General features: G+C 36.4%; 3 protein-coding genes across 10 annotated transcripts; 1 reads left to right on the top strand and 2 right to left on the bottom strand.

Moving 5' to 3' along the window:
• The first annotated feature begins 1,854 nt into the window (after positions 1-1,854).
• Positions 1,855-3,237, top strand: LOC129245130 (uncharacterized). Its single transcript, XM_054883133.1, has one exon. It carries the CDS (start codon positions 1,979-1,981, stop codon positions 3,119-3,121), a length of 1,143 nt encoding a protein of 380 aa, XP_054739108.1. The 5' UTR covers positions 1,855-1,978; the 3' UTR covers positions 3,122-3,237.
• Positions 3,238-22,108: 18,871 nt separating this feature from the next.
• Positions 22,109-27,671, bottom strand: LOC129244496 (galactose mutarotase-like). Of its 6 annotated transcripts, none has more exons than XM_054882147.1 (8): positions 27,495-27,671; positions 27,265-27,413; positions 27,112-27,205; positions 26,664-27,037; positions 26,345-26,583; positions 22,675-22,768; positions 22,423-22,542; positions 22,109-22,352 (listed from the first exon to the last, which is right to left on the bottom strand). In XM_054882147.1, exons 2-8 carry the CDS (start codon positions 27,373-27,375, stop codon positions 22,260-22,262), a joined length of 1,125 nt encoding a protein of 374 aa, XP_054738122.1. In that variant the 5' UTR covers positions 27,376-27,413; positions 27,495-27,671; the 3' UTR covers positions 22,109-22,259. The 6 variants fall into 6 exon arrangements, with proteins under 6 accessions (XP_054738122.1, XP_054738123.1, XP_054738125.1 ...); XM_054882148.1 differs by having other exon boundaries at positions 27,265-27,390; XM_054882150.1 differs by having other exon boundaries at positions 27,265-27,382.
• Positions 27,672-37,016: 9,345 nt separating this feature from the next.
• Positions 37,017-43,341, bottom strand: LOC129244495 (galactose mutarotase-like). 3 transcript variants are annotated; one of them, XM_054882144.1, is made up of 7 exons: positions 42,802-43,341; positions 42,659-42,752; positions 42,211-42,584; positions 41,903-42,141; positions 37,573-37,666; positions 37,316-37,417; positions 37,017-37,245 (listed from the first exon to the last, which is right to left on the bottom strand). In XM_054882144.1, the coding sequence occupies exons 1-7, from the start codon at positions 42,910-42,912 to the stop codon at positions 37,153-37,155; spliced, it is 1,107 nt and encodes a 368-aa protein (XP_054738119.1). In that variant the 5' UTR covers positions 42,913-43,341; the 3' UTR covers positions 37,017-37,152. The 3 variants fall into 3 exon arrangements, with proteins under 3 accessions (XP_054738119.1, XP_054738118.1, XP_054738120.1); XM_054882143.1 differs by having other exon boundaries at positions 37,316-37,435; positions 42,802-43,338; XM_054882145.1 differs by having other exon boundaries at positions 37,316-37,435; positions 42,659-42,762; positions 42,802-42,881.
• Between the last annotated feature and the right edge of the window lie 28,748 nt (positions 43,342-72,089).

Raw genomic sequence — 72,089 nt, 5'->3', positions numbered from 1 at the left:
ATATAATTTTCATAGAATCGTTGTGATTTTCTAATCCACCCTTTAAATTAATACGATAAAAAAATGCAATATAACTTATAAAATACCAACGAAAAATAATAATAAAAAATTTAACATTCGGAATAAAAAAAAAATGTTACGCACGTAGAATGAATTTCAATGCAAATGCAGAATGTTAAATGCAAAATCCTTCTAACTGACAAAATCTCGACTAGCAAAAAAGTAAAGCAGATCAGCAATCAGTAGCGCCATCAACAATGCAATTTTGCGCAGAAAATGTAAACGCCAGTGTAACTGTGTAATATGGTTTAAATACCCGCGCTTAACAAACCATCTCAATCCGCTTAGAGATGCTGAGACGCTGAGATGCCGAATTGAATTGTTCCGCTGCTCTAATGCTGCTTTGCTGCCGCAGTTTGGCGCTCAATGCCAAAGATTGCCGTAGAAGGAGTAAGGATGTGAAAGTCTGCATTTTTTCATTTTTTCATTTATTCTGTTTTCTAGTTATACGAATTCTGCCGACATGCTTTTCTTTCCTTTTTGTTTGCACTTGAATGGCATCTTAATCCTAATGGCATTACAATGATGAAAATGGTTGGTGGCGAGAAGTTAAAATATATTTGTTTGTGAGCAAAGTGTGAATAATTTGAATAACTGCCTTGAGGATCAATATTTGGACCAATTAAATTGAAAAATAGAAAATCGGAACAAGTCGATTTTGATTCACTGTGTATTCAAGTAAAAATATTTAAAAGAGTATCTGGAACACATTTACATTATTAAGTGATTACATACGTCCAGAATTTTCAAAAAATCGATTTTTTTACAGATTATTATTCTTTATAGTTTTAGGCGTATTTCCGTGGAAGTCGATTGTAAAATTTCCCAGTAGATACAAAGTTATGGTATGGTGATGCGCACAGGTAGCTGTCCTTCATTTGAGGCAGCTGGTCGTTACTTCCGGAGCTTTTCAGCCTGTTGGTGACTCAAAAGTACTGGGTTGCCCATATTCGACGGACACATGTGTTTTTTTTTTAATTAAAGAAAAGCACAATTTTTTTATGTCGACGATAATAATCATTTTATTTGGTTCAAGTAGATTTCTTGACATCACTTTTTGAATATGATATCTCTCAAATGGCCGCCTTGAGCCTATACGGCGTATTGTGCCCGTTTTGCAGCATTTTCCATAGTTTTAGCTAACATTTCGGCTGGGATAGCGGTTATTTCCTCACGGATGTTGTTCTTGAGCTCTTCTATGGTCTTTGGCTTATTAATATGTATAAACCTTTGATTTTAAATATATCCACTAGTAGAAGTCAGGTGGCGTTAAATCGGGCGAACGCGGTGGCCAGTCAAAATCGCCATTTTTCGACATTAAACGACGAGGAAACAATCTCTTCAAAAAATCGATTTTGTGCGAGCTGTGTGTGGTGGGGCCCCGTCTTGTTGAAACCAGAACTGCCTCATCCGCTTTCGACGAATAATTGGCATCACAAAAGTGGTTATCACATCGGGATAACGCTCCTGATTGACGGTAACAGCTTGACCATATTCATTTTCGAAGAAAAACGGCCCAATAATCGTTTTCGCACTAACGCCGCTCCAAACACGAAACGAATGACGTCGGCATATCCGTCAAATTCGATCAGAGCCGAATAACGGTCTGTTAAGTAGTACACCTTTCAAAATCTTCTCACCATGGATACCACCTTTAATATGGACTTAGATTCGCCTTGGTATCAACAGTGGGATAATTTAATAGAATTTCGAAACGACTATGGCCATAGAGAAAAGTGGCAAAAAGAAAAACGGCAGACACCTGCTTAATTATTGTCAATTGAAAAGAAATAAACAAAACTCAATCAAAAATTTTGTGCGCATTTTAGAAATTAAAAAACAAACACAATTTATAATATAAAATCACTATTTTTTTATTTGTAATTCATAAAATATAATTCAGCACTTCGAGCTAATAATGCAATTTCTCAGGAAATGTCCAGCGAATTTATTGAAACGCATAAACTGCTACTCCACCGCGAACATCGAAGTACAAGGTCACGACTATCAAAAGGAAAGTTTTCCCCCAAAATATGTAAAATTATTGCCACCCTCGAAATATGGAGGCGAATATCTGGTTACTTTACTCACTGGCTCCTCAATCATCGGCCAGCAGGGAGCAAATTTCATCAGACATCTCTTCGAGGTAGCCAAAGTGCCAGTGGCGTTCGAAAGGATTTCCATAGGACCCGATCAGACTACTTACCCGAATGAATACTTGCAGTCAGTGCGACGCAACCGTCACGCGCTTTTTATCGATTTACAACATGATCCCGATGAGAAACACAAACAACTACTGCTCAACATTGACTTGGATTTATATGTGGGCATCATACAGGTGAACTCCATTGAAGGCTACAGATGCAGGCATCCAAATGTGAATATTACGGTGATAATGCAAAATAATGCTGAAAATTTCTCGAAATTGGAATATGGTCCGGTGCCAGGCATGGTGGAAACATTGAAAATAACGCAGAAGAAGTACATAGAGCGCTATTTTAATTTCGTATTTCATTATGCTATGGAAAATTGTCATCAAAAGGTAACTTTTGGTCATCAGGCGGGGGAGTTCCCTCTCAGCGATGGCATGTACAATAGGACTGCCTTGAAAATGTATGAACAACTCAAGCCACAATTCGAATTCGAGTTAATGCCCATACATGATTTGGTGCGTAATATAGTGATGAAACCCCGCTGCTTCGATGTAATTTGCACCTCCGATCGGTATGGCACCTTTGTTGCGTCCATTGCTAGTGCAGTTTGCGGTGGCGCGAGTCTGTTTAGTTCGACTGAACGTGGCGATCATCACGCCGTCTTTAAACCATTGCAGACACGACTCTCCATCACCGATTCGCTGATACTCAGTCCTTATGGAATTGTGCGCTCTAGCATCGATTTGTTGAGGTACTTGGGCGAAACGGATTGCGCTAATGGTCTCTATGAGGAATTAATGAACACAATGACTTGTCGTGATATCAAAACAAAAGAGTTTGGTGGTACTGATACCGGAGAGTATGTCATTTGTGATATTGTAAATCGGTTGAAATGTAAAACCTATTGATTTGTCGAGTTGCTTGCGTTTTGTGTGGCATGCCACAAACGCCTTTGAAATTTGTTGTTGTTTTTTGAAAATTAGTATAATAAAGTACCGACAAGTGTGCTAAATGTTATAAAATATCTAATGGAAGTTTGTAAAGGAACAAAATTAATTTATCTATAAGGGTAGATGGACTTGTAGTGTGCATTCCGTCGTGCCTAGAAAAGGTTCTGAAGCCTTGAACAATTGAGCGAATCCGTGTCAAATGATCGGAATATTTTGGAGATTGGCGTCAATTCTTCTAAAAGTTGGTTTATTTGTAGGCTTCAGTCTTGATTCAATAATGAAAGGTTGTATAAAGTTTGACAAGTGATTTCGTATGCGTATGGGACTTAAAGCGTCCCAATAGTCTAGAACTCGAAAATTTTGGGTATTTTCAGGAATTTTTTTTATGTACAATAAAAAATGAAGATCGATATTTAAATGTATTAGGCCTTTTATTTATAAATGAATAAATAAATAATATATAATAATAAATTTAAATAAATATAATAATAAACTTAAATAAATTTTTTTTTTCTAATTTTAATAATTTAAAAAATGGCGCTGATGTTGGCCCTCCCGAAAAATTGAACCTGGACGGTGTTGTCCATAAGAAAGTTTAAAAAAAAAACACGTAAAATTCAGAAAACTGCAAGAAATTTTTATTTAAATCGATAGTACAGTCTATATAATTTAATGTTTGAAGATTATTTCATGCAAATGTTGACCGCGAGTGCTCTTCAAATGGTCCCTCCGCTTTTTCCAATTTTGGCATACTCTTTCCAATGTTTCGGCCGGTATCTCACATATAAATGCTTTAATGTTCCAATGCGAAATTCCAAAATTGAAGCAGGCTTGTCTGAATAGACATGACCTTTAACATAGCCCCACAAAAAATAATCTAAAGGCGTTATATCGCACGATCTAGGTGGCCAATTGGCAGATCCCGAACGTGAAATAAAATGTTCATCGAACTCGCCTCTCAACAAGTCCATTGTTACGCGTGCTGTGTGGCATGTGGCACCGTCTTGTTGAAACCACATGTCATGCAAGTCAAGCTCTTGCATTTTGAGCAAAAAAAGTTGGATATCATTTCACGGTAGCGCTCACCATTCACAGTTACGTTACGATTCGCAGCATCTTTGAAGAAGTACGGTCCAATGATACCTCCAGCCCATAAACCGCACCTAACTGTGACCTTTTCAGAATACATTGGTAGCTCTTGCAATTATTCTGGCTGATCTTCAGTCCAAAATCGACAATTCTGCTTATTTACGTACCCATTGATCCAAAAATGAGCTTCGTCGCAGAACAAAATTTTTCGATAAAAAAGTGGATCTTCGGCCAACTTAAACTTTCTTAACAGAACACGCGTTTTATAATAAAATTCAATGATTTGCAAGCGTTGTTCGTTTGTAAGACGATTCATGGTTAAATTATAGACCAAACTGAAGATGTTTGACAGTGAAACAAAACACTAAACGTGCGTCAGCTGTTTAAACCAACTGTTTAAAAAGATAATAGCTAAAAAATCACCCTTTATTTATCTGAAACACAAAAACCAAGAAAAATTATTAATGAGTATGACTGTAGCTATGTCCCAGTACTAAAATTTTAAAAAAATTTGGATTCGACACTCTAAAAAGCACGTTGTTTTTTCAGAAAATTGAAATGAACTTACAAAAAAAAAACGGGTAAAAACACGAACTCATTTTTCAAACTTGCACCATTTTCTCAACAAAAAAAAAAATTAATATCAAAACCGCCACGTACGACGATAGCCATTGATGTATAGATTAAGAATTTTTTTGGTTTTTTGCTTTCAGATGATTTTTCACCGCTGTATCGTGGCCACCAGGGTGCATCAGTTTTTTATGACGTCATTGCATTAATATTAATAACAATTGTAATTTTTAATATTTTTTATAAAAATTTGTTTCAGTATAGGTGAATATATGTTAAATAAATTATAATTTGTCCGATTCACAAAAAATCATCCCTACTTATAAAATAAAAAATTCATGAAAATCACTTAATTTTCACGCGTTCACAGCGGTGTTCCCCCTTAAAGTTTGTGCTACAAGACCACGCGGACCGCTCTCTACCTAGTTTATGGGATGTAAAAGCTTAAATATAGGGAATCTCCGCATGGAAATTTGACAGTATATTCTTAAGATTTAAAAAGATAAGAAGAAATATCGAAATTTCTAGACCACCGGGTCCCCTTAAGGGGTAGCACCACTGTAGAAATTTCAAAAAATTGATTTTTTTTTTATAAGCTTAAAAAATTCTTTGAACCTTTTAAAATACAGAACAAAAAGTTTTATACGTTACCGAAGTTTATTTCATAAATATTTTAAGCTTTTAACCAAGCGTTAGTGACTGCTACCTAACGACTTCTCCAAATTTCCAAACTTTAAACGCGTTTTTCTCAAAACACGTTTTCTGAAATTGGCACGCAGCATAACTCAAACAATTTTAAATATTTTTTATCAGGTTTTTCACTACGTCTGTATAATAACCTTCTTAAGAGAAGAGCGTAGGGGACTTTCGATAGATTAATTTAAACGATTGTTATAATTATTTAAGTGCCGTTTTTTTAGTCCAAAATAGAGTTTTTTCCTTCAAATGCTTGCTAATTCCACAAAAATAAATATTTTTTAAATCCCCTACGTGTTTCTCTAGCTATTCTTATCTAGATTAAGAAAAAAATGTTTCTTTGTTCCAGATTAAAATTTGCACCCTCTGTGCTGCGTGCCGCGGAGCTCCTTCAAGAGAAACCACATTACAAAAATGTCTCCAATGCCGCCATTTTGTAAAATTTGTCGATCAAACTTTGTAGTTTTGTATTTTAGTATATAAGTAATAACTTCCCAAATTAGAGTGATTGTTTTCCCTTTCCTTCTATACAAAAAAATTCTTTAAAAATCGTGTTTATTTTACGCGTGTACAGTGGTGTTACCCCTTAATCCATTGATGCAATTTGGAAGTAAGGGAAAAGGTAGTAAACAAGATAGTAAGAAATATAAAAAAGGTAGATGTAAGCTATAGTAAATTGTATGTTATTTTATGAATCGTACTTAATTAATTATATTTTTAACTGAACCATTCCCTTATTCTTCCTTTTGATTGGTGCGATAACCGCTTACACGATTTTGGCCGAATTTAACAAAGCGCGCCAGTAGTTTCTTTCTCCTGCTAACCGGCGGCAGTTAGACACACCAAATGAAGCCAAATCCTTCTCCAACTGATCTTTTCAACGCAGAGGAGGTCGCCCTTTTCCTCTGCTACCACCATCTGGTACCGCATCGAATACTTTCAGAGCCGGAGCGTTTGTATCCATTCGGACGACAAGACCCAGTCAACGAAGCCGTTCCCACGACAATCGGTTCTACGTTACCGGAACGAACCGGATTTATATCCGGCCATGGACTGTCACTTTAGCAGCATTCTCCATATATGTATGGGGACGTCGCCAACGTGCAGAGCTCCAACAATTCTTCGCAGAATCTTTCCCTCAAATACCTCAAAGAACCCCTTATCGAATATTGTCATCGTCCACACTTCTGCGCCATACGTTAGGACGGGCATGAGGAGAGCCTGGTAGAGTGTTAGTTTTGTTCGTCGAGAGAGGACTTTACTACTCAATTGTCTACTTAGTCCAAAGTAGCAGTTTAGAGTGTACAAATCTAATGAAGTAACTAAGGCACGACGAAAAACGCTCTATGCAAAAACACTTAAAATTGGAGTGTGAGTCCTCTGGTCATGTTTCGTTTGGGAGAAAACATGTGTAATACACATTGAACTTGAAATGATAAAGTCAGAACTTAATTTTATTATTTATATTTATACATACATACATACGTGAAGGGAAGACCCTTTCAATAAAACACGAATATTAATATTTCATTCATTTGTGGCGATGAATCTTGAATATTAAAAACCCAGCTGATTTCTACCACGCAAAATGCTTTTCATTGCAGTTTCTTGCTATAAAAGGAGATATTTCTGTGCTTTTTTTTGTTTCATTACTTAAAAAGGACCGCAATCCAGGGATTGACATCCCCCCTAACATCCACCCAAGTTATTTTGGTAAAGGACACATTTTTCTTAAAAATCATGTGCGTGCAAACGCGGCACAGATTCCTCCATTTGTAGGACAACATCAAGATGCATATCACGAATTTGAAGGGAAGCTCTAACATATTCCTAACAGGGGACATTGAATTGCATGCGCCATTGTCCAATAGGACAGTGAAATTCTCACCACTGCTGCTTTGCAATACTCTGCACAAATATGTAGCAAAAATCCCACACCAATTTCATGGAAATAAAGTCAATTTATAGAGGAGCAAAGAGTTTGATGCCTTTCAATGTGAACCATGACACTTGATTCATTCCCTGTGACTCCAATTGTGTGGATTGTGGTCTTAACGACTTACAATAAATGTCAGAAACACTTACAGATGAAATATTTATGCAGTGAAACATAACCCACACAGCGTAATAGATATATTATATTTTCTGACTTGAAGCCAATTCACAGCCAAGAGGTAGCAGCAGCAGAGTTGCAATTTTTATTTTTTTTTGTATTTATTTGGTTTCTAAATTGTCAAATTTCGTTTAAGGCTATGAATCTTTGTTCAAAGATTTAGACACTGTAGGGATGATGAAGTAATAGGTGGGCAGGTGAAACTATTGAAATACCAGTCTGACACTCCCCAAGTAGCACTAAAGCGCCGTCTTGATGCCATTATGAGACCTCCACAGGCAGATATCTACAACCAACCAGAGTTGTTGATGTAATGGAGAAGGTTGATAGAATTTAGGTTGGAGTACTCCCCCAGCCTGTCGAAGAGCTACCAAATCCGAACATTTATCGAGAAAGCGATCAGCAGCCTCTTTCTCTGAAAGGTCCCCACAATTTCTGCACTGGGGATTAAATGGTAAATCTTTTAAAGCTTTTTCGCGTGTTTGCCGATCGTCCAATGACCGGTGAACACAGTCACGAGTTTGAAAATTGAATGGCGTAGAGTCTCATAACTTTCTGCTTCCTACGTTTATTGTACTAGGGCCAAAAAGTTTCTGAAATAACACACGCAGAAATGGAGCTCCATCTATGCTGCTGTTTTCTGAGAAATAAGTAATGCGATTAACATCAACAGGGGTGGATGCCTTTAAATACACTTTTTATTTAAAGTTTTCGTTATTCATGAATATCTTTTTGTTATTGAATAAACGTTTTTGTTAAAGTTTGTATTATTCATATAAAAATAAAATAAAAATTTTCATAAATATATTAATAAAAAAATATGATAATGGAATAAATATATTTGGATTTTAATTTTTATTTAAGATAGCCATTTAATGGAAAAAAACCTAACAGTAAAAATAATCAAAAGCCAGTATAAACCTTGAAAATATAGTATTGGGTCAAATTTGACCCGAAGTCCGTCCGCGTCAGTTAATTTGAAGACCGTAGGAAGGTTAACTACTCCTGATAAGCTCATCCGGGAATCCAAATAAGAGAAATATTACCTGTTCACCCAAGAGATTTGAGAGAGAGGAGTTGACCAATTTTGATGTGCACCATGGCGTCATTGACTATCAGTTCTCGGCAATTTTAAAGAAATATATAAATTGGCTGATTTAGAGAAAATCCCTGCTCCGACTCTTAATTCCATCTTGGAGCCGTCACTGAAGGCAGAGATACCAGCATCGATACAGATTTTTGCGTCGTTCCAATCCTGCTTCTTTGTTAAGATTGCCCTGGCACGTCCCTCCACCCCAGTTTGTGGATAGAGATATCTGCACGAAGGTCAGAGAAATAAAGCTTTCTATCAAACCAAGCACACATACGTTTATATTCGCCGAACCAAAATTGGCTGCGTTGTACATCCAAGGAACGAATTGTAATTTAAGTCCTTGAGTTGTTTGAGAAAAATACATTGTTCTTATTCTTTTTGCTCTGCAGCTGCTGTCTGTTGAATGCGCTTTGATTGAAGCTCTGAAATTAATCTGTATATTTCAAAACTTCTAAATTTACATTTGCAATATTACTAAAGAATTTTTGAAATTTTTCATAAAAGGATATCAGCTATTTTTTGAAGGAATCCAGGATATTTTTCACGCTTTTCAAAAATTTTAGAATCTTCGAATTCGTTAAACAAAGTGTCTACCTAAAATGGCAAATCTACGTCTGGAAGGAGCAGGACAGTGGCACATAAGGTGCGAGGTTGTCTCTTCCTCATCTCTCATGTGCCAGCACATAAATCCTTTGGGCTAGGCAGGCACGCCCCGTTATGACTGAAATCAGTGTGCTAAGACTGTGCTTATTTTGGCTTAGCAGAGATTCTGTGCGCTTAGCGTTGAGAGTCGGCCACAGTTGACGGGCGCTTTTGCATGTGGTTTCATTACGCCATATTTCGTTCGCTGCTCTTTCGATTTTCTCATAGATAAATAGCTTACATGTTTGTAAGGGTATTCCTATGTCATTGTCTGTGTGCTCATCGGTCACATCGGTTAATTTGGTGTCGAGTCTCGCTAGTTCATCGGCTCTGCAGTTACCCTCAATGTTGCAATGTCGCAATGGCCAAGAACCCATATCACCCTTAAGCGAAATAACGCAGCTAGCTCGTTCAGAGATGTGCGGTATTTCATGACTACCTTGGGCGTTGTCGACTGTTTTGTGAGGGATTTTATCGCCGCCTGGCTGTCAGTGAAAATGTAGATAGCATTTCCAGATATCGCGTCGCACTGTGCCAGTGTCACGGCTTTTATTATTATTGCTAAGATCCAAAAGGCGCAAGATCTCACACCAAAGCAGCAACAAGTCAGACTTGAGAGAGCGAAGGAGTTGCTTCGCTTGGCTGAAAGCGGTCAATTTCCGAACATTGAGTTTTCTGACGAGAAAATTTTTCAAATTCGTTAACTCCCAAACCATAGGGTTTATTTGACAGGCGTTCATAAGAGAATTTGAATCATCGATTGGCCACCAGGCGGCAGCATCCGCCACAGGTAATGGTTTGGGCCGCTCTCCAATCGTTTTCATGCAACCTGGCGTCAAGGTAAATGCGAAATATTATCGGGAAAGTATTCTGGAGGGTGCTTTGCAGCAGACATTCCAACAGGGCTCGGCACCATCTCATAAAGCTCGAGGGAACTAAGAATGGCTAAAAAATCACGTTCCGAACTTCATAACGTCCACACAGTGGCTCTCAAATTCACACGCGAATCCGATGGACTATTCTCTTTGAGCCATTTTGGAGGACAACGTCCCAACTAAAAGACTCACCAGTCACGAGTCGCTGAAAAAAGCCATTGTCCGCGAGTGAGCCAAAATACCTGCAAGTCACATTCGGGCAGTTAGCGATTCCTTTCTGGACCGTCTCAAGGTCCATAGTCAAGACAAAAGTTGGGCATATCGAGCAAATGTAAATTGATTCTTAATTTTGTATTATTTTACGTTTTTACTTTGAATTGAATAAAAATAATTTCCCTAACTAAATTTATGGCATTTTTAATTGGTTACACTTCGAGTGCCGGACCCTGTAATGCTTTCGATGGTGTGGCTGACATCGTACAAGTTATAAAAACAGATGCTAGTCTTTGAAACTTGCACTTTATTATACTAAAATTTAAGGGGCTATCAAACTGAGTACTCAAATTTTTTTTTAATTCTGATAAAAACTTCGAGATTCTGATGTCGAATTTTATAAATCCCGTGCAATGTTTTGAAACTTTAATTTATAAGAAATTTATGGTAAAATGAATAATAGTACTGAAAATTAAAAGAAGCAACAGTCGAAGTTGTAAGAAATGATATCCTTTTTATGTTCACCGATTAGTGGAGATTTTTGGTTTGCGGGGGCGCACATCGAGTTTTTATAAACGCCTCCCAGCTGTTGACAGGATTTAACTTGACTTTGAAACGACTTGTATGTATGTACGTACAAGTATTTGCAGTTGCATGCCTTTGATTGAGGACCACTTGAAAACGCTTTCTTTGCCCTCACTGTCAGTGGTACTCGTATCGGCATGGGCATGTACATATATACATACACACTTAAGTATTCATGGATAAAATTCTGTGCATGTGCAAGGCAAAGCAGAATTCCTATCGGCTACTTAATTTTAATTGAAAGGAATATATTGAAAGGAAAGTATACGCCTTTGTGTCTTTTTGATTTTTTAATTAGAGCTGCTGAAGGAAAATTTAATAGACTTTAATGCTCCATAAAAGTTCAAGAGATCTTTAAAAATCGTCTCAAATACCCATAAAGAGGTGTAAAAATGGGTAGCTGAATTAATGTGGATGGTTTTATTCAAAATTTATTCTCAATCTCTTTACGACTCTGTCAATATAACCCGATAATACACTACGCTAAAAAATTATAGCACGGGAACTTATTGACAAGTTTTGACAATTTATTTTTTGCTAAGTTAATTTTAATAATTCTTTTGTCCAAATATAATTCATCCAAATTTCACATTAGAATTTTCGCAAAAATTCCAAGTTTGCAGTTGTATAGCGTGGTCCTAACGGTATCGAGATCGTTTATCGCAGTCATGATTGAGATTTTAGAAATTATAAACCTCCACACTTTAGACTTTCCACGTACTCCCGCTTTCATCGGAAGTTAGGTATCTTGACTCAATTGGAAGCTACATATTTGAAAACCGGGCGAAGAAGGCCAGTATAGCCTTATACTTCTGCAAATCTATGTTTTTCAAAAAATGAGCGCTCAAATCACAAGTCCTTCTTTGGATGTACAACGCAGCCAATTCTGGTTCTGCGAATATTAACGTATGGCTGCATGGTTTGGTGGGAAGCTCTTCGGATGCGCTATAATGTCACTAAACTGGGGAGGATGCAAAGGACTGCTTGTATTGATTTCACAGGAGTATGTAGAACTTGCCCAAGTGCTGCCGCGAATGTTGTTTCTTCACTTGCTTCCCAAAGTGCAATCAAGTTAAAGCAGATTGACTGCAGGAAACAATTTCTCAGGAGGCATGGTAACATTTACTTGGACAAATCCAATTCGGAAGGGACCAACAAACTTTGGACTAAGTAGACAGCTAAGTAGTAAAGTCCTCTCTCAACGAAAACTTACACTCTATGAGGCTCTTGTCATGTCCGACCGATCGCATGGCGCAGAAGCTTGGACGATGACAAGACCCGAAGAGGCGTTCCTTAAAGTGTTTGAGAGGAAGATTCTGCGCAAGATTTTTAGCCCTTTGTACGTTGGTGACGGTGAGTATCGTAGGCGATGGAACAGTAAGCTGTATGAGCTTTACGACTACATAAACATAGCGCAGCGAATAAAGATCCAGCGGCTACGTTGGTGCGCCATGTCGTCCGAATGGATACAAACGCTCTGGCTTTGAAAGTATTCGATGCGGCACCAGATGGTGGTAGCAGAGGAAGACGAAGGCCTCTTCTGCGTTGGAAAGATCAGGTAAAGAAAGATCAGGCCTTCGTCTTTCTCTGCGTTGGAAAGATCAGGCGAAGAAGAACTAACCTTCACTTGGTGTTCGATCTTTTGAATGTCGATACCTGCCGGCAACACGACGCTCAAAAGCCCAGCGGATTAAGTGAAAACGTTGATCAACAACTTAAGGGCTTATGGTACGAATTGGTAGTGTGGCATGGACAAACCAGCCATTGCAACTCCACATTGAATCAAAAAAGATCTACCCGCATTTAGATATTAAACCACAGTCACCACGAAATCTCCTAAATGGTCGTCCCCAGAACAGGTTGGAGCGAATTTCGAGGGCACCTTTTCCTTTTGATACCACGTTTAAGTCTTCGGAGAGTTTTTGCACTCGCAGACTACTAACAGTTGAACTTCTACACAGTTTCCTGTTTGGATTTTAGTCGCCTTTTGCACCGTATTTCTCTGAACTTCGTACAAATCTCTCTATCCGCAAACTGGAGTTTGAAGGTCGTGGCAGGGCGATCGTTCCCCTGTCTTCACTGACGGTTCCAAGATGGAATTGGTAGTTTGAGCGCGGATTTTCTCTAAATCAGCCAATTTAGCTATTTTTTTTAAATTGCCGAATACTGCTAGTGTTTTTCAGGTGGAAGGCTTTGCGATCCTGTAGACATGCAAAATTCTTAGGGAACGTGGGAGCGAGGAAGATATTAATATTTTTCCGATAGTCAAGCTGCGATCAAGGCTCTGACAACGCCATGGTACAGATCCCAGCTAGTCAACTTTTGTAAGGAGGAAATCAAATCTCTTGGGTGTGCAGGTCAAATTTATCAGACCTGGGTTACAGGACATAGAACTCAGAGACGTTCAACCCGGTCATCGGCATCCCCTGATTATTGCTAAGGGGAATTTCAGAACTTATTTCTCTGGAAAGTACAGAAGAGATGGAACTCTATTTCTTCGTGGGCTATCTCGAAAACCTTATGGCCCCAGTGCAATATAAGCAGGCACAGGACTCAGAAAGTCCTAACTCAGTTCATATTACGTTGGTAACGACCTGTGCTCCTTTCCTCGAAAAAAAATATCGAAGAATAATTTCGCAATCAGGTATAAAGCCAGGAAGATGCAGAAGGAAAGAGCCACTAATTTCAAGAGTCTCCAAGCCAAAGAATCAATACATTCCGATGAACCTCGAACTTAAGTTTATTTTACTAACTTCCGATTTGTTGTGGGTAGTGCATTTCCCAACCGAGTTCTCTTAGCGGAACGGGCCGCGAACTGAACCTTGAAGCTTTTCTAAATTCTTTGGTAACATCCTTGTGGGGTTTTCTTAGAAGTGGCTACTTTATTTGTTTACCGCCACCGATATCAATGTGTCAAATTCTCATCAGCGCAAAATCATGAGTTGATGAGACTGACAGATGGTCCTTGCTCTCTGACAAAGTTATATACTGTCGGCCACAGCAGTCACATTCTCGTTAATATTATTCTACGACAATGTGCGCTGTTAGTATTGTCAACAGCTAGCAAGTCGTCTGAAAATTTCGCACAAACTTACCGCCAGCGAAAAATAATAGCCAAAAAGCTCCCCGGTGAAAGGGCAAAAAAACAAAACTGTCAAATCTCCTCGGTAAAAATACTGCAACTCCCTCAATTTTGCTCTGATTGGCCTGCAACTTTGAAATATATGCTTTCAGTTGAATTGTTATAACTCGCTCAGCTTTGCCCTGATTGGACTGGAATTTCGGCATGTAATTGGGGAGGCGTCAGCCTATCTATATACCTTTTTAAAAATCATGAAGTGTTGATTTTTCTCTTTCATTCGAAAAAAACGGCGGCTGAAGCGCATCGAGACCTACAAAAAGTTTGTAGAGATGCTGCTTTAAGTGAAACAACGTGAAGAGATTGGTTTCCTCGCTTCAAAGACGGTAATTTTAATGTTGACGGTCGTCCACGTGAAGGAAGACCAAAAACCTTCGCAGACGCTGAATTGGAGGCATTGCTCAATGAAGATCCATGTCAAACGCAAGAAGAGCTTGCTTCAGTATTAGGAGTTACCCGCCAATCCATTTTCCAGCAATTTCATGTTTTAGGAATGATTCAGAAACAGGGGACTTGGGTGCCTTATGATTTAAAACCAAGAGATGTTGAACGTCGTTTTTTCGCCTGTGAACAACTGATCCAGCGGCTAAAAAGGAAGGGTTTTCTTCATCGTATCGTGGCGGGTGATGAAAAATGGATTCATTACAGCAATCCAAAGAAAAGAAAGTCATGGGGACTGCCCGGTCATGCTTCTACGTCTTCACCTCGGCCGAATATTCACGCTGCGAAGGTTATGCTATGTGTTTGATGGGACCAAGTTGGTGTTATTTATTATGAACTGTTAAAACGAAGCGAAACCATCACTGCGGCTCGGTATCGACTTCAATTGATGCGATTGAGCCGAGCACTGCGCAAGAAGCGGCCGCAGTACGCGGAGAGGTATGAAAAAGTGATTCTACACCATGACAACGCTCGGTCTCACGTTGCCAAGCCCGTTAAAACCTACCTGGAAACACTGAAATGGGAAATCCTACCCACCCACCATATTCTCCAGATATTGCGCCGTCCGATTATCACCTGTTCCGATCGATGGCACATGGTCTAGCTGACCAGCAGTTCCATTCATATGAAGACATCGAAATATGGCTTGATCCGTGGATAGCCTCAAAAGATGAAGAGTTTTCCCGCGACAGAATACGAGATCTACCAGAAAGATGGGAAAAAGTAGTAGCCAGCGAAGGGCAATACTTTCAATGATTCACTTGTAACAATTTTTTCAGAATAAAGTTGTATTTTCAACAAAAAAAAACAGCGAGACCTTAGTTGCGCACCTAATATTATTTCTTTTTTTTAAGTTTTCCTGATTTTTTCATAAAAATACTGATTTTCAAGGGTGTATTTGGCTTAGGAACAGAAAAATTTTAAATTAAGACCTCGACTATCTCTTTCAAAAGCAGTTAAGAGCATTTAAAAAAGAAAACAAAATGGAATTAATAAAATTTGTTAAAAGTTGGATCCTATAGTAATTTTTAAACAAAGTCGGTCAAAGAATCTCCACTGTGCGCCAGAGAAATTGGGATAAAAAGTTTGTGTGATTCTTCTAATTTTCGATATGGTTTGAAACTTGATTTATATGACTTTTAGTAGATAATATACTCTAGTTTTAAACAAAAATAATGAATATTCAACAAAAAAATAAATAAGAAAAATAATCGAAAGTGGTGCAATAGTTCATGTGAAAGTGCTTTGCGATCACTTCAGACTGCTAAAAATTCACTACGATAGTTGCACTACTTAGTCATCACTACACGACTCACTTCGCAAATAAGCATGCAATTTTTCACAATATTGCTCAAGCGGAATGCGATTCATTCCGTTATACTTGGAACCACGTAAGTACTTTGGTTCAAAAGGTCGGCACTCGAAACAGAACTGACCTTAATGAGAAAGCTGCAAATAGCAGTGAAAATGCATAGAAAGGGTGACACTTGGAACAACACTCACTACTCACAAATCAAAGCAATCTAATTCTGGCCAAAGAGTCTTCCAACTTCACTTTCTCTGCTCTCGAGTTCCTTTCTGTTAATATCCCTGCTTTCACCACTCAAACTTCGATGAGATAGACAATTTTAAAGCACTCGAAGACGTTCCAATACCTACCACTTAATATCTTCGCTTTCATTGCACTTTTTCAATGAAGTGGTCAATAGGAAAGTAACTGCACACCTACATACATACAGATGTATGTGTGTATGTACAGAGCTACTCAAATACTAATAATTTCTTTGCAATGCAGGCATCCTACTGCTTGCCCCATTGAAACTATACCTAGACTTAGTTTGCACTGACAGAAAATTGATAGAAAATAGAAACATACACACATATGCATATTAAAAGTGAACGTATGTATGTTTGTAGAGGTTTAATTTTACTCTGTAAGGTACAGGTGAATATTTCCACTCAATGCTTTCAATGTAGTAAATGAAAAATCTGTCGCAAATCAGCTCCTTCGTTTGCTCCTAAATTTTATTATCGTCCTGCACCCATCTGTCATTCCCTTCACTGCGCAGACAAAATGTTTTTTAATTGCAGCGCTTAATCTTTGCAACACCTAGCATTTACTCAAACCTGTCGTTGCACTAAAATGTCAACTGCAATGCCTTCACGCTTGGTCAGTCCCCGAATTGTTGGTAAAACGAAGAACTACAGGCCAAATTGATAAGTGACTTTTAAATGGCAGATATGCAGCCTGTGCTTGGCAGTTTCATTTTAATTCCATAGCCACCCTTTGTGCTTTGCATTTTGGCTGCAGCAATTTGAATGCGAGGCAGACGCTTGAAGAAGACTCGGGAAATGAAATGACAAAGTTCTCAACTTCTAATGAATTACGTGCAGCTGCTGAGTGGTCATTCAATTGTGACAAACGGTTGTTAAAATGAAGCAGAAAATATTTTACAATTGCGCCTGAATGCTGTAAATGTCTGTGGAAGTTTTAGTCTGTTGCAAACTTGCGCGTAGAAAAGCGATTATTGAGGCAAAAATATTAGAATTTGCATTCTTAGTGGAATAACTACACTGCCCCGGGTTCAAATATCTGACCTTCCTTAATTGAGTCGATCCAAACTAAAAATCTTTGTTTGTTGTTTAATTAATTTTTAAAAATATTATTATTTTTTATTGTGATTTAGCTTACTTTTGGCTCCTCTATTTTTTTTTTTTAATTTTATGTGGAAAAGGACATAATTTAAATCCCGACCATGGGTATGTCTACAGATAAAATCCGCCAAACAGTTGCGGTCGATTCATGAATGCCCAATTCTTGATAACGTCGAGATTCGATGTAGAAGGTTGTTTGGCAATACTTTGGCCACTACAATAGCGATATTCTCAACAGAACGCCCAGTTTTTGGTCTGCTACTCCTTTTTCTATCCTCCACAGCACCAGCTTCTTGAAATTTTTTCACGAACCCTCCACTCGTTCGGACGATTATTTCCGCCATAAAAATCACGAATTTTGCGAAATGTTGTTCTTAAATATCGACCATTTTATATTATGAAAATATCGTTCCATGATGGCCTAGCCGATAATGCTTTAAAATCATTGTGATTGTAATTCATTACTTTTCCAATTTTAAATAATAATAATAAAAAATATGTAAATATTATGAAAATAAGTATCAAAAACTTTAACTCGTCGGCAATTGTCACATGACACGTGGCACTGACTGAGAATATTTCACTACTGACATCTGGACGTCACTTTTGAAACTCGCTTTATAAATATTTATTGAATTTTTTTTAAATAAAATATGTTTAGAAAAAAAACAAAAAACAATTTTTTGAGAGAAAAATTAATTTTTTTTTGTGAAAAATTTTCGTGAATTTTTTTTTTACTGAATTTATGAGTTTTTTAATTCTCTGGTGTCTTCATAACTGAAGCGCGAAGCATTTACTATGAAGCGTGCTCGATTGTTAGTTCCGGTAGAGCGTTACAAAAGTGACAAAAGTTAAATTATATGCGTCCTGTAGGGAAGATGTTGTTGTTGTTGTAGCAGCATAAACATTCCCCATACATATATGGAGAATTCTGCTGAAGTGACAGTCCTTGACCAGATATAAATCCGGGTCGTTCCGGTTACGTAGAACCGATTGTCGTGGGAACGAAGAAAGAAAGGAAGCTGGGTGTAGCTTTGGCGTGACACGGAAGAATTTTGTCATTTCGAGTTAGGTTACTTGGACGAACTTAGGTAATTTCTGGTGTTCAATCTATTTCAGTTTATATTTCAGTAGGTACCAGGGGAATATTAGTTGCAATTGGTTTGCTTGTTTCTGAAAGTAATGCTTTATTCTGAACATTTTGGTACACCCTTGTCATTCTTGCGTATTAATGCCATTAGGTGCGAATATGGAGAGTCCCAATTTGCGCAAAAGAAAATTTAAACACTTGAAAGGATGCCGCTAATGTGCCATTGCTTGCATTTAAATTTACCGGAATTAATAATCACTAAGATAAGAAATGAAATAAATATTTCTGTGAATTCCAAACCTCAATCCATAAAACCTTCCTTTATTAATTTGAAATTTTAATGCTACCAAATTGACATAAATATTTATGGTTAACCAAAAAATGGCTGGAATTCGTTTTAATAAATTGAACATCGCAGTAAAATTCATTAATTATTTTGTATGTGTGAATGTATGTGTATGTATGTATTATTCAAAATATTTAAAAAAAGTGAATATTGCAAGAAAAAATAGTTAAATTTAGTTCAAAGAAAGAACCACATTTTTACTGTTTAAATAAAAGTTGGTGTTTATTTTGGTTTCAATTTACTGTTTTATTTAATTAATTTATTTATTATATATATATAATAGTTATTCAAAATTCTATTACATTACGAAAAACACTTGCTCCTAAGACGATTGGCCTAAAATAATACTAATAGATTTTTTACTTAGTTATAAAAAATTGTTAAAATACAATTGAATTGTTTGGAAAATCAATAAACAAAATTATAAAATATAAATATAATAAATAAAATGAATACCTAGAGAAATTTCTTTTAACAAAAGTCTGAAGACGAATAATAAGTCTGAAGGTTTACTTTCTTTGAAGATGTTGTGTCTGCCGTTGTTGTACTTCGTGCAGTTGTCTATTATGTGAATAATGAACAGTGGACAGTTACACGACGAGCAAATGAGGACAGGCACTCCTTTTAGAAAGTATTGGTTAGTGAAGAGCTGTGTGTCCTAGTAGGAGTTGGGTGAAGATTTTTGCTTTAGTCGTTCTGGAATTTGGACTCTGGATTTGTAGATGTTTTGGTATGTAATCCATTTCTCCCTTACAGTTGAGTAACAGAATGTCTGTTTTAAAGGAAAAATTGTTAGAAATGATTGAAATGGAAAGAGTTTATAAAAAAGGAAGAATTTACCATATAAGAAATTATAAAAAATCACTAGAATAAAAATAAATCGAAAATTATCCAAATCAGACGAAATTATCGAAATCGAAGAAATTATCGAAAACGAAAAAAATTAAATCGAAAACTGTCCAAACCAGAAGAAATATCGAGATCGAAAGAAATTATAAAAAATTACTAGAAAAAAATTACATGGAAAATTATCGAAATCGAAAGAAGTTATAAAACATTATTAGAATAAAACTAAAACGAAACTTATCGAAATCGAGCAAAATTTTAAAAGATTAGAATAAAATTAGATCTAAAATTATCGAAATCCGAGGAAATTATCGAAATCAAAAGAAATTATAAAAAATTATTAGAACAAAACTGAATTGTGAGAAATCAATAAAAAAAGCTTTTTGAACGAAAGAATCTTAACAAATTATCGAAACAGAAAGAAATTATCAAATTATCGAAATCCAAAGAAACTATAAAAAATTATTAGAATTAAATTAAATTGAGTATGGAATCAATAAACAAAATTGTTTTAACGAAAGAATCGTTAGAAATTATCGGAATTATCGAAATCGAAAACAGGTACAAAAAGTTTGTAAAATAAAATTAAATTGTTTTAATAAAAGAATCATAAGAAATTATCGAAATCTAAATTATGGAAATCGAAAGAAATTATCGAAATCGAAAGGAATTATGCAAAATTATTAGAATAAAATTAAATCGAAAATTATGGAAATCGATAGAAACTATCAAAAATTATTAGAATGAAATGAAATCGAAAATTATCGAAATCCGAAGAAATTATAAAAAATTATTAGAACTAAATTAAATTGTGTGTGAAATCAATAAACACAATTGTTTTAACAAAAGGATAAGAAGAAATTATCTAAATCGAAATTATCGACGTCCAAATTATCGAAGTCGAAAGAAATTATAAAAATTATTAGAGTAAAATTAAATTGAAATTTAATTAAATTAATTAGAAATTATAAAAAAATAATAAAATAAAATTAAATTGAAAATTATCGAAATCCAAAGAGATTATAAAAAATGATAAGAAGAACATTAAATTATGTGGGAAATCAATAAACAAAATTGTTTTACCGAAAAAATCGAAATTATGGAAATCCAAAAATTATAAAAAATTAACAGAATAAAATTAAATTGAAAATTATCGAAATCGACTATCCTGAGAATGTCGGTTTTAACAAAAGAATCGATAAAAATTATAGGATTGGAATTATTGATATCGAAATTATCGAAGTCGAAAGAAATCATAACAATTATTGGAATAAATTTCAATCGAAAATTATTGAAATCCAAAGAAATTACAGATTATTTAGATTAAAATTATACTTTTATTAGAATAAAATTATACTGTGTGGGAATGTAGGAATATTAACAATTCCTTTTCGCTGCGGCGTTTTCGTTGCCAAGAGTTCCGCTGTGTCCAGGGACCCACGTAATTTTTATGTTTGACATTTACTGGAACAATTTATTTCGAATCTTAACAATTAAAGGTTCTCTGCTGTTTGGCAGATTTACTGTCTCTGCAGATTATATATTTTCCCTTATTAGAGGAGGAGTAGTCAATAGCGAGTTTTCTAGCAATCGGCTGGGTGGGTAGCAGTCGAGTTGTGTGGGAATAGAAGACCAATCCCAAATATGCTTCTCTTGTCAGATGCCACAATAAACTGATTTAACTTCATTTTCTTTAGAGCCGTCAGTGTAAATAAAGTTCCAGCCATTGGCATCCCAAGAGCTCTTGATGTTTAAGAATCGCATTTGGTAAACAAGTTTAGAGGTGCTCTGTTTTGGATACATGAACAGACTGGTGGTGCAAGATGGATGGAGGAAGTTCTCGGCGTGGGAATCTCGTTGGTAGAGTAAACATAGGTATTGAGGAAACGTCGAGTTTCGCGGTTTCTTTCACCGCTCTCTATTACACCGCTCTGTTGCACGCTTCAATGTTGAAGTTCTTCTGATGACATTTTTCAAGTTATTGTTCATACTTGGCCTACTGGAACAATAAATTCTTGGAATTAGACGAAGTATATTATACTTTATTCTATCAGTCATTTCGGGAACTCCAGCTTCGGCGAGGTTGGGAAATCTGGATTGCTGACACTCTCGCGAGTGTGACTTTTGAACGTTGTCCATATATTGGTAGACCGTAATCAATGCAAGATATTATTAATGATTTCGTTAGATTTATTAGAGAATTCTAGGGAACATTACTGTTTCTTGAAGCAAAGTATTCAATGAGATTTAAACTACTATTAAGTTTATGGTTGTTAAGTACGACGTAACACAAGAGTTGCGTTGGATTGGAATCCTCAAGGGAGTCTTAAACGAGGGAGACCAGCGAACACCTGGAGGTGGTAGGTGGCTGCAGAAGCGCAAAAAGCAGACCATTTCTGGAGACAAATAAAATTTTTAGCTTCAAATAAATCAATATGTAATTTGTTTGTTGAGGCCCTATGTTCCGGGAAAATATATATTTTATATAATATATATTAGATATTCACAATGTTCCTTAGAGCCAAGCCTTATATCAAAAAGTTCTGGTAATATAATACTTTTAGGTTAGTAAGGTTTTCTATTTTCTGCTTATTTTAGGTAAAGTTCAAGTTACAATGAGGTTTTATTCTTCCATCTACGTAATTTTTAGGCCTTTCTATAGCAACAGCTGCCTCCGGAATTTACTGTTTTGGGTCCTAAGCTTTACTCGCATTTGGGATCATAAACGCCAAACCTAAATATGCAGACATGTTGGTATGTCTCGCCGGGTCTCAGTATAACCGAAGGGAAGTTTTCCTAAAAATATAATAAAAATTTGTATATTTTTTCATTGCCATAGAATAATAATTCCATAAAATGCACTCACATGATTCACAGCATCCGGGAACCAATGCGTCTCCATGCAGAATGAGCCGTGCTTCTCATACAGGCTGTTTCCCTTGCCGACGATCATGGGCTGGTCGGATTTCTGTTTACCCTTTTTCTTCTTTAGTATTTGATATTTCAATATGGCAATGTTAGTTGATGAGTTATGAGCAGCGAAATGGCAGGTGGGTTAGGAAATTAATGGGAATTGCGAGGGGTGATGTGTAGGAAATGCGTTTATAAAAATACTAACCTCCAAATCGGGCATGTAGTTGGCAGTATAGAACTGCATGCAGGGCTGATTGCTTGAAACTTCCATGCAGCGGCCGGTTGGTGGATGGAAGACACTAAGTAGAGGAAAGATAAGAATAAAAGAGACAAGGAATAAGAAGCGTATAAAAAACAAGCAGCTGTGATAGCTGAATGGCTTGGTGTGTGACTACCATTGGGAATTTGGAGAGAACGTAGCTTTGAATCTCCATGCATGAAACACTAAATGATAGAGACAATTTTTTCTAATTGCGCTCGCCTCTCAATAGACAAGGGCAAACCGCAAGTGGAATTCTGCCATCATAAAGCTCCTCATACAAATATTTGAGACCTATGGGTCGTACACATTTTGGATTCAAACAAGCTATGGGACCGCGTGAAGCCTTGTTCAGTCTTCAAGTCCTAGTACAAAACTGTAGAGACGTCCAGAAAGATTTTTTTATCCGCTTTATTGACTATGAAAATACTTTTGATGAGGTACTGAACACAAAACTATTTGACATTTTAAGGCAAATGGACATTAATGAAGAAGAAATAACGTACATTTCCAATTTGTATTGCGGCCAAACTGCGAACGTGACATGACTACAAAATGATGTGACGAGTGATATTTCATTCAAAAGAGGACTTCACCAAGGATGTGTTTTATCACCAATGCTCTTCAATTTATAATCGAAGTATATATTTGAAGATATAAAAGTCAACGGCGAAATAATAAATAACATACAAGTTGCGGATGACACCACAATATTGGCTGACAAAACTAATGTCCTGCCATATCTTCTTAAAGAAGACAGCGGAAAAAGTCTCCAATACGACCTAGTACAGATTAACATCCGAAAAACAAAATTAAGGGTTGTTTCAAAAAACTCTCAATACATCAGCAATTCAAACATTTATGTAAAGGGTAGTTCAATTTTAAGGGCCGATATTGAATGTAAACCACACCTAAACATCAACGTTTTTTTCAGCATTTCATTTGATATTTTTTAATTTCAGACTAACTTAATTTGAACTATGGAGAGATACACAATCGAGCAACGCGTTAAAGTTATTCAGCCTTATTATGAAAACGGGCGTTCAAATCAAAATGCATATCGCGCAGTTCGTGATTTTTTCGGTCAATTTAATCGTGCAAATGTGCGTACAATCGGAAAAATTGTGCAAAAGTTTAAGCAAACCGGGTCTGTAGGAGATGTGAAAACACCAGTGCATGCTCGTACAGCTCGTACTGCAGAAAATATTGCTGCTGTTCGCGATAGTGTGGTTGAAGAGCCGTCCACCTCAACTCGTCGTCGTGCCCAACAATTTCACCTCTCACGCTCGTCGTTGATGAGTGCGTACCAGGTGCAATTGACTCAAGAACTACAGCCTCTTGACCATTTAAAGCATCGTCAATGGTCGGAATGGTGGCAGGAAATGGCAACAGTGAATTACCAATTTTCGAAGAAAATCATCTTCAGTGATGCGACACATTTTCACCTCATTGGATTCGTCAATAAGCATTTGGGCGAATGATAATCCAGGAGTGATTGGCGAAAAACCAATGCACCCACAAAGAGTGACTGTTTGGTGCGGTTTATGCGCCGGCGGCATCATTGGGCCTTGAGACTTAACCACCCTTTATATGACAATCCGATCCAAAGAATATCCCGATTTAAGTACCTAGGATGTTGGCTTAGCGAAACATGGACAAATGACAGAGAAATTTGGTGTCGGATTAAAGCAGCGAGGGAAGCTTTCTTCAATTACAGGAAAGTTCTTTCCAATAAAAGCTTGAACATAAATTTACGTCTTCGTCTACGTTTGGTCTGTTTTGTTGTACGGTGTGGAGGCATGGACACTAAAGGTTACGAGTATGAATAAATTAGAGGCGTTTGAGATGTGGTGCTATCGGCGGGTGATGAAACTATTGTGGACAGACAAAGTTTGTAACAAAGAAGTCTTAACGAAGCTTAGAAAGGATAGAGAGCTGTTATTGACCATAAAGCGCCGTATTTTGGTCATATTATGCGTGGTTCTAAATATGAATTATTGCAACTGATTGTGCAAGGTACAATCGAAGGCAAACGAGGATTTGGAAAGAAGCAAATGTCTTGGCTACGTAACATAAGAGAGTGGACAGGATTAAGGACTGTTGGGTAGTTGGTTGAAGCAGCCCGAAGCAGAGACAATTACCACAATATTAGATCTAATATTTTATAGTTTTGTTAAATGTAAAAAGGAAGAAAGAATTATTTATCACATTTGTATTAAAACTAATGAACAATTTATTACGGTGATCGCTTACATTCTGTATTAAGAATTTGCAAATTGAAAAGGAAGATTCTTAAGAAGCGATATAAAAAAGATGGGGAAATTGCAAAAGACCGTCTGTAAAAAATAATTTTGAAAAATCAAAGTGATTTTTAGGTCATTCAAAACTTGCACCTTATTATGCTAGACCATATTGGGATATTGAAATGTGGAATCGAAACTTTTCCAGAAATTCAGATTACAACATTTGAAATTTCGATGACAACTTTTTGTTTTTGGTTTTTTTGTAAGTCTAACAAAATTTGCAAAATATTCAACCCCTTTCTAATGAACACGAAAGGCAATTTTATTTTAACACCACCTAGGCACGTCTTTTGAAAGACCATTTACTTTTCAGGGTCTTTAAAAATAACTTTTAATTCCATCTACTCTGGTGATGGGGTAGAAACCGTTCGCTTTGCAAGCAAACATGAGGGGTTAGGGGTAGTCAGAATTTTCAAAAATTTGAATTTTTTTTTGCATTTTCTTAAAGTATAATATCTTAAAAATATTGTGTGAAAATTTGAAGTGAATCCGAATTTTGAAAAAAAGCTTAGATAAGGCACAAGATTATCCATTAATAAAACTAATTTCTCTTGTCCGATTCATTTTAGATGAGTCTCCATGGACTTGAGATGATCACCGCAAGGGACTTCTGGAGAAACGAGCTCCACACAAACAGCGATAACATTTAAACTTAAAATTTTTTTTTTTTATTATTTATTATTATTATTTCTTTTTTTTTTTTTTTGAAATTTCGATAAAGTCAAGTCGAAACATAATGTATTATTGCTATGTTTTTATTTTTGTAAAATAAAGCAACTGACTAGCCAACAAAAATGATTGAAAATTATCATTTTTTGGGACTCTGACTACCCGTAACCCCATAGGGCCTCTTCAATTTCTCACTTATCTGCTCGGCTCACTTCACGCAAAATTTCCATGTGAAAGCAACAACAAAGTTATCGGGCGAGATTCGTCGCTAGCAAGTATGGTTATGCCTCATAAAACTACTACAACTCACTATTTTACAAACAAATGTAACTTCAGGCAGCCAAATTCCAGCGCTGCTAAGATATGTTTATTTACTGCCAGTTATTTAGTTATTATTTGGTATACCAGCTGCTTCAACTATTCACCACTTGCTAACACTTGACGAAAAGTAGAGGCCTATACATGGCCATGACTAGTTTTGAATTAAATAGGGGGCTGGTCACTGCTAATATAAATGCACTACAAACACACGAGTTACTGGCTTTTGCACAGCCTGATTTGGTTGATAGATCAAAAAATTCAATACAATAGTCGACATCCAAGGAAAGCGTTATAAAATTGCACTCCTAAATTGAATTACTTACATAGCTTGCTTTTCTACACATCCAGGTGTATATTTAAACACGTAATTATGATCGTATCCATTAGCGATGCCGGCGATTTTCTTCAGCCCATCGCCCATATTCGTCAGCTTTCGCAAGTCCAATGGGTGATTGTCCAAGCAAATAAATTTGCCATTAGGCACAGTATCCTCACCAAAATCTGTAACGCTCCCGGCCTCGATTTTAACGTTATGCTCCGACGTCCCTCGCTTGCCGGCATTCTTAAGGAAAAAAAAAACAACAAATAAAGCGCATGAAGTGCACTTTCATTGGAGTTCAATAGGATTCATTAGCCACTTACATGACCCGCCAAATTAAAGTATGCGTGATTAGTCATATTGACCGCTGTCGGTTTGTTGGTGGTTGCTTCGAAGCAGAAACGCATACAATTATCATCGGTGATGGTGTAAGTGGCGGTAGTCACCACTTCACCGGGGAAGCCCTCATGGCCGTCGGGCGAAATGAACTTGAAAACAACACCGTTGGGCAGCACATGATCCACCTCCCATATGACCTTGCTGAAGCCATGAGTGCCACCATGCAACGTGTGCTTTCCTAAGATATTTTTTGTGAGCTCATACCGTTTGCCATCGAGCACAAAACTTCCATTGCCGATGCGATTACATACGCGTCCCACTGTAGCGCCGATGTAGGGATTATTTGCGGCTAAGTAGCCTACATGGGAAACGCGGAAGAGTTGGGAATTTATATAAATACATAAATAGCAGCCGTTGGCAACCGAAACTCACCTTCAATATTATCAAAGCCTAGCGTGATGTCGTCAACTTTGCCTTGCGAATCGGGCACCTTTAGTGATGTGATTGTGGCACCGTAGGTTATCAACTAAAAACGGCTAATTAGCACAAGCAAGAATTTGGAAACTTGGGTCTTATGCGACTTACCTGCATCGACATTCCGCGCTCGTTGGTGATGGTGAAGCGTCTGATCACCTCCTTCTTCTTAGTTAGAGGATCGACTGCGGTGCCGAAAGTATCCTCCGTCACGCAAACCATTTTGTCACTAAATTACTTAAACTTTTGGTGTATTAACACTGCCGCGGGATATTTTGTTTATTTGTTTGTACTGTATACATACATACATATAATTTTTTAATTAATCTAAATTAATTTACCTGAAATCGTCTTGATTTCTTTCGCTTATCTGCTTATTTGACTGGTTTTTTATACAATAAATTTGTTTTCTAAATCGAAAGCGTATAAAGTAGCTTTTAACTGAACTGCCAGATCAACAATGCTTGCGCTTATAAATTTTCCGCTGTTTGTGTCTCAACCGCTGCACTTCTCTCAATTCACATTCAACGCCGCTCCTAAATGAGATGCGATAAGGTTAGCTGAGCGTCCAATCTCTCATGCGCTGACGTACACAACACTTTCGAATTACCACTTGTAGTGTTGTTGCTTTATATACGAGCGCTTGCTAAATTTGCACTTGAGTTCAGTAAACAATGTTTTTATACTCTAAATATAAATGCCCATCAGGAAATTAGACCAGCTCTGAACTGATGTAGTTCTAGTGAGTTCGGAACCATGACTAGTTCACGCTTCTTCCATTTATCTTTTCCGTTTCAATAGCACCATGTGAACTGTGCATATTTATTAATTAATTACTTGAAGGTGGTTGTTGGAGAGTTTTATAAATCCATTTTATACATTTTCTTATTTTCATGAATATTTCGAAATGTAAGCAAAAAGCAGAGGTATGCCAAAATGTAATAAAAGAAAGGGTTAGTAGAGGGACTTTGACGACAAAGACCACTTTAATAGTATTTTTGGGTATTTTTTTGTTTTTTAACTTAACTTGCAACTTTAAACTTTCCACCATAAATTTGGTTAGTGTGTGTTTTAAGTTACGGAGGTTAGACTTGCAATCCCATTGTAATACGACTTGTTTAGGCTCCAGGTTCCACCATATATTAAGCGACTGTTGAAACATAAATTTTTTTAAATGTCTTATAATCGTGTAAAATCATTTGCGAGAAGAAAGTTACCCATTGGCAACCACAATTCAGGCTAATTGACTGATCTTAAATAAAAAATCACTTTTATCTGTGAGGCCGGAAACCTGATTATTTATAGATATGTATTTAATATACAATTTTTATGCATTTTTGAAATATAAAACGTAATATAAAAAAAAAAATATTTTTTCCTATTACCCTAATACGGGCGATAGTCCCACATGTTCTAAATATGTTCTATAAGGTCGGCAGTTTGAGTAGTTTCAAGAAAAATTTGTTTGAAGGGATGCCTAATTCTCTTTTTACACGAAGATACGTTCCCAAAAAATTCGTTAATATCAAAAAATTCTTTTTAGAGTTCAGTTAAGAATTTATTTCGTGCTTGCACATTTTAATTCATAAAATATATTATAAGAAGTAAATAATTAAACGGCGAGAACAAAATCTACCGAGTCCCAGAGACTTTTGCTAATACTAATTTAAATGCTTCGTACATCCGTCGAAAAGTTTCATCCTATTTGCTCTAATCCATACAATGTAGAAAATTGTGTTAAAACAAGACAATTCATGTAAAACAAAAAATTGTAGTCATTTTAACCTTTTTCGCTGGTGTGTTAAGAAGCGACCACCTTGGCTTCTTGGCACCACCACTACTCAGATTTTTTCGGAGTTCGGTAGATTTAAAGAAGCTTAAAAGGGAATCCGGGTGCAGTACAATGAACTTTATTGTTTCTGAGTGTTGCACTTGCTAGTTGTCCCGCCAAAAAAAAAAACAAAAAAAAATCATTTTAACTCGTGTTAAATCAAATTCGTGTAAAGAAATGTGTGAACTTTCTAACAGAGTCGAAAACTGAAAAATCGCTCTACCAACATATTCTATATATTTTATAAATGTGATAAAACAAAGACAAGACAAATATATTTTTTAAACACACCGCACGCGATGACATCCTTAATACGAGTGAAACACATTTTTAAATTAGATTGCAGTGAAAAGTTGGTTGGTTGGAAAGTAAACTTAGGTGAAATCCACTTTGAAAGTTATTACGAAATTTTTATGAAAATTAGAATACTGACTCGTACTTTTATACCAGACATTCGGTTGGTAGCAAAAGGGACTGTATCTAGAAATTGAAAAGCGCCCTTATAATATTTTAAGTTTTTATATATCAAATAAAATAGGCATTTTATTAATATATTTCGTAATTTGACTTAATGTTTACACTTAATTTTTAACGCAAGAAAGAAGTATATGAGAGGGGGTAAATTTAAACAACATTGAGGGAGTCAAGAGCCACCCCAACCTAGCTTTAAAAGTTTTATTCCAAAATTTCAGAGTGAAAATCTTTATTTAATTGAAAATGTTTATGAATTCTGAAATATTGGTAATTAACCTTCGAGGTAATACACAAACGCCGTTTTGATTACTTGATTGATTTCTCCAACTTACCGGCATTATTTTATTGAATTTGAAGCAAAACACAACCGTTCTATTTATACTCGAGTTAGCACTAAATTGCAGCAGAAGCAGTAGTTAACTAACGACGCCACTGTCTTAAGGCACCTTTCTGGTCTAGAACTTCGAAAAAACCGATTTTTTTTCACGTCATGATTGTTAATACTTTCAAAAATATACTGCAAATTTTTATATTGAAATTCCTTCTAGTTTAGACGTTACAGTCTTTTAAAACGGGACTGCGACGACCAGGTATAAGCGCGTTAGCCGTATTTTTTTCGAAATTATTTTTCCCCAATTAGCGTTGGTAATTCCTCAAAAAGTACTGAACCGATTGATTTGAATTTTTAATGTGTTATTGAGTAGACTTGTGGCTCTGGCGGGTAGCAGAATTATAATTTTATAATCAATTTTTCTATTTTTTTCCAATAAACACATAAAATATCTTGAAACAATTTTTTTTTTGTAAATCTACTACCCACCATAGCGACATATCTCCTGATGAATGAATAATCGACCGAATTTCTTTTTCCGACGTACCTTAGCAGCCCAATCAGTTACGCCAGTTGCATGTGTTATGTCAGGGGAAGCAGTTTTTTTTTTATTATTCTCATTGAAAAAAATATTTTGTGTTTTCCTTGTAAATAAAGAATGGATCTAATGAATATAAACGATTTTCAATTGATACCGATTATTTTTCTTCAATTTTCAACGCCTTCAATTTTCACGTCTCTATACCAGAAATGTGCCTTAATGTGCGGGAATGCCAATTTCGTTTTTAAGTGAATCAATTTGAAGTTCAAGAAAACTATGTAGTAGTAGTGGTTGTATTGTATTGCCATATAAGTAATTCATTAGTTCATGTTTTCCCCACTGGGTATTCAGACAGCTGATTTCGCTTGCTTTATGCCTTAATTGAAAACCATCGCAAACCGCAGTCGTAGTAGCCGAGTGTATTTGTGTGCAACTACTATTTGGGATGACCGAGTTCGATGCCATTCGTAGACGTAAAAAGTCAAATTATTCAGGAAAATTTTTCACAAATAGCTGATGCCTATCGGATGGAAATAACAAATGTCCGAGTGATTTTCTATCATGAAAGAAATTCTCATAAAAACAATCCGTACACCACTAAGTGAAGGAAAAGCTCGGCCAAACTCCTGGTAGTAAGAGCACTCACCAATTATACAAATGGGCATACATATAGGAGAGTGTGTGTACATATATCACCGCAAACAATTTGTTCGTTTTCTTTTTTTTAATTTGCCCATTTTATCTAGGCAAACATGGTTTATCAAGGCCATGGAATTGAAGTAATGTTTATTTGGGGAACACTTAAGGCAACAAAATTAAATATAACATTTATGCTATTCATTTTTTAGTATTTGTTGTTTGCTCATAAACTATAAAACTATTTTGTTTTGCCTTTGCACTCCCACTCTCCCTAGTGAGTCCACACAAAAGTTCTTGCACAAATAGTTTTTCTAATAACCTACGTTGGTAGAAGTATGTGTATATGTATTTCCGTATACTTGGGTACCAGTTGGTGTTATACAAAAACATAACAAAAACAAAACATAAACTTTTTAATAAATTTTGGCAATTTATTTGTTAATTTTCTTAATTTAATTTTGCTAATTTTATTTGGAAATATAATTCATTTTTCTATGAAAACTACTCGAACTCAAGCTTCCAACTTGGAGAAAATGTAAAAAAAATTCGAAAAATTTGTTCATCAAAACTTAAACTTTTTAATAAGAAATTTAGAAAAATTTTAGTGTAAAGTTTTGCAGCCCATTAAACTTTGGCACAATAATGTGTAAGTTTGAAGTGGCTCAAAAATCTCACTGAATGTTTTACATTTATTTATTGATGGTGTTGGGTTTTAAAAAAATTTTGAGCATTCGTTATATGGAGAAGATGCACAAGAACGTCAATAAAAAAATTGTCAAACAGTAACGCAATTTTTATGCCACTAGAAACTGGTAAGTCAATATCAAGACAAATACTTGATCACCTTTTGATTGTGACTTGAGTTTTAAGTTATTAAATACACCACCTTTTATTTTTGAATTTGTTATAAATTAGCTTTTGTGAATTTTAATGAATTTTTCTAAATTTATTATAAATTTATTTTTCTGATTTTTTTTTAATTTTTTATACTTAATTTTCTGAATTTTTCTGAATTTATATTTCTAAATATTTCTAAATATATTTTTCGAAATTTTTCTGAGTTTTTCTAGATTATTTTAAATTTTGTTTTCTGATTTGTTTTCTAAATTTATGATAAATTTATTTTTCTGAATTTTTCTAAACTTTTTTTTAAATTTATTATAAAGTTATTATTCTAAATTTTTCAAAATTTATTTTTCCGAATTTTTCGAATTTTTATTTTATTTATAAATTTATTTTTCCGAATTTTTTTTAAGTTTTTCAAAATTTAGTACATTTTTCTGAATTTATTTTTCTGATTTTTTCTAAATTTTTAAATTTATTATAGATTTTTTTTTTTTTTTTTGAATTTTTCTAAATTAATTTTTGCAAATTTTTCAAAATTTGTTTTTCTGAATGTTTCTAAATGTATTTTTCTAATTTTTCTGATTTTTCTAATTTTCCTAAATTTATTAACATTTATTTTTCTGAATTTTCCTAAATTTACTTTTCCGAATTTTTTTTTTGAATTTTTCTACAATATTTTTTGAAAATTTATTTTTCTGAATTTTTCTAAATTTTTTTAAATTTATTATAAATTTATTTTTTTGAATTTTTCTAAATTAATTTTTGCAAATTTTTCAAAATTTGTTTTTCTGAATGTTTCTAAATGGTTCTAAATGTATTTTTCTAATTTTTCTGATTTTTCTAATTTTCCTAAATTTATTAACATTTATTTTTCTGAATTTTCCTAAATTTACTTTTCCGAATTTTTTTTGAATTTTTCTATTTTTGGAAAATTTATTTTTCTGAATTTTTCTAAATTTTTTTAAATTTATTATAAATTTATCTTTTTTTTAATTTTTCTAAATTAATTTTTGGAAATTTTTCAAAATTTGTTTTTCTGAATGTTTCTAAATGGTTCTAAATGTATTTTTCTAACTTTTCTGATTTTTCTAATTTTCCTAAATTTATTAACATTTATTTTTCTGAATTTTTTCTAAATTTATTTTTCCGAATTTTTTTTTAATTTTTCTATTTTTTGAAAATTTATTTTTCTGAATTTTTCTAAATTTTTTTAAATTTATTATAAATTTATTTTTGTGAATTATTCTTAATTTATTTTTCCATATTTTTTAAAATTTGTTTTTTGAATTTTTCTAAATGGTTATACATTTTTCCAAATTTATTTTTCTGAATTTTTCTAAACTTATTTTTTCAAAATTTATTTTTTTGATATTTTATGAATATTTTCAAATTCATTTTTTTTACTTTATTTTTCTGAATTTTTATAAATTTATCATAAATTAATTTTTCTTCCAAAGTTTTTTCCTGAATTTTTGTGATTTTTTCTAAATTTACTATAATTTGTTTTTCTGAGTTTTTCCAAATTTTCTTTTCCAGATTTTTCTATTTTTTTTTGGAATTTTTATGAATTTTTCAAAATTTATTTCTCTGAATTTTTCTAAATTTGTTATGAATTTATTTTTCTGAATTTTTATGAATTTATCTAAATTTATTAAAAATTTATTTTTTCGAGTCTTTCTAAATTTACTTTTCCAAATTTTTCAAAATTTTTTTTTCTGAATTTTTATGATGTTCTCTAAATTTATTTTTCCAGGTTTTTCAAAATTTATTTTTCTGAATTTTTTTAAATTTGTTTTTCTGAATTTATTTGAAAACTGTCATAGCTTAAGTACTTTTTTTCCCACCAGCTTTTCGGGTTGTGTTGTAGTTTTCATTGGGGGTGACAAACAATGTAGTACCATGCGGTATTCGTCAAAATCCAAGGGGAAACTCGTCATATGCACAGATTTCTCACACCCATAATATCAGAATCCTATGGATACCAGCACATTCATGTATCAACGGCAATACAATCGCTGATACTACTACCAAGGCTATGGGCATTGCTCCTACCATCACATCAAATCTCATATGAAAAAATGATGTTTATCGACTCGTACAGCAGCAGAGGTAAACCAAACTAGTAGTTGACTGGTTTCATTAGAGCCGTCACTACACCTGGATCAATTCTAATCGCACGAAGCCAAGTTACCTATCATCCCTCTAATCTAACTATGTATAATACGCCGCCCTACACTCGCCTACGCATTGGTCACAGTGTAAGTACTAACGTCCAAAGGAGGCAACCAAGCCTGTGTCTATTTTGTAATTCTCCAGTCTACTGCACTTATTAGCCTTCTGCCCTGGGCTGGATGGACAAAGACATCAGACCTACTAATTAATCCTTCCGTTTCCAACATCTCCAAATCCATAAATGTCTGGAGGATTCCGACTAGTCAGCGCAATGTGTGCACAAATCTTGTTAGAGATGACTAAAATAATAAATAAACATTTTTGCATGAAAATAGTAGATGCCTCTTTCCAAATTTTTCAAAATTTTCTTCGCTAGTCATTTGAGCATCGCATTTTTCACAACTCTAAAAATTGCAGTTAAGCGAAAGGTTGTGCATTTCAATTGACAACTTTTTTTCTTCATAAATACGGTAACTGAGAATTCAAAATTATAGGCCACATCGAGCAGAACAAAGCCATAACAGCAAAAGCGTTCAGCTAAATCAGTTATTGGACTTAATTAGTGCATTTTAAGTATTGGTGTGGATATTTTCAATGTACACAAACAAATTAATATTATCTCACTAATTGATGGAAAAGACACACCTCGATGTTGTTCTAAAATGAAACATGTGAAAATTTTTATTCTTGTTTCTCTATTTTTATTCAAGGTATGGCTCTTTACAGTTATATGTGAAAAATTACATCGTTTAAATGTCCACCACTACCGCGTCTACAGGTAAAATCCGCCAAACAGTAGCGATCGATTCATGAATGCCTAAATGTTGACAACGTCATGATATCGATTTTGAAGGTTGTTTAACAACACTTTGCTCTAGAGCAACAATATTCTAAACAGAACGTCCAGTTTTTGGTCTGCCAGTTCTTTTTCTGTCATCGATAGAACCAAATTTTTGACATTTTTTCATCCATTTGCCTAGAACTACAACCGATGTTCGGTATTGGCCGCTCCCAAAATGATGCGCAAATCGCCTCTGCATTGCGCACGTCAGACTGTCACCGACTTGGTCTTTCCAATGTAGATGAGGATGTCCTTTTCTGCGGGTTCCACCAGTGCATTTCGAAAAGAGCACCCTCTTTGCACTCACTTAACGTGACCCAGCTAGCGCAGCCGCTGAATTTTAATGCGCTTCACTACGCCGATGTTGGCGTGCACCTCGTACAGCTCTTGGGTCCATCTTTTTCGATATGATACATATCACGCAAATCGGACTATAGATTTTGCGGAGAAATTTTTCTCTCGAAATTTCCTAATAACCGTCCTTCGGTGATCGTCAATGTCCAGGACTCAATGACCAGCGTCATACAGAAGATCGGGGAGATGAGTGATTAAAAAGCTTTTTTTCATGCGTCGATAGAGGGACCTGCCTACTCAGCCCAAAGTAACACCTATTGGCAAGTGTAGACTTACGCGTAGACTTTTTGGCTGGTGACACAAGGTATTTTGTCTTGCCCTCACTTACCGCGATACGCACTCAACGGAATTCTTTTTCAAGAATAGAGAAAGTTGCACTGATTGCCCGCTGATTAATGCCAACAATGTCGATGTAATCAGCGAGCAGCATGCCACTTTCATAGAAAATAATGCCGGAGAAATCGATTTGGTGGTGCGAATAATTTTCTCCATCATCAAATTGAAAAAATTGCATTATAAAGCATCGCCTTGTCTGAAACCCCGCTTCGTCTCAAATGGCTCAGAAAGATCTTTGCCGAACGAACTGTACAAGTTAACAAGCTGTTATAATTTCTATGTCGATTTGCACAAAACCATGTAAGATCTAATTTGCTGAATGTCTTATAGTAGATAGAATGCAAATGAAGATGAAAAAAAAATTTTAGTTTTATAGTACTCTGGAGCCTTGATGACTTTAGGGAGAAGTGTCTACTAGGATTTGTTCGATTGTTAGGTCTGGTAGAGCTTTACAAAAGCGCAAAAGTTAAGGGCTCTCGCTTTAGAGGCTTCAAAAAATCGATTTTTTTCGTGGATTTTTTTGGGAAGGAAAGAAATATTCGATTGCAACGAAACTTTCAGGTTTTATTGTTATATATTTCAGCAGTCTTTTGAAATTTTTTCATTAAAATATATGTCATATTATGTGTGCATGTGTCTTATGCGTTGTAGTGCTGTGTGTAGCTTTGGCGTGACTTAATCAAATACAGAAGACTTTTGTCATTTCGAGTTTGGTTATTTGGACGATTTTAGGTCATTTCTGGTGTTCAATCTATTTCAGTTTATATTTCAGTACCAGGAAAACATTAGTTGCAATTGGTTTGCTTGTTTCTGAAAGTAATGATTTTTGAGGAAAATCTTTATGTCATTGTCGTTCAGGCTTTGTTCTAAAACTAATGGGGCATTGGAAGCTAATTTAACTACCTCATCTGCGCGCTCATTTCCGATTATATTTAAGTGGCTGTGTTGTTGTCAGAATTTAATAATTTTCAAATCGTCAGCTTTGAAATTTGATCTTATCAAAATTCAATGATTATACCAAGAAGCTTCATTCTGAACATTTTGGTACACCCCTTTCATCTTTGTGTATTAGTGCCATTAAGTACTGGAGAGGTTGGTTAGGTTATGGAGAGTCATAATTTGCGCAAAAGAAAATTTAAACACTTGAAAAGATGCCGCTAATGTGCCATTGCTTGCATTTAAATTTACCGAGATTAATAATCGCTAAAATGTGAAGAGAAATAAATATTTCTATGAATTCCAAACCTCAATCCATAAAACCTTCCTTTATTAATTTGTAATTTAAATGCTACCAAACTGACAAAAATATTTGTGGTTAACCAAAAAATGGCTGGAATTCGTTTTAATAAATTGAACATCGCAGTAAAATTCATTAATTATTTTGTATATGTATATGTATGTATGTGTGTATGTGTGTATTATTCATAATATTTGAAAAAAACTGAACATGGGGAAAACAAAATATAATAACTAAATTTAGTTAAAAGAAAAAAACACGTTTTTACTGTTTAAATAAAAGTAGGTATTTATTTTGGTTTCAATCTATTTCGTTCACTATTTTAGTTTCACAATTGCATTTGCTATGCCTTCAGTTAGTCTATTGCAATTAGGTTTCGTGACTGAGGTTCTGAGCTTTACTCGCAGTTGGGATCGTAAACGCCAAACCTGAATATGCAGACATGTTGGTACGTCTCGCCGGGTCTCAGTATAACCGAAGGGAAGTTTTCCTAAAAATATAATGCAAATTTGTATATTTTTCCATTGCCACAAAATAATAATTACGTAAAATGTACTCACATGATTCACAGCATCCGGGAACCAATGCGTCTCCATGCAGAATGAGCCATGCTTCTCATACAGACTGTTTCCCTTGCCGACGATCATGGGCTGGTCGGATTTCTGTTTACCCTTTTTCTTCTTTAGTATTTAATATTTCAATATGGCAATGTTAGTTGATGAGTTATGAGCAGCGAAATGGCAGGTGGGTTAGGAAATTAAAGGGAATTGCGAGGGGTGATGTGTAGCAAATGCGTGTATAAAAATATGATACTAACCTCCAAGTCGGGCATGTTGTGCGCAGTGTAGAAGTGCATACAGGGTTGATTGCTTGAAATTTCCATGCAGCGGCCGCTCGGAGGGTGGAAGGCTCTGAACGGAGAAAATTAGGAAAGGTTTAAGCAACCGATATAGCCAGTAATAACCAATACAAGCAGTGGACTAATTTTTTTACTGGTTTACAGTAAAAATGCGGGTCGATTCTTATGTAGGGATATGAAAAAGATTTTGATTTATATGTAGAAAATATTGCTCGCAAAAAAATAGTTTTCAAAAATCAACGTCCTATTGCAGTCATTTAACTGTTAACTATTAAACTGCCGTATCGAAATTTTTCTACAAATTCTATTTAAAAAGTTTGATATTTCGATAAAAAATGTTTGATTTTTTTTTTAATTTGCGCAGTGTTTGAAACTATAATTGATACGGTCCCAGAGGAGTATGAACTATATTTTCATAAAAAAATATTAAAATTAAATTTTTATTGTAAGCCAAACTGTTGAGAAAGCAATTGAATTTAACAAGCCGGTCGATATGTGTTTCGTAGATCTTAGAAAAACGTACGGAAAAAAATGTACCTTGAAATATAGTAGCGCTAACATTAAATACTCACAACAACACAATTATTCAGACAAATGGTACAAAATTAAATCTGACACCTTTTGCTTCGGGTATTCGACAAGGCGAAAGCCTAAGCCCAATGCTGCTAAATGTTATTATGGATGCGATTAACAAGAAAGTACGAGAACTGATTCCTGGGTATAGATTGGGCAGCAAAAATATTGAAATAATATGCGATGCTGGTGATGCGGTGATTTTATCAGAAATCGAAGATAACTTTCAGCGACTTCTGTTTGAGTTTGAAAAAGCGGCTGGTAAATTTAATATGGAAATCTCAGCTAAAAAACCAAATCTATGGCAATACCCAGAGAACTTCTCCGATGTAAACTCGCCGTGTATGGCAGACTCATTGAACAGGTGCTTGAATTCAACTACCTTGGAACGCTTATACTCGTAACCAGTAAGAAAAACACAAAAAATAAGCGAAAATCCAAGTTACTAAAGCGGCAGCCGCATTTCTTCTTCCATTTTTTTTTAATAATTTGTTTTGTTATTTGTTTAATACTTATATTTATTTTCAATTTTAGATTTTTTATTTTTTTAATTTTTTATTTCTTTTTATTATTTATTTATGCATTTTTTTAATTTTGTTTATCTTTAAGTATATTTATATATCATTAGTTTTTGTTTATTGAGGCATTTTTTATTTTTTTTAATTAGTATTTATTTTTATTTATTTTTTATTAATTTTATTATGATTTTTTTTTTGTCATTCAACAAAGACACAAAAAATAAGCGAAAATTAAAGTTACCAAAGCGGCAGCCACATTTCTTCTTCCCCAAACTAATACATAAATTTAAAAAAAATGTTCTTATTTAAAATATTATTATCGCTAACTATGAGGGAATTATATGTCTACTCGGATAATCAGGGAGCTCTGAAATCGTTAGAGTCAGCAAAACACTCGTCGATAGCGTTAGTTGAATGCCACAAATTATTATGCGAAGTATCGCAATATATTATAATAAAATATACCTAATCTTGGTGCCAGGCCATGGAACTATAGAAGGTAATTAAAAGCAAATGAGCTTGCAAGAAGAGGTACAACACGAAATATTCACCCAGATAATGTACTAATACCGATTCCCTTAGCTATGTGCAAATTATTAATGGATAGGCACTCTAGCAATGCTGCTAATGCCCGTTGGAGGCAATCATCCTTTTGCCACCTAAGCAGGCAAACTTGGCCAGAATGGAGCCACGGCCAGTATATGAAAAGCGCGATAGAGGTACTAAGAGAACATTTCCTAATTGGAAAACATGCAAATAGACTGGGGGTACCACATAATGAGTTTTGTCAAAGCTGTAAAGATACTGAAGAGAGAAACCGTGGAACACCTCCTGTGCATTGGCCTATGCAAAAAAAAATTTCCAATCTCGGATTCGAATTTATTGATACCATGGAAGCGGTCCACAACGAGGGTTGCCGAAATTAACGAAATTCATTCAATCCACAGCTTGATACAGAGAAAACTCAGGAGTGTAAAGGACGAACTCCAGTAGTATCTCAATATACCACTATTCAGGCCCAAGTGTGTCGAATGACAGCCACTAAACCTACCCTAGTCATGACAAGGAAAAAACACACAAGAACATAATGACAAAAAAACTATAAGTAAGAGTAAAAGTTATAAACTAAGAGTAAATCTCCAATTAACTGAACTTTTCTGTTCACTGTTACGAAAAATAAATAACTTATATTAACAGTGGACAAGAAAAGGGCCATATAAACGAGGCGTTTGCCATCAGGTCACTCAAAAGCAAAACAAAAATTAAAAATAAAAAAATAAAAAATTTAAATTGCTCCATTGACTAATACTAACTTTTTTTGAACTCCTGCATTAAATAAATTAAATAACAATGGCACTGGGAATTACCGACAAGCTTAAACAATTTCCTTTTTTTTTGTTAATTTTAATCAAGGCGAATCTATTAAAGGTGGTATTGGCAAATCAGCTGATGTTTTTTTATTCTTTCGCCGTATCCATACGGCTGTCAGTTCAGAATGAGACAAGGCGAATTCATTATTTGTTTTCTACCAAGGCACATTTATGGAAGGTGGTGGCACTAGATCAACTAAAGGGTGATTTTTTAGCCATTATCTTTTTAAACAGTTGGTTTAAACAGCTGACGCACGATTCGTGCTTTGTTTCACTGTCAAACTTCTTCAGTTTGGTCTATAGTTTAACCATGGTCTTACAAGAACAACGCTTGCAAATCATTGAAATTTATTATAAAAATGCGTGTTCTGTTAAGAAAGTTTAAGATCCACTTTTTTATCGAAAAATTGTGTTCAGCGACGAAGCTCATTTTTGGATCAATGGGTAAGTAAATAGGCAGAATTGTTGATTTTGGAGTGAAGATCAGCCAGAAGAATTGCAAGAGCTATCAATGTATCCAGAAAAGGTCACAGTTTGGTGCGCTTTACGGGCTGGAGGTATCATTGGACCGTACTTCTTCAAAGATGATGCGAATCGTAACGTAACTGTGAATGGTGAGCGCGAGAGGCGAGTTCGGTGAACACTTTATTTCACCTTCGGGACCTGTCAATTGGCCACTCAAATCGTGCGATATAAGCCTTTAGATTTTTGTGGGGCTATGTTAAAGCTCATGTCTTGTCAGAGAGACCTGCTTCAATTAACGCATTGGAAGACAACATTAAAGCATTTATATGTAAGATTCGCCTTGTTTCATTCTGTGATGACAGCCGCATGGTCACGGCGAAAGGAAAAAACAAATCAGTTGATTTACCAACACCACATTTAATAGACTGGCCTTGTTTTCAACTTTGTCAATACTTGGTTTTGACAATCAAACGCGCAAAACATTGTTGTTGGTCTAGTGCCAGCACCTCTAATGAAAGCGCCTTGATTTGAATGATTCTTAATGAAAATATTTTTCATTTTCTTACAAAAACCACATAAATTAAATATTAAAACTTGAAGCAAGTTAAAAAAATATTTTTTTTATGTAAAATTTCACACTTTTTAATCAGATTAAAAAAAAATCAAGTACGCATTTTCAAAGCTTATTGAATTTTGGTCTAATAAAGCGCAAGCTTGAAGTGGCTTTGAACATCGCGTTGATGTAAAAAATTTTTTTTTGTTATCGGCTTGTGCCTTTGCTCTTTGCAATAAATTTGTTATGTGAAAGAAAACTAAACAACGTCAGTAAAAAAACAAAAGAAAACTATAAACTGTTTTTTTTAATCAACGCAATGTTTGAGCCCCTTCAAGTTTGCACTTTGTTATCACAAAATTCAGTGGACTATGCACCGGCATGTCTAATATTTTTCTACAAATTGCTATTAACAGTTTGCAGTTTTGATAAAAAGTTGTTGAATTTTTTTTTCTTTAATTTGCTTTTAGTTTTAAAAACATTCAACCACTCATCATAGACTCAACAACCGAAAAGCGAAATGAATCCTATTTAGAGCGCAGTTTTGCATGTTATTTTTTCGTTCTAAGTGCTTCCATGCACTCTGGTGATGTAGTAAATCAGTCCCTTCTGCCATGACTAGTTCACAAATTCATAGTGGACTGATGAATGCCAATTGAAATGTACTCGTACTATACACACACGAGCTACTGGCTTTCCTATAGCGTGACTTGGTTGCTAGGCTCAAAAATTTAATTCAATGAACGATATCAAAGGAGAGCGCCACAGAATTGGGCGATAGAATTGGACTCCTAAATGCAATTACTTACTTAGCTTGCTTTTCTATACACCCAGGTGTATATTTCAGCACGTAATTGTGATCGTATCCCTTAGCGATGCCGGCAATTTTCTTCAGCCCTTCACCCACATTCGTCCACTTCCGCACATCCAATGGGTGATTATCCAAGCAAATAAATTTGCCATTAGGCACAGTATCTTCATCCATATCTGTGATGCACTCAGCCTTAATTTTGACGATATGTTCCGACATGCCTTGCTTGCCGGAATTCTTAAGAAACAAATAGAGCACATAAACCTCGCCTTCATCAGACTTCATTTATATTCAGTAGCTACTCACATGGCCCGCCAAATTGAAGTATGCGTGATTAGTCATATTGACCGGTGTCGGCTTGCTGGTGGTTGCTTCCAAGCAGAAACGCATACAATTATCGTCGGTGATGGTGTAAGTGGCGGTAGTCACCACTTCACCGGGGAAGCCCTCATGACCATCGGGCGAAACGAACTTGAAAACAACACCATCCGGTCGCACATGATCCACCTCCCATATGACCTTGCTGAAGCCATGAGTGCCACCATGCAACATGTGCTTTCCTAAGAAATTTTTAGTGACCTCATACCGTTTGCCATCGAGCTCAAAATTTCCATTGCCGACGCGACTACAAACACGTCCCACTGTACAGCCGATGTAGGGATTATTTGTGGTCAAGTAGCCTGCATGGGAAACGCGGACATGTTGGATATTTATATAATTACAAAAATAGCAGCCGTTGACAACCAAAACTCACCTTCAATATTATCGAAGCCCTGCGTGATGTCGTCAACCATGCCATGCGAATCGGGCACCTTTAGTGATGTGATTGTGGCACCGAAGGTTATCAACTAAAAGCGGCTATCAATAATTTCGAAGCTTGTCTTTCATTCGACTTACCTGCATCGACATCCGGCGATCGTTGGTGATGGTGAAACGCCTGATCACCTCCTCCTTCTTAGTTAGAGGATTAGTTGTGGTGCCGAAAGTATCCTCCGTCACGCAAACCATTTTGTCACTAAATTACTTAAAATTTTGCTTCTTTAACACGGCTACAGGGGATTTTGCTGATTTTTGTTTGTTTTATTTTCTTGTACTATATAGATACATGTATGTATGTATGTATGCAGTTAAAATATTGATTTTTTTTTTTGCGAAAATATTCGCCCTTCAGGCGATACTTTTCTGGAAATCGGCTCTAATTGAAAACTTGATATTTTTCGTTGGTTGTCATCTGTTTATTTGACTGATTTTTTACACAATAAATTATTTTCTGAAGCGAAAGTATATAAAGTAGTTTTCAGCTGAGCTGCTAGAACTACATTGCTTGCGCTTATCAACGCTGTTTGGCTGTTTGTGTTTCAACCGCTGCGCGTCTTTCAATTCACATTCAACGCCGCTGTTAGATGTTAGAGATGCGATAAGGTTAGCTGAGCGCCCAATCACTCATACGCTGACGTGCACAACACTTTTAAATTTCCACTTGTAGTGTTGTTGCTTTATATACGAATATACGAGCGCTTGCTAAATATGCACTTGCGTTCGTTATACAATGTTTTTATACTCTAAATATAAAGACCCATTAGGAAATTCTACCAGCTCTGCATCGGTGCAGTTCCAGTGAGCACGGAACCATGACTAGTCCACGCTTTTTCTATGCTTTCCATTTCAATATTTAAATTAAGTGATTAGTTAAGTGACTATTTAAAGGTGGGTATTTATTTATTCATTCATTTAGTAAATTTGGAAATACGAGGTTTCTTACAGGCTACTTAGAACTTACACCATTTGTAACAATTTATTTATAATTTTACATATTTCGTAATTCTGCAACATATTTCATAACTAATTAAAAAATGCATTGCGTGACAATTTCAACTTATCCATATTTAGATGGCGGAAAATCAAAAGCCGGCAAAATTGAAATCTTGTTAAACTCATTCAATGTTCAAATCAAAGGTGATTTCAAGGCATAAACAGTTCTAACCCGCTCAAGGAGAAATACATCATTACTCCGAAGATTTTTTCGAGGTATTTGAAAATAAAGTGAAAGTAAATTTGTGAAAGAGTAAAGGCGAGTCAACTGTCCCGTTTCGATATTATAGAAAACAAAGCAGAGTGAAAGCATACTTCATCTACTTTGTAACGATTTTAAATTCAGTAAAGCGCACCTTGCATTATATGCAGGAATCGAATCAGTGAAGTACAAAGATCTAAATGCAAAACGAAGAACTTTGATGTATTAAAACATTTTTTTCTTTCTTCATGAACATTTTTAAATATAAGGGAAAAGCAGGTGTATGCCTAAATGTTATGAAAGAGGGAGTTAGTAGATGAGCTTTGACGATAAAGACTGTATACATATTTCTATATCATTCTTGACTTTTTCCCATACCAAAAGCTTCACTGAAAGCAGGAGTGGAACAGTATAAAAGCACGATCCTAACCGATCCAATCTTAGAAGCCGTGTACAGAAGAGGTAAGTTAAAAATAAGTTAAGGCGAACAGCACAAAGCTGGCCACTTATGCAATTTTTTTTTTTTGGCAGTGAGGTGGTGATTCCACTAAAAATATCCCTCCTCTTCTCTTGGATTTTTCCCTCCAGCCCGGGACTGCTCCCGCATTGCTTCGATGTAGATGGTCAAAACGGCGTCCTAAGAAAAACCATTCACTCACTCACCCTCGTCTAGGCTCGCCTGTTTTGAGAAACCAATTCTCAATGCTCTTCAACATAAGTTTCCATTTCACGCTTCTTTTTTCGGATAATATCCTCCACAAAATTTGCGACGGAATTCCATTTTCCTTCGCCTATCATCATTTTCTCGATCACTTCTTCAGGTGTAAATACACCATTAGCTTGTTGGAGAGCTGTTCACTCTATGTTCCACCTCTCGCATTTAAAAAAGGTGTGCTCCGCATCATCCTACTCAGTATCTCTATATATGAAGTTTGGTAGGCTCACTTTTCCCATTCGCCACAAATACTTGCGAAGGGACCCATGTCCGGACAAAAAGTGTGTGTGGTAATAGTTGACCTCACCGTGATTTCTTTCTACCCACTTTTTCAGATCGGGTATTAGTCTCGCTGTCCATCTACCGTACCGTTTAGAGTTCCATCTTGCCTGCCAAAGTGTGAGCATTTGAACTCTAATACCGGAGAAGCGTGGTACTGTGATTCCTGTGATTTTCGCCTCCCATATCCGCTTGCGCTCTTGTGCTAGAATACCTATAGGAGTGGTTCCGCTGATAACTAAAACCGCCGCTTCGAATACTGTTCTGTATGAAGAAATCACTCTGAGAGCACTGGTGCGCTGCACAGATTGCAGAGTTTTCCGCCGGCATTGCACTTTTAGCGAATCTGCCCATATTTCGCATCCGTATAAAAGAATCGAGATCGTTAAAAGTTTTCGCTTGTTCTGCATTGGACCTCCAAGGTTTGCCATGAGCTTTCTTAACATGCCGCTTACTTTCGCAGCTCTTGTGGCAGCATGATTTATGCGCGCCCAGTAAGTCAGCCTCGTGTCTAATTGCACTCCTAGGTACTTGACCACTCTTTTTGTCGATAAAGTGGCATCAAGTACTTGTATGTCTACTTCTAATGGGATACGTCTGTCGGTTAGAAGGATTAGCTCTGTTTTCTCTGTGGCCAACTTTAATCCATGGTCCTCTAGCCATGTCTGAACTCGGATCATCACCTGATTTGCCTTTCTTTTGGCTTTGTCAGTGTTGCGAGCGATTATTACAGCTGAAATGTCATCTGTGTATTCCACTAAGTGCACATCGTCAGGCATCTCTATTCGAAGAACTTCATCGTAGCTTATATTCCAGAGATCAGGTCCGAGTATTGATCCTTGGGCCGCACCTGCTGTTATTTATTGCTTAGATAACTACGAATAATCTTCAGTAGATTATTCGGGATCTTGAATTTTACCTTTAGGGCTTCAATTACGTCTTCCCACACTTAGATTGTTGAAAGCATTCCTAATATCCAGTGTGGCTAGTAATACTAAGCGTTTGGAGTATCGATTATCTGCTTGGGCATGTTCTACGCTAGCTATTACATCTTGGATGGCTCCTAAGGTAGATCTGCCACTTCTAAAACCGTGCTGCCTGTCAGATAGGCCGCCACTGTTCTCTGCGGCCTCGCTAAGCCTACGCTTTATCAATTTCTGAAATAGTTTTCCTGCGCTATCCAGCATATATAGCGGTCTATAAGCGGACGCTAATGTTGGGTCTCCCTTTCCTTTACTGATTAGTACCAGTTTTTATTTTTTCCATATTTCAAGAAAAATTCCTTCTTTTAGGCATGCGTTGTGCATGTCTAGCAGCAAAAGAGGGCGTTCGATTGCCAATAGTTCCAAAATTTTCGCAACTACACCATCAGGTCCAGGCGCTTTATTGCATTTCATTACTTTTGCAGCATCGTTTAGTTCTTCTTCAGTGAATGGGACAAGTTCCGTTGCTTCATATTCGAGTTCTTCCCTCTCAACACAGTGTGTTGGAAAGAATGTGTCAACTATTTTCCTTACCACTTCGGTTACCATATCAGTATCAGAGGATTTGGCTCCTAGCTTCTTCATAACAAATTTGTAGCCCAACCCCCATGGGTTACTGTTTAGATCGTTTCTTAGCTCTTCCCATTTGTCTTTTTTGCTTTGGCTTATGGCTTTCCTCAATTTTTTCTGCTCTTTTTGTATTCCTCGGGTTCCGTTATCGCCGGGCCCAATTTTCTGGCTCTAGTATACTTTTTTCGCTTATGGACACAACTCAAAATTAACTCAAATTCGGAGTTTTGCCGTTAAAAGCAAAAATCAACTACAGAGTTTATATATTTTTATTTGGAAAAGCGTCATAAGCGAATCTTGAAGCAATTCTGAGAGATGGCGTTAGTGTCGTTTTGTCAGGTGATCGAATTTGCGCGTCAATTATCTAGAAAACTGAGTATTTTGTATTTTTGAATTATGCCACTTTTCTCGAAAACCATAGATATCTCTAAGTTCTGCGATCTCGTGTGACCACCATTGAGGGACTCAAGAGCCACCCCAGCCTAGCTTTAAGTTTTATCAAATCTGATATATTCGTTAGTAAAATTTTGAGTAATATTGTATATAAATGCCGTTTTGATTACTTCATCCATTTTGACCATTTGAGGACATTCTCTTATTGAATTTGCATTCAGCACCAAATTGGGGCAGAAGCAGTAGTTAACTCACTACGGCACTGCCTTGATGTGCGAGAAGGCAATTTCGTTTTTAAGTGAAACAATTTGCAGTTCAAGAAATAGTATTTAGTAGTAGTGGTTGTATTGTATTGCCATATAAGCACTTCATTAGTTCATGTTTTCCCTACTGGGTATTCAGTCAGCTAATTTCCTAAGGTAAATTATTTAATTGAAAGTCACCGCAAACCGTAGACGCAGTAGCCGCGTGTATTTGTGCGTAACTACTATTTGGTGAATCCGAATTCGATGCCATCCGTGAACGTAAAAAGTCAAATTATTCAGAAAAAATTTTCACTAATAGCCGGCTCTTATCGGCAGGGAATGGCAAATCTCCGAGTGACTTTCTATCATGAAAGAAATTCTCATAAAAACTATCCGCACGCCACTAAGTGGAGGAAAAGCTCGGCCAAACTCCTAGTAGTTGGTGTACTCACCAATTATACAAATGGACATACATATAGGAGTGTGTGTGCATATCACTGCAAACAATGTGTGTTTTTTTTTATTTATTTTGTTTTGAACTTGCACAGTTTATCTATACAAAGAAGATTTAGTACCATAAATGCCTGAGGATTTAAGTAATGATTATTTGCAAAACTTTTAAAGCAATAAAATTAAATATTTATACTATTCGTTTTTTAATAGTTGTTGTTTGCTCATAAACTATAAAACTATTTTGTGTTGACCTGTTGAGAGCTTGCCTTTGCACTCCCACTCTCCCTAGTGAGTCCACACAAAAGTTCTTCCACAAATAGTTTTTCTAATAATCTACGTTTGTGGAAGTATTTGTACTTGTATATGTATTTCCGAGGGGCGACCGCCATTAGAGAAAAATTTTGCTTTAATATTTTCAAAAATAAATTACTATAATTACTATCGACGTCGTGTAAGCTACAAATGTACAGGACGCTATTAAGGGGTATATACACTTGTAAGGCTGAAAAATCACGTTTTTTTTTGAGAATTTTTTACAAAGAACGATTTTATTAAACAAATACAATTTTTAATTATTCAAAAAATGCCTACTTTAAAGTTAATTATAGCATGTAAAGTTAGTGAAAATATTGAAGTGCACGGCTCCTGCAGATGATCTCCCAAGCGTCCTCAAAAAAAAAAGGGTTCGGCGGTGGGCAAAATATCTCCGGTTTGGATTAACTGAAATCGAAAAGCCAATTAGATTCTTTTTGTGGATAGATAAAACTAGGTATTGATCGAAGAAATAATCAAAATTTTAATTTTTGATAAAATTGCAGATATAGGAAACAAAAATTTTCGCGAAAAATTGCCTAAATTGTGTTAAAATTTCAAGACGATCGGTTTAGCCGTTTTTCAGAGATCGTGTCCACCGACTTCGAAAACACGGTTTTGAGAAAAACGCGTTTAAAGTTTGAAAAGCACTTTACGGTGGGTAAACGTTCTCTGAAACGCCTTTCCAAATTTGCGTGTAACTTCGAATATATTCACCGGAACGATATTAAATTGTCTGTGTGCATTCTTAAATATATGCACATTAAGAAAATAAAATAAAAACAAAATCGATGTTTTGAAAATTCTAGCTGTATATAATCCCTTAAGACCAGTAGCAGCATATGGCTGCGAAGCATAGCTACTGACATCCAACATAAAGAGTTACCTTTGAGAGGAAGGATATTTGGACCAATGTGGGAAGCTGATCTATCTTACAGATGATATCAGGTCAAAGCATTGTGCGTTTCGCTAAAGCTCAGCGGCTGAGTTGGTTTGGACACCCTGGACTCAGGATGGGCGATAGCAGAATTACGAAAAAGACTTTCAAGTCTCTTATTAGGGGCAGTAAAAAGCGTGGAGGACCACCAAGAAGAAGCACAGACGAGGTTGATGTAGAATGAGGTGAATGCTAGCAGAAACGACGCAATAACCGAGCGCGATTGTGAAGGAAACGCTGGCTCACTCCGAGCTGTAATTGCTATGATGATAATAAAATAACTATTTATAAAATTCGCTAATTTCTTTCCTTTTTTATTTAATTTAATTTTATTAATTTTTCTATAGAAAATGGATTATATTTGCTATAGAAACCATTTTTTTTTGGTCATTTCCATTTATGTTTTCTGTTTTGTTTGATCTGCTTTTAAACATTGATCAATTTTTTTTTTAAATGAAGTTATTTAATTAATTTGATGGACATTTATGGAATGCGCCCAGTGATGCAACAATTTACTAATTTTTTTATTCGCTCCTTGCGAAATGATTCAGGCGTACTAATTCTAGAAGGTAGGCTAGTGAGAATGCGAAAACAAAACAGGATTGAAACTCTTGAAAATACAGGCTAGCGACACTGGAAAAACCTTAAGAAATGCTTACAAATAATAAGGTAATTAGTGCAACCGTTAACTACCCCAAATATATACAATAAAAATGGGAAAAGTTTGAAAATCACTGTGATTGGCGTCTTACCTATATCTTGCTCATGTATAGCATTAAAAGAAAAATTCGCAATATGTTTTCGCAGCTTCTAGTTAACAACATGATTCAAGAATGTATGAAACCTCCTTGAATATGGCTAACATCTCTGATTCTTTTTTCTTTTTACGAGTCATCGGACTGCATTTAAAGCGCCCATTTAGCAATACAAGTTTTCAAAGTCTAGCAAAGGTAGCCTGCATCGGGCCAGCACCTTTAGGGCAAGTATGTATAACTTGAAGTCTTTAGAAGGTGAAAGAACGGTTCGTGCTCCCTCGTTTGCTGTCAATGTTACTAAGGGTAACATTGCTTGCCCATTTCTACTACATGGGATGAAATCTCGCACTCCCGTTTTTTTTTCGACACTCAGACACAATTAAGTCCATTGTACTGCACTCGGGTTCCTTTTTAAATTTTCTTTAAATTTACCCGATCGCCAAAGAAATCTGAATAGATCTTTTGGTGCCAAGCAGCCAAGGTGGTCACTTCCTAACACATCAGTGCCAATGACCTCAAACCTGATTCGAGCGAAGGCGGGGCAGACACACAGGAAGTGGTCCGCCGTATCATCTTCCTCTTCACAAGCTGGGTAGAGTACACTGTGAGATGCCTACCTTTTCCATGTGCTTCGCTTCCCACAGAAAGTGGCCCAGCTTACTAGATTTCTGAGCTTCAAAGAGAAATTTTCTGTACTATTGAGCTCCATGATGGAAAGAACAATGAGATGGCGCCTATCGTGGTACCGTTACTTTGCTTTCAGCGAATTTGACAATGAGTGACGTCATATTAGCACAATAAAAAGGTGTTCAATGTTAAGAAGAGTTGAGAGAAGAACATTTAATATTCTTGCATAACCTTAAGGGGTTACATACCTACGTTCAGTAGCGCCAAATATGCGCTAAAAGAAAAACTGTTTTTAGAAGGGATGATAATAAAGGGTGGTTAAATTTCAAGGGCCGATGTTGAATGTGAACCTAAACGTCAACGATGTTGAATGTGAACCTAAACGTCAACGACCTAAACGTCAACGACACCGTTGGACTTCTTTCTTTGGCGTTATTTGAAAGAAAAGGTGCACGTCGATTAGCCAGCAACAATTCAAGAGCTAAAGCATGAGATAATTCGGCACATTAACGGCGTAGAACCTCAATTATGCCTCAGCGTCATCGAAAATTTGGACCATCGGATGGAGGTGTGGCGCCGAGGCCGCGGCGGCTATTATTAGCCATACCAATATTATCATAATAAAGAAAAATGACAATAATTTCCTAAAAAAATTGTATTTTATTCAAAATCAACACCGACCCTTGAAACTTAACCAACCCTTAGAGGGGATAACATTTGATTGCTTATTAGTACTTAAACTTTATAAAAAAAATTATTTTAATTTTTTTTTTTTACAAAAAATAGTATATAAACGTCACCCAAAGTACAATGAAACAAAATTGCTCCACGGTCTGCATCATTTCTCTTTGAAACGTTGATGGATCTGTAAAAAGTAAAAAAAAATCTTGTACTCGTAAAATAGAGTTGTAGTTATAGTCTGTCAGCCGGATTTTTGAATTTTGAAAAATTTTGCAATTTATGGCATTTTAAAAAGAAGTATGCGTTTAACGTCAAAAATGTCACACTTTAATTATGTTTATATAATTTTGTATATTAATAAAAATTTCAAAAATTCAGCTCGACTCACTATAGAGAAAACACTTTCGAATATTTAAAAAAAACCGCATCAAAAAATATTAAAAACTGTATGAGTTCTCATGCAGACCGTGCCGGAAAAAGTAGTTTCGAGAAAAACGAGTTTAAACTTTCAAGTGCATTTTCGCAGCCTCAAACGAAGGATAGCGCTCGTCGGGCAGCTACATTTTCTACCATAACTTTATATCTATGGGGAATTTTTTCAATCGACTTCCCCAGAAATACGCCTACGCCTAAAATTATAAACAATAATAATCTGTAAAAAATTTAATTTTTTGAAAATTGTGTATGTTTGCAACCCGTTAAATTAAAAAAAAAGAAACAAGCACCAAACTTAAAATTTTTCGCATTTTGGGTATAAAAAAGCAGTAAATTTGTTGTGAAGGGCAAATGTCACATAACCACGCTCCCACTACCAGCAACACACACTTCCTTACTTATGCTCTCCTTACCTCTCCTACTTTTATTCTCACATCTCTTCTTAACGTTTCTCAATTTGCTCCCTCACTAACTGATACTTCCTTCAATGAAATTATCTAAGCCAATGTATTGCTCTTTGTTACATAACAACAACAATTTACATTTAGACTCTCACTATTAGGTTTCAAGCTCATATTTGTTAATTTATTTGTAAGAATTATGTGACCTTGGAATCATTAAGAAAGCTACCTTCGAAAAGGACGGATTACTATTATATCTTAGTTTAGTTAGTCGTAAGTGTGAATATCATTCCATTACTCTTTAGTTGTAGTAGTCAGTTTTGAATCAGGTTTTCTCGACTTATTGAAAAAAAAAAATAAATAAATAGTGAAATCTATTATTCTAAGTTAGCAGTCACTGTGGAAATTAGTACCAGCAGGCTCAGCTTAATAGACAGAAGTTGAAAATAGTCGCTTTTCGGCACTTTAATTAAAATCCTCCCAGGCACATTGGTTAACAAATTCGCGACATCATTGACGAATTGCGAAAATAAGAACAATACATTTCAGATCCGACTAACGATCGTCAGGCTTTAAATGTCATTCAGCGAGTGTCATTCCAAGCCCTCCTGCACTTCATGAATATAGTTCATGGAGACCAACCATACTTCCATACTTCACTGCGGTGTATTAAACATATCTACACACTTATGTATTGACATAAAACAGCATCTTCCCCAGATCCGACATTGCATGGCATCAATGACAACAATTGTGAGCTTCACAGATTTTAACAGAGTTTGAGTAACGACGCTACAACAATAAAACTGTGTTTACATGTAAGAAAATTGTGTGCTAAGGAGAAAATTATGTTAAATTAGTATTTTCTTCAGACTAACTCGTTAAGCTGGTGGCGAAAGCGAAGGCATATTGTTACCTTGCAATTCTCTAAGTAAAATGCGAAATCCCTTCGATATTAACCTATATTTGCAAACGCATTTGTAAACGCCAGTACATACATACTTCTTTACTGCAATCAGAGCACAACTCGGAACAGTTGTTATTAACTTTTCACTAAACTATTTACAAAATAATTGAGAAAACAATAGCAGAAAGAACGCACTAGCAACACAAACAACTTCCAAGTGCAGCAGTCTGATAGTCGTAACAAAATAGCAGACAAATACAACTAAAACTACAACAACATTAACTGCTATAGTTAACAAAAGAGTTTCCAAAGCTGACTCTACACAGATGTTGCTGTGGGCAACAATAACAAGAGTAAAAGCAATTCCATTCAATGCATTCCGTATCTAAATATAAGTGCGTATTCTATTTGTGGAGATGTGCACGCTACACTTCACTTCTCCACGCCCAAGCACTCAGTGGTCTCAGTGTTGGCTCAGAAAATTTTGTTATTATGTAGTTTGTGTAAGTGTAACATTCGTACGCTCTCATTCAGGCTATGATAAACTTTTGTTGCGCTAATAATCCAACTCCCAAACCATGTTGGGAGTACTTGGAGAGTTGGACAAAAACAACAGCTGCTTTTGTTACTGTTGCTGCCTCAGGCAGCGATGACTGCCTGAAACATTGCTTTTTCAACCAGCCGTTGGTGATTTTGTGGCAATGCATTTGCTTGGTTAATTTTTTGCTCATCGCATTCTAATTGCCATATTTTGCTTGTTTGTGCAAACAAATAAGAGGAGATTTTCATTTATTCGCATAGTAATACATACATGTGTATGTATATTTATTAGTATTAATGTGCCTGTCAGTAATTACATGGCATTGGGGAGTCTACAGTATTAACATTTTAGAAAGGAAAACTCTTAAATTGGAGTTTGTTTTGTAGCTGTCTCGCAGTTGCGGTAGTTGTAAATAGTTATTTCATATATTTTGTTGTAATGATGTGATGATGTGATCAGGTGTGTATGTTCTATGCATCAAATGCATATAAACTTGTGCGCTTATAATTAGTTACTTTATCTTTTTACAATCTTCACAAGTTTTGTGAGCATGAACAAATTTTTGTTTCGTTAATTTTTTACAAAAATATAGCTCGTTTACAACACAAAACATATAAATTGGGAGTTTCTTCAAAATTCACAAAAAATTAACGAACTTTAAAAAAACAGTATCAAAATGTTAAACATTCATTTTCAGAAGGGTTATAGTCCATTAAATTTGATATAGTCAAGGTTGAGGTTAAAAAGGGTTGCTCACAAGGCGGTGTAATCTCCCCTTACTTTGGTGCTTTGTTGTGGACTCTGTTCTTAATGATCTGCAGGAAATTTGACACATCCAAGCATACGCGGACGATGTGTGCGTATTAATTTCAGGACAATCACTTGAAGCTATAGGCAATAAAATGCACGTAGCTCTAAATAAGATTGAGCATTGGTACGAATTGCATGTTCTTTCGGTGAATGCTACAAAAAGTATCTTAGCGCTTTTCACTAGGAAACCCAATATGGAAGGTCTGTTACTACCCACATTGAAAGGGGTAACACTGCAACTATCTTCTAGGGTTAAATACTTAGGAGTAATCCTAGATAGTAAGCTTACCTGGAAAAAGTACGTCGAGCAGAAGGTCTCACGAACACTAAAAGTCTTCTGGCAGAGAATGAGAACCTTTGGCAAGGCATGGGGCCCAAGACCGGCGATAGTACACTGGTTGTACATCACCCTGATTAGAACCATTATTACATACTCCTCTGTAGTATGGTGGAAGGCTACAATGGTTAATTCCAGGGTAAAACCCCTAAACAGACTACAGAGAAGTGTGTGCCTGGGTATCACAGGTGCGGTGAGTAAGACATCCGGTGATGCCCTTAATGTCATTCCGAGCTTGCAACCTCTAGATCTTTAAATTCGAAAGGAAGCGATGAAGGCGGCGTACAGGCTCAAGTTAAACGGAGTCTGGGGAAATAAAGAGAGCACTGGCCACTGTCAGATATACCTTCAGTTGTTGGTGCGGTGCACACTATTTTCGATATCAGTGGACAATCGGATGCCTTTTGTTAGCTTCGGTAGGAAGTATGACGTTTTGATTCCGAATAGAGATCAATAGTTAAGTCCAGAGAACCTATTAATGGGATATCAGCCCAGTTTCTACACCGACGGATCCAAAACCAGTTATGGTAGCGAATCTGGATGGTACTTAGAAGAAGACACTAAGTACTCCTATGTCCTAGGGCAGATGGCCACGGTATTCTTTACGGTAGTCTATGCCATCTTGAACGTGGCATACTGGCTAATTGAGAAAAAGTGGCGGGGTAGCAGTTTGGGAATTTGTAGTGACAGTCAAGCTGCACTGAAAGTCCTTGCTAACCCATGCTACTTTTCGAAGTTAGTCGGCGAATGTAAGACAAAACTGAAAAGTGTTGCCAAACACGACAAAGTTAGTCTAATTTTGGTGACTGGACATTGTCCTATTACGGGGAACGAGTTGGTTGATAAACTGGCTAATGAAGGCTCTGCGCAAGTATGCCACTAGGCCCTGAACCGTTTCTATTTAGATGTTAATTCTGCATCGATTCAACTATGGATTCATGAAGTCTAACTCATAGAGGACGTTGATCTGGGTATAGCTCGTGCAGAGTAGCCAAATGCTTTGTGAAAGAACCGAACAGGAAAATAGCGACCTTTCTCATAAAACTCAGCAGAAAGGACCTGAGAGTACTGGAGGGTGTAATCGCAGGGCACAACGCCCGTGGTCAGCATATGGCTGCCATGGGGGTCGTCGGCAGCCTAATATTTCTATCCTGTCTTGAGAATGACGACACTGCAGAGTATTTTCTCTGTAGCTGTCCGGCGTTTTCCAGAATCAGACTTGGGATATTGGGCAGCGATATACTGAATATGGATAAAGTTCAAACACTTCCTCTTCCGGATCTCTCAAGATTCATCAATGAATCCTACAGATTTGTAAAAGAGTGACCTCAAACTAATTTTTTCGTCTTACCACCCACATTTTATTTTTCCTATCTCTCTAATCTTTCTACTGAAATGTATCCGGGTGTAGTACATTGGTCTACTGACTGAGTGCTTGGGCTTGCCCAACCCTCCACATATCTAATCTAATCTAAACATTCAAGCGGTGGTACCACCGTTAAAAAGTTTGGATTTCTGTTGATTTCCTGTTGCTTTTCAATACCGAGAAAAGAAAAACATGGCCCTAAACTCAGTTTGCAAATACAACAGCACGGCGGTTCAGATATTTGAAAACTGTAGTATTCAGTGGAGCATCGACTAATTTCTTTTTAAAAATACAGGGTGGTTGATGAAAGCCGCTACCAAAAAAAATTGAATAACTTTTTTTCTTTTTAAGTTATCTGTTCCATTTTTGTTTTAATTTGCAGATTGATCTTTAAAATTTATTAAAATGGATAACTGGGACACGCAAACAAGAATTTGGATAGTCCGCCGCTATCACGCACTGGAGTCCGTAGTTTTGGTACAAAGAGAGTACAGGCGGATGTTTGGCGGCGATCCCCCGAGCAGATGGACCATAATGAGACTGGTGAATAATTTTGCAGAGCAACAGTCGCAAGAAGGCCTTATCATCGAAACCCACCAGTTCGGACGGAGGAAACGATCGCTGCTGTAGCTGCAGCTATACAAAGCAATCCAAGGGTTTCAACAAGAAGCTTATCTGCTCAACTTGGTGTCAGCCGATAGTCTTTGCAAACAATAATGCACAAAGATTTAGACTTATTTCCCTCCAAAATTCAAATGGTTAACAAACTGAATGCAGCAGACTTGCCGATTCGCTTGGAATTTTGCCAGAAGATCCTGCAAATGGTGGAAGAAGACCAAAACATGTTAAACTGCCTTATCATGTCTGATGAGGCCCATTTCGATTTAAACGGCAATGTGAACAAACAAAATTGTCGAATATGGAGTACTTCTGACCCACAGATACTCCACGAGACGGAATTGCATCCTCTTCGCGTGACAGTGTGGTGTGCGGTTTCTTCACGCTGTATTGTCGGGCCTTATTTTTTTGAAGAAAATGGTCACACCGTTACGGCTACTGGAGACCGTTATTTGAAAATGCTGAAAGAATTTTTCTATCCAGAACTACGCCGAAAGAGAATTCCTTTCAACTCTGTGTGGTTTCAACAAGATGGGGCAACGTCTCACATAGCCCAGACTGTTATGACAGAGTTGCGACGAAAATTTCCCAATAAACTGATTTCAAGAAACTCCGAATTTCGTTGGCCCCCCAGGTCGCCTGACCTTACTGCACCTGACTTTTTCTTGTGGGGTTTATGTAAACAAGAAGTTTATAAAACAAAGCCAACAAATTTGGATGAACTAAAACAATCCATTCGGGCAACAATTGCGGCTATTCCTGTCGCAACTCTCAAAGCAGCAATGAACAACTTTTTACTAAGATGCCGCACTTGTGTCAACGAGCATTTAAATTCAATTATTTTTAAAACTAGTTAAGCTACATTTAATAAAATTTAATGACCTTCAACTTGAAAAAAAAGTTATTTGAGTTTCTTAATGTAGCAAAATTCATCGGCCACCCTGTACTATAAAAAATACCATTCGAGTTTGTTTGGATAATTTTTTTACAAGAAGAAATAAGTCTTTCATTTAATTGTGAAATATAACTTTATTCAAGTGGCTGCCCTGCTCTAGTCCATCCTGAACATTACTGGCTCTGCCAGTACTCGTCTGAGGAGATCAGTCGTTTCTGATTTATTCGCGTTATGATTTTTATTCAATTTTGCGAGGTTTTACGTAATTTGGCAAGACTTTAAATAAATACGTCACTTTGGAAAGGAGCTAAAGAAATTTTAAGTACAGAGCGAATAAAAAGAATCTATTTCCCCCCCCCCCCCCCTTTTTAGTTAAAAACTACAAAGTTTTAAAGTAATTCCTGATTACTTGAGACGTTTCTGCTTTGTGTTTAGAAGTTCAGTTCATAAAATATTCTTCAGTTTTCAGTTTAAAAACATTGCTATGTGCAGCCATTTAAAAAATGAAACCATAGAAAAACCAAAATATATTCACGTGCCATTCACACGGACTAAAATAAGCGGAGAAAGCGAAATATTAAAATGGTAAGAAAGCAAAAATTTATATTAGCCAATATTTGGAATTGCCGGTTTTCGCCGTCTCAACCACACATTACTCACATAAATAAAGAGCTGGTTAAATGAGAAATAGAAATAAGCTAAAAAACGAGAGTGTAAAGACAAATAGAAAATAGTCGATGAGTTTCTCTGCATTTCACTTCTAAAGAATGAAATAGATAAAGTGAGAAACTGAGACATAGACCACAGGAGCAAGCGGCTTCTCAAACAAAACAAAAACAAAAAAAAAAAACAAAAAGCGCGGCGAATTTGACTGAGTTTGCGCATTTACCGTTACTAAATATATTCATTAACAAGGAAAGAGAGTACGGAGAAACCAGTAAGCCTTCTAAGAATGGACTGTAAGAGGAAGAAAAAGTAAATGCGAGTATATGAGAGTAAAAATGGCATTAATTAAGAGCAAAGCGAATTGATATTACGAGTACCCTCATCAAAAAATTGAGCACCTGAAAATGTCGAAAAGAGCGATAAAGGCGACAAAGGGAAATATTTCAATTAAAAAAGAGTTATCTTACAAACTCTTGGTTCATTTCGCCGCATATGAGCGGCTGTTGTCATGGAAACAAGAGAGAATTTGTTACAGGATTTGCAAAAACAAAAAACAAAAACCGTGTTGTATTTGCAGGCGCTGTTGCTAAGAGTAAAGAAGCAGATAAAGAAAGAAATAGCAAAAATTAAAAATAAAGCGAATTTCACCAAATATAAACAACTGTTGCCGTTGAAGCCAAATCAGTCTAAGGATTACTGTCACTGAGCGACATATAATTTGAAGTAAACCTGTACGATGAATTTACCATAAGAATATTTCGCACGTAGAACGAAATTGCGACGCATGCAAAAAAGATATGAGAAAAACGCACTTTAATACAGCAAAAAATGGAGTAAAAAAATTAAAAATTAAAAAAATTTGAAAAAGAAAACCGATAAACTTTCAGAAAACCATTAAACTTAAAACTGACAAAAAATTGCTACAAATCGTCGCAATGTGTTTGTACTCGTTCATGGCAGCAGTTCATCCTTTATACGACACTGTGACTTATTACGTTTGCCGTATGATTGAAATGTTATTTGTTGTTTTTATGATGCTAAGTGGTGGCGACAAAACCAAGTCTCAAGTAGCTGTCAACGGTAGTGGAGGTATAGAAGTGGGTGCAGTTAACTGCAAGTGCACTGCCATGGCGTATACGTAACAATGATGAATTATCCTTAACATTCCGCACGCCGCATGATTCTATCAAAGTATGAGCGTGTGTGTGGCTATTCAGATTGGCAGCTGGAGTAAAGTGATGCCAGTAGAAGTGTATGAACTGGACGAGTTCCGTGTAGAAGTGCCAAGTGTCGGTGTTTGAGACGAGGTCAAGCAAGTTGTCGACAAGTATTTCCAATTGTGGCGCCAAGTGCCACAAAGCGATGCAATCAGAAGAGAATATTTATGGCATTTTGTTTTGATGTATATATTAGTGCTGGAGTATGTCTTTGCACTATTTTGGTGGCTGTAATAAAAGTCAAATTTTATAAATAAAATTACAAAACTCTTAAAACGAATTAAAAAAAAATTGTAAAAATAAAATTAAAAAATTGTTAAAATAAGATTTAAAAAATTGTAAAATTAAAATTAAAAATTGTTAAAACGAATTTAAAAAAAATTGTAAAAATAAAATTAAAAAATTGTTAAAATAAAATTTAAAAAATTGTAAAAATAAAATTAAAAAATTGTAAAATTTAAATTAAAAAATTGTACAATATAAATAAAATTTAAAAATTTATTTAGAAAATTGAGTCTTTGGCTTTTAGACACGTGGATTTTTTCTTTTTATATGATTACAGCTGGAAATTTCGCGCAGGGCTAGGGATAAACGCCGGAAGAACGGACATGGTACTTTTTACCAGGAAGTACATGGTCCCGACGTGGAACCTCCCGAAGCTAGGCAACAACGAACTACTTCTCAAAGATCATGCAAGGTACTAAATAGTACATTGCTGTGGAAGCAGAATGTTGAGGAGAGGCCAGTAATGCGTTGTACGCATGTAAAAGAATGGTGGGCGTTACTTGGGGTCTATCACCCTCTCTGATGCATTTGTGTACACGGCGGTAGTTAGACCGATATTGCTGTATGGTGGACTGCGACAAGAAAACTGGCATACTTAATGCCACTGGAAAGGATTCAGCGAATCGCTGTTCTGTGTATAACAGGAGCGATGAAAACCATTCTAACGGCGGCGCTGGATAGGATACTCAGCATGCCACCTATTGACCTCATGGCGGAAAACCTGGCAGCGAAATCCGCAAGGAGGCTAGTGGCTGCGGCGGTATTCACCTACATAACCTTCGGTCACAGCTCAATAGGAAAGTGGAGCTCCGGTTGCACAGAGGTCAGGTTGTACATGACTCCGTACTTTAGTTGGGAGAGAAGGTTTCGCACTACTATTGAAGAAGAGGGATGGCACAAAGGCATAAAGCCTGGCCATAGGACTTTTCACATCTACACAGACGGCTCTAAAACTTTAGACGGAGTGGGAGCGGGTATTTACTGCTCAACACTAGGGATAAGGCAGCCACAGCAGTATTTTCCAAGCGGACGTTTTTACTATGGAAGAAGCCACGGAGCTAGCCTACACTAGAATAAGAAAGAACTCAGCAATTAATATATACGTGGACAATCAAGCAGCAATAAAAGCAATAAGCTCATATTGTATTAAGTAAAAAATGTTGGACGACTACATGAAAAAGCGAGTGGGTGCGAAGTGGACTAATTTGACCGCATGCAAGACGGCAACAGTTATATGTAGAACTAACGACAAAAAACTGACTCAATTCCTATTTACGCTCTCGCGAAAGGACTGCAGAACTATCATAGGTATGCTAACAGGTCATAATCTATTGGCTGCCCATGCGTACACGATAGGCATTGCTCACACGGACAAATACAGGAAATACATAGAGGATGTTGAGAAAACTTTAGAACACCTTCTGTGCGTTTGTCCGGCATTATTAATGGGAGGGCCTGGTGTATAAGGTCAAAAAAATTAATTTTTTTTTTTCGTTTTAAGCAATTCCTTATATATTTCAAAATATTCACACAAAGTTACAGAGCCTAATTCTCAATATTTCCGTAGATACAAAGCCAAAGGTAGGCGAGCGTTAGGTAGTTACGCTGTGACCGGACAGCTATAGTACAAACTTTATCTTCTTTTCTCGACTTTTCATTTTTATGATTTCTTTGAATTGGCGTACATAAATGAAAAAAAAAAAACGAATGAACCTTTTGAAATGAATCATAGCTTGTTCCCTTCAGTATTAAATTCTCTTATATTTGAACTAACAAAATATATTAGATTAAAAAAAATTGTTCAAGATTTTTATACCAAGTTGAAGTGAATTTTTTTTATAGAAAGGCATTTTTTTCTTTAAAACCTCCAAATAGTTGAAATTTTGGAATTTCTCTCAGTTTTCTTAGTTCATCTAAAATAAAACATCATAATAATTAGAAATCCATTTGAATTTTTTGCTTTAGATAATAATTACGAGCTGTATCTTGTACGCCAGTTGGAAACTCCAGCGTTGCAGCGCTCTACTAATTTCTATGTTAAACATTTTTTTCAACTTATTTTAACCAGTACAAACATTTTTTATAGTTTTTAAATGTTCATTAAAAGATAGAAAAAACTTTGCAGTGCTGAATTAATTTTTTCCTTAAAAAAAATCGCAGAGATGCAATTTTTAGACCTCATAAACCAGGCTCCCCCCTTAAAAGCCCGTTTAAAATGCTTGGGAGCTGGGAGCCCCACAGTTTGAAGGACTGGAGGACGTCTCAAAAACAGATCTTGCAGCTCTGCATAGATTCGCCAAAAGCGTTGACATCCTACATTTACTTTCGGTATTCACAGAGGTCGGTCTCCATCTGGTATCGCTAGGGACCAAAAGGTCTATGCATGGCTTAATGCCAACCAGGCTACACTAACCTAACCTATGATTTCAGTTATTGTTCCTTCGAAAATCAATATTCAATGTCACTTTGAATAGATTCCTTCCAACTTAAGTTGGACTTAGACTGGTGGTTTCATAAACTTCGTGCTGGCGATAAGAGTTGCTTGATTTGAATCAAATTAGAGGCGTTTTTTGCAAACAAATGGAAGATCAACTCAGCCTATTATATAAAATTGGTAAATGCAGCAATAAATTCGGCCTTAAGATTAATGTCACCACAACTAAATTCATGGCTGTATGCAGAAAAAATACACATAATTATTAAACTTTATCAATCCAAGGTGAAGCCGTGCAAAGAGTTTCTAAATTCAGATATCTTGGATAAAGATTAAAGCGCAATGGCACTGCACCGAGGAAATTAAAGCAGTAATGGAAATGGCAAAGTCATCATTCTGCAACTATAAAAATATGCTCTGCAGCCAAGAAATTACCGAGGAATTAAAAGTTCGCTTTATCAAATGCTATGTATATTCAGTACTCTTGTATGCAATGGAGGTTATGATCATCATTTGGCGCTACAGCTCTGTGTAAGCTTTGGCCTGCTGCACAAAATGTCTCCATTGGTCCCGATCCCTAGTTGATTCCTTCCTGTTGTTAACCCTGAGTTTCCCCATGTCGTCTTATAGTTCGTCAATCCATCTTGATCGTAGTCTGCCTCCGGCTTTCGTCGCAAATGTTTTTGCGTCTATTATTTTTCATTGAGCTCTTTTGGAGTCCATCCTCATGGTATGGCCTAGCCATCTTAGTTTTCAGCTTTGAAGAACCGCACTACATTTTCTTCTTTCATAAGTTGGTCCAGTTCATGGTTCCATCTTATACGCCACTCGCCGTTGCCTTTGACTGCACCCAAGATTAGCCTCAAAGTTTTTCTCTCGAATACTTGGAGTTTGTTTTTGTCTTTTTCACTTATTGTCCAAGATTTATACTGCGAAAGTTTGCAAGGTCGATTTAAAAATGTTAATAAGTGAGTTGAATTTCCAGGATATTTAAAGTTTTTCATTTGGTTAACCACTTCTTCGATCCCAATTAATGTTGCGGGGTCCTGATCTTCTTCTGTCATGCCCAGACAACGACTGTCTACATGCGAAACGACTTCATTTCCAAGCGTAACTGTATGTCCGGGATTGAGCAGCTCCACGCATCTTTCCATTATTTCTAGTAAATCAGTAAGTATTTCATATTATGGTTTGGGGAATAAGTTCATAGCGTTTTTATATTTTCTTTTATTTTACAACGATTTATTTGCTATTTGGCAAAGGGTAAACATTCATTTGATAGAACTCGTTCTGCTCTACAAAACTATGTTAATTCTATTTTTGAGTTATTTACTTTTTTATTATTGTAGTTTTGAGGTTTAGAAATGGAATACCCATGAGAGAAAGGTCCACATTCTCGAAATTTGTTCTTCTTTCCTTTTCGCCGAGGGGAAAAAGCTGCCGGAGCAACCCGGGACATTTGCGACGTGCGGGGAGAAGGTGTCATAGGCGATTGTACAGCACGGAAATGGGCTGCAAAGTTCAAAAATGGCGACTTTGAAGTCGCTGACACGTCCCGTAGTAGAAGGCCTTCTGAATTCGATGAAGAACGTCTCAAACCACTTTTGAAAAACGAAAAACGACAAAAAAGTCGCCTTTAAATTGCTTCTCAGCATCTCGCCCGCCATCGAGCAACACGCGGTCATAAATAGCAATTTTTGTACGAAATCGTCACGGGAGATGAAAAATGGTGTCTATACATCAATACGAAGCAAAGAAAGAAGTGGGTGGCTCCAGAAGATACGCCAAAGTTAAAAGTATAGCCGGATCTTCATCCAAAGAAGATCTCGATATGTGTTTGGCCGGACTGGGAGGTCATATTGCACTGGGAAATGCTCGATAAGAACGCCACGGTCCACAAAGAGCTCTACATTGCCCACCTACACCGCGTAAATGAGGCTATTCGACGCAAAAGATCTGATCGGCATGGTCAAGCCATACTCCTTCACGACGACGGGCCTAGCGTTGCACAAGTTGTCAAAGCCGCACTCAAAGAGCTCGAAAGGGGGTTCCTTCAGCATCCGCCATATTCTCCAGACCTTGCACCGACCGATTACCATCTTTTCGGCTCCCTGTTAAACCATATGAAGGGTGTTACCTTCGATAATAAAGAAGGTAAAAATAGCTCAACAACTTCTTTGACACCAGACCAGGCAAGTTTTAGCGGAACGGCATCAACAAATTGGGCGATAGGTGGGAAGAGGTTTTAAACAGCAATAGCGAATTTATAATGGATTAACTTATTGATATAATTATGGTTTTTTGTTCAAATAAAAGTCTTCGGCAAAAACGGTACGCATTTATTCCCCAATCTAATATAGAGTTTTCCAATAACAGGTGTTATTGGTGAATGTATTGCGCTATCGAGAGATGATAACCGATTTTTTATAGCCGGAATTGGATGGTATTGAACTGGACAACGTTTATTTTCAACAAGACGGCGCTGTGTGCCACACAAGCAATGAAACCATTGATCTTTTAGGGGAAAAGTTTCCGGTCTACGGTCCATCTCTCGAAGAGGTGATCACAATCTGCCACCGAGATCTTTTGATTTAACACCTTGTGAGTTTTTTCTTTGGGGCCACGTGAAAGAGAAAGTCTACGCCAACAGCCCAGGGTCGATTCAAGACCTCAAAGATTATTAAAATAAATAAATAAATAAAATAAGCAAATGGATTTTAAATGCTTTCTTTGAGCATTCTGATATGGAATTTTTGTGTAAACTCTGAAATAAAAAAATATTCAAAACATCACGAATTGTCGAACAGTTACAAGAAAAATTTGCTTAACCTCCTCCTTTGCCGCTTTCCTTGCAAGAAGACTCTATCTTACGATCTAAACGCAGAATTTCCTTGCATTTATTTTCCCACAGGAAAATTGGTGGATTGCTTACTAATTTGGGCAGCTCTTACCTGCTATGGTAAGTCCCTTCCTACTGCGGTGAATATTTTATTACTGTGGTAAACGACCGGCCGCGCGGATTTTCCCTTTAGAACTCTTGAAAAGCTCATTTCACATTAGCGCCTAACGCGAAAAAGCTAAAAGTTCTCTAATCTTGCGAATATTTCAGCTAAGTTGTAAACCAGATTCCACTTGTGGATGCTGTTTGTCTGTTTTTAGTCGCAATGTACATAAAATTAAAAAAGAACCGGAAATAAGAAAACTAAGTTCTCTGGCAACAGGTGGCGCTTACTATGTCGATAAAATTATTCCGCAAGGACTTAGCCATATATGTATGTATGTATGTAAATGTATATACTGTTATATCCTGTTCCGCTTTTGTTTCAGTAGAGTTGTTGGAAAAGTGCGTTAAGTTTGTTCTATTTGCTGCTAAGGAGAGAACTCAACGTGCGAGATAAATGGCAATTAATTATTATTTTACTTGAAAGGAGCAACTTTCTTAATTGCTAAAAGTTAATTTGTAATAAATTGGAAAAAAATAAAAATATTAATTATATGAAAATAAACATACAAAGTTATTCATTCATTTCTTGAAGCATAATGCCAAATCAAAACACTGAATTCAGACACTATTAAATATTTCTTATAAAATTTTGCTTTCTAATCCGCTGATGCACTACTTAACCTCGACATTGGCAAAATTCTGTAAACTTCTAAAAGTGGTTTAGTTGGTTCCAGTTATGTCCTTGAAAGAGACAACAACAGAAATCGTAAAAAAAAATACTGGAAATCGTATGGGAAAATCGTCGAGTTAAGTGTAGTAAAGGGTTAAGGTATGGGCCTTTAGCACTGCGACCATATTGATCTATTGTGCACCCTATGTTGTCTATTGACTCTTAAGTATGCTTATGAATTGTACCAGCTCCTTCTGAGGGAGTGATTGAAGGTCTTCATCTGTAAGCATAAACTTGTTTAAAAACTTTTTCCTTCTATGCGTCAACCCCGGACATTCGATGATGAGATATTCTATAGACTCCTCATCTTCGCAGCAAAATCTGCAGGTGTTAGTTATGCCTAATTTATGTAAGTGTTTGTTGCAGGTGAAGTGACCCGTTTGGGCGCCTGTGAGATTTCGAATGCTCTTTTTGTTTAACGTGAGGGCCATGTTAGCTCTTTTAGCGTTGAAACTTAGGAACTTTTTGGAGTGTCTAAGTGTGTTGTTCCAGAGTGTTGTTCCAATGCTGATATAATAGAGTTTTGGCCCAGTATTTTACTTTTTGTTTTAGGCTGTTTTTGTTAAATCCAAACATGGGACTAGGTCCGATGAAATTTACATCTGCCCCTTATTTGGCTTGAAAGTCTGCCTTTTCGTTGCCGTCATATCCCTCATGTCCTGGTACCCAAATTAATGAGACATTGTTTTTGGATGCCAGGTTATTGAGTGCCTTGTGACATTCTAAGAGAGTTTTTAGTTGTAGGTATAGCTATCTACAGCTTTTAGAACTGATTGGCTGTCCGAGAGTATTCTAATCTTTACTCTCTTGTGGTTTCTACGTTGCATGATGTTTGCTGCTTCCATTATCTATACTTCTATACTAATATTATAAAGAAGAAAACTTTGTTTGTTTGTTTGTAACGAATAGGCTCAAAAACTACTGGACCGATTTTAAAAATTCTTTCACCATTCGAAAGCTACATCATCCACGAGTAACATGGATCATATTTTATTTTGGAAATAGGGGTCGAGATATAGGTCAAAACGTGGACCCGGGTAACCTTCGGATGTGTATGTACAATATGGGTATCAAATGGAAGCTGTTGGTGAATGCTTTAGTCCAGAGTATCTTTCATGCCGCTCCGTGACTAGGGTCTCGAGATAGAGACCAAAACGTGGTCCCTAGAATGTGTTTGTACAATATGGATATCAAATTGAAGCTGTTGGTGAATGCTTTAGTACAGAGTATTTTTCATGCCACTCCGTGACTGGGGTCTCGAGATATAGGTCAAAACGTGGACCCGGGTAACCTTTGGTTGTGTATGTACAATATGGGTATCAAGTGAAAGCTGTTGATAAGTGCTTTAATACGGGGTAGTTTTCATACCTATTGATGACTAGGGTCTGGAAATATATGCCAAAACGTGGACCCGCCGTGTCTTTGCACCGAATTAAACCAAACTTACACACATTGTTAACTAGGTGTTGAAGATGATTTCCGTATAGTTTGGATACCTATTGGTAGATAGGGTCTCGAGATATAGGTCAAAACGTGGACCCGGATAACCTTCGGATGTGTATGTACAATATGGGTATCAAATGGAAGCTGTTGGTGAATGCTTTAGTTCAGAGTATTTCCATCCGCTCCGTGACTAGGGTCTCGAGATAGAGACCAAAACGTGGACCCTAGAATGTGTTTGTACAATATGGGTATCAAATGAAAGCTGTTGATAAGTGCTTTAATACGGGGTAATTTTCATACCTATTGATGACTAGGGTCTCGAAATATATGCCAAAACGTGGACCCGCCGTGTCTTTGCACCGAATTAAACCAAACTTATGCACATTGTTAAGTAAGTATTGAAAATGGGTTTCGTAAAGTTTGGTTGTAATTCGGAGCAGTGGCAACGGGTACAGCGTTCTTTTGAGCCAGCCATAATGTCGCTTACTTTTTTAACACTTGGGGCGGAACTGAACTGTCAAATTGACAGTGTGAGTTACAATGTGTCAATATTTCTTTCTGATTTGGATGCCATAAGGAAAAAACGTAAGGGCAACATGTAAAAATTGTTTGTGAATTTTTTTGGAGTGGATTTTGGAACAGTGAATAATTTCTTACGAAATTTGAGGATTTAATGTGAAATCCGAATGAAATTATGAGTTCGTGGAAAAAACAATTTTTTTCGTTTTTTTTTTTTGAAAAATATAAATGGATAATGGTTAAAAAAGCTCCAATGCTTAATAAAACATATAAATTGAAACGAAAAATTCATGGATGATCAGGAAAAAAGACGATTGTTTATTCATATGCGTTGATTTGAAATTTAAAAACAATCTTCTTTTTTCCTGATTTTCAATTTATATTTTATAATATATTTACTCAAAAACAAATAGAAAAACAAAAAATATTGTTTTTTCCACGAACTCATAATTTCATTCGGATTTCACATTAAATCCTCAAATTTCGTAAGAAATTATTCACTGAATAAAGAATAAAGAAATAAATAATATGAAAACCATATATTTTCTGTTCTAAACCATATCTATTCTATTTTAGTGTGCCCAGCGAAAGGGGCCGGGTTTGCTAGTTGTGTATAATTCCGCTTGAAAGATGGTGGTGTCCCTGGTAAGAATGAATGATTTGTGGATTCTGGGCCCCACTACTCCTGCTCCTACACCATAAGGTGTTTTTGATCCATCAGTTTACCCTAAAAGAGATTTAGTAGAAGCCCTAGTCATCTCATTGGGCAGTATAAGCAATATTTTGACTGAAGTATTGGGTTTCAGTAAGCTGAGTAACCGAGGTGTGCCGCATTCGCCAACAATGGACCAAAAGCACATGCGAATGGGACTTTCTGAGCAACATTTAGAGCGTTTTCGATAAGATAAATTGGATTGTGTGCATCGATTCATCACTATGGATGAGACTTGCGCCCATCGCCAGGATCATGAATCAAAGGAAGAGGTTTCACACCCTGGTTCTACTGCTCCGAAATGAGTTCGTTTTTTGGAATGCGAAAGGAATTTTTTTGTGAGTTACTTGCAAACTAGTAAAATAATAAGTTTTGAATATTACTGAAACATTTTAGAACAGCTTTTTTTTTTTTTTTTTTTTTTTTTTTTTATTTAAAACTTTATTTTGTATTCTGTCTATACTCAAAATTCTTAGAAGACATTTTACAAATATTTGGTTACATTTAAGAGTGGCTTTGATTTTAGTATTAAAGGAATATATCCAGTGAAATATCCTTTCTAATAAATATAATAATAAATAAATAAATTCAATATTTTATAGATGGCTCTTGGACGAGCTGAATTGGTGTTTTTCTTTTCAACCTTAAAAAGACACATGATGGTGACATGAGGGTAGAGGCCAGCTCATTTGGGTGCGATTGAAGTCGATTTCGGTATTTACTGGCTACATTTTGAATTTCCTCTTTTATTGAAGGGATGTCTAAGTCCCGATGAATTTGGGCATTTGTCACGTACCACGGAGCGTTGACTAGGGTGCGTAGAGTCTTGGACTGGAAACGCTGCAGGATTTCCAAGTTTGAATTTGACGCAGTACCCCACAGTTGGATTCCGTAAGTCCAGACTGGTTTTATCACAGATTTGTAGAGGATAAGTTTGTTGACCATTGAGAGGGTGGATTTGCGGTTTAGCAGCCAGTACATATTACGAAATATTAAGCCTAGAGCTTTCCTTTTTGTAAAGATATGCGTTTTTCACGTAAGCCGTTTATCCAAATGAATGCCTAGATATTTAGCACTGTCACATTGCGGAATTGGAATACGGTTTAAGTTGATTTGTGGGCAGGTAATTCTTTTTGTGGTAAAGGTTACGTGTTGAGATTTATGTTCGTTTACTTTCAACCGCCAGCTCCGGAGCCATTTGGAGATTTTATTTATGCTTATTTGGAGCATATAAGAGGCTTCTACGGGATCCACTGCTGTCGCCATAATAGCGGTGTCATCGGCAAAAGTGCCAGTTAGTACACCTTTTGTGGTTGGCAGATCGTGTGTAAAAATTAAGTACAGGATTGGACCTAATATACTGCCTTGTGGGACCCCAGCTTTAATTTGTTGGAAATTGGAAATTAGAACAGCTGAAGGAAAAAATTTAGTGCAAAAGACTCAGTTTGCAAAAGAAAAAAATCAGGACAATGCTTCGGGTCACAAAAGCATTTGATAATGGCTAAAATCCATGAATTAAAGTACGCATTGTTGGAGCATCCATAGTTTTTACCAGCTTTGGCCCCTAGCGACTTCCATATGCTTCCGAACCTAAAAAAATTCCTGCATGGCAAACATTTTCCATCAAATGAGGAGGTCATAAAAGCTGTGGAAGTGTATTTTGCCGCCTTTCCAGTTTCTCACTTCAGAGATTTGTGTTTTTCTTATCGAATCGCAAAACTTATTGGACACCCTAGTATTATATTATTTATTTATTAATTTTGCTTCTCAGTGTTAGCTTTAATCGCAAAGTTCTACTACAATGTAAATTTGTATTTATTTAAATTCTCCAACATCGAGAGAAAAACAAAGGCTGTCGGGCTTCATATCCCCATTGGTATATGAGAATGCCACGCGATGTTGAAAGGCGGAAGCCTGAAAATATAACTATTGGACAATCTGTTTTTGAAAGTATAAAGAGCTTCAAGTACCTGGAGGCACTCCTAAAAAATTACCATAGTATTCAGGACTACATCCAAGATCGACTTGTTGCAGCAAATAGAGCTTTCTACGCCAACCTTTAGTCCAGCCTACTCTCGCGCAGCCGTAAATACGGTATTTACTTACTGGTTTTCGAATAACAGGTGTTACAGGTGAATGGATTGCGCTACCGAGAGATGACTAACGATTTTTTATGGCCGGAATTGGATGGTATTGATCCGGAAAACGTTTATTTTCAACAAAACGGCGCTACGTGCCACACAAGCAACGAAGCCATTGATCTTTTACGGGAAAAGCTTCCGGACCGTGTTATCTCTCGAAGAGGTGATCACAATTGGCCACCTAGATCTTGTGATTTAACACCTTGTGACTTCTTTCTTTGAGACCACGTGAAAGAGCCGACTGCCAACAGCCCAGGGTCGATTCAAGACCTCAAAGATGGAATTCGTCAGGCTATCGAGGACATAGGGCAGCCACTATGCAATTCGGTTATGGAAAATTACATGAAAAGGATATTGTCCTGTAAGCTTGGTCGTGGTGGTCATTTGCTTGGTGTTATTTTCTTCTTTATAATGAAATAAACATACAATCATTTATATTAAAAAATATAATAGTATTTTTCTTTGAATATCAAAATAACACCTCTTATTGGAAAAGCTTTTACAAAACATGAAAAGACCAGTTTTGTCGTATGGCTGTGAGTCATGCGTAATGTCAATCAAGGATGAACAAAATCTCCGAACTTTCGAAAGAGTCTTATGAAAAGTGTATCGTCCAATCCGAGTGGAGGATGGTTGTTTTAGCATCAGGTGCAACGAGGAGCTGCTGAGTTTGGCCAAGGGGGAGATGTCCAAAATCCTTCTTTAATTACAACGCACTGGCCACCTGATTCGACGACGCCATCGAAGATATCAAGAAACAGAAAATGCGCAACTGGTTGTATGCTGCCTGGAATCGTGCAGCTTAGAGAAGTCAAATTGATGAGCTGTCACGCTGCCTGATGATGATGTTATGATTCGATTTTCTGTACAGCCGACGTGCTTTGCTGCATTAATCTGTTTTTTTTATAACGATTTTCCGCAAGTTAAGGCCCATCTCGATTAAGGCCCTAAAAATTGCATCCAAAGCTCTGAAGTAACATATCTTCACTCGGTTTCTTTTAACTTCCTTTAGACACGTGATTTACCAACTTGAATGTGTGCTCTCGAATTTTTAAGGAACATTGTGATAAATATACTGTTGGACCAGAAGGTGGCGCAAAATTAATCATCCTACTGCATCAGACTACTGAAGTATACAAACAGACCAACAATGGGGCACGCAAAGGTCAAATTTCACAATTCCAGCAAAAGTCGACCAATGAACGTTTAAGGGAGACTTATCAGGCGTCTCTACACTGCGAGAAAATCAATTTTTAGTGTGAATTTTGGTGCGACGGTTTCAACGGTCTTCATTTCTTCGATGTATTCCTCGACTGGTGGACGATGCACACCCGCCTACACTTGCCATTACAACGTTTACGACCCTCCTACCCTTAAGGGAAGAATGGGAACGAGACGATGTAAGACAGGGCGAGTCTATCCAGGGCAGGGAGGGCGGAGGTGTATACTCCGAGCATCTGGGGATCTCCTTCAGTTTACGGCTCCTCGACTACTGTAGTGTCTTTCAGGCTGAACAGATGGCAATAATGAAAGCCTCGACACTGGTACAGTGTGACGCGATATCTGGAAATGACATTTAGATTTTTACCGACAGCCAGGCGGCGATAAAATCCCTCACAAAACAGTCAACAACCCCCAAGGTAGTCATGAAATGCCGCACATCTCTTAACAAGATGGCTGCGTCATTTCGCTTAAGGATTATATGGGCTTCAAATTGACCGATGAGCACATAGAAAATGACATAGGCATACCCTTACAAACATTAGAAGCTACTTATCCTTGAAGAAATCGTAAGAACAGCGAACGAAAGATGGCGTATT

Source organism: Anastrepha obliqua, chromosome 4 (assembly GCF_027943255.1).
Source record: "Anastrepha obliqua isolate idAnaObli1 chromosome 4, idAnaObli1_1.0, whole genome shotgun sequence".
Classification (NCBI taxonomy): domain Eukaryota; kingdom Metazoa; phylum Arthropoda; class Insecta; order Diptera; family Tephritidae; genus Anastrepha; species Anastrepha obliqua.
Note: the sequence above shows the minus strand (reverse complement) of the source record. Positions and strands in the feature narration are given on the sequence as shown.

Excerpts from the sequence above, each read along its gene's own strand:
- LOC129245130 (XM_054883133.1), top strand. The coding sequence starts at position 1,979 with ATGCAATTTCTCAGGAAATGTCCAGCGAATTTATTGAAACGCATAAAC.
- LOC129244496 (XM_054882147.1), bottom strand. The coding sequence starts at position 27,375 with ATGGTTTGCGTGACGGAGGATACTTTCGGCACCGCAGTCGATCCTCTA. Across the intron at positions 26,584-26,663 it reads ACTTTAATTTGGCGGGTCAT|AATGCCGGCAAGCGAGGGAC; the intron begins GTAAGTGGCTAA and ends TTTTTCCTTAAG. Across the intron at positions 22,543-22,674 it reads ACTACATGCCCGATTTGGAG|AAGAAAAAGGGTAAACAGAA; the intron begins GTTAGTATTTTT and ends CAAATACTAAAG.
- LOC129244495 (XM_054882143.1), bottom strand. The coding sequence starts at position 42,912 with ATGGTTTGCGTGACGGAGGATACTTTCGGCACCACAACTAATCCTCTA. Across the intron at positions 42,753-42,801 it reads ATCGCCGGATGTCGATGCAG|TTGATAACCTTCGGTGCCAC; the intron begins GTAAGTCGAATG and ends AGCCGCTTTTAG. Across the intron at positions 37,246-37,315 it reads TCCCGGATGCTGTGAATCAT|GAAAACTTCCCTTCGGTTAT; the intron begins GTGAGTACATTT and ends TTATATTTTTAG.